Source organism: Benincasa hispida, chromosome 2 (genome assembly GCF_027475165.1).
Source record: "Benincasa hispida cultivar pf3 chromosome 2, pf3_genome.v1.1, whole genome shotgun sequence".
Classification (NCBI taxonomy): domain Eukaryota; kingdom Viridiplantae; phylum Streptophyta; class Magnoliopsida; order Cucurbitales; family Cucurbitaceae; genus Benincasa; species Benincasa hispida.
In genome coordinates this window covers 49835371-49904663 of record NC_143479.1, presented here as the reverse complement: position 1 = coordinate 49904663, position 69293 = coordinate 49835371, and the positions used below count along the sequence as shown (strand labels likewise).

The following is a 69293-nucleotide window of genomic DNA, read 5'->3' as shown; positions in this document are numbered from 1 at the left end:
AGTATCTGTGCTTCATAGGCTCGTGTTATCAAGCTCCAAGTGAGAGTATCCATTTTTCCACCACATATTGACAATAAATAAATAATAAGAATCTGATTGAATTGAAAAACCAAATTTCTCTAGGATAATAAAATTTTCAATTGAGATTTGTTTTGAAGTTTGAATTAAATTTTTATGATATTAATAACATATTAGAAATGATATATATTTAGAGTAAATTAACAATTCATAAAATTAATACAAACTTTAGAAAATTACACTGAGATTTAGAATAATCTCGCTTCTTTGTCCCTATTGTTCACACTGAGTTGACTGACAAATTTTAGCACTATAAATATATTGATTTTATAATTCATTTTTTATAATATGTGAAGTCGGAGAATCGAACTTCGGACTTTGATATTATAATATAAGCATTATTTCAGTTAACTATATTCACATCTAATTTAAACAGTTGTTTAAAATAAGTTTGATACTATATTTATATATCGTAAAACTAGTTGTAGTTACCCATCAAATATTAATTGACAATAAATTATTATTAATTTATTTATGATCGTGTTTTATTTTACAAAAAATTTGTATAGTTATTATTTTGTAATATTATATAATTTATAATGCACTACATATTATATATTTTAATTTTTTTTAAAGATGAATTGAGTTTATAATATGAAATGTTGTATTTCTAAACGTTTTAATCTTTGTTTAATATAATTTTTTATTTTAAAATTTTTTAAAAAATGAACATAAAAATATTACTTTTCAGAATTTACACTGTTTGGATCATATAATCCAAAAATAGTTTTCAGAAACGGAATAAATGAATTTAAAAACATAGAACATAATTCGAATAGCCAACCAAACAATAAGACCTAAATTATTCATCATAATTTCAATTTTTGGCACTAAAAAATGTCATTAGGTTGTAAATTCAATTAAAAAATTAATGACGATCAGGGAAAAAATTATTCAGAATTATAAAACAAAATTCATATTTTTTTAAAGGAATTTTTCACATATAAACAAAATGTAAAACTATTTATAGAAATAGTAAAAAAAAAACTACCGATAGAAAATGATAAACTTTTATCCGTATCTATTATATAGTATCAATGATAGACTTTTATCAGTTTCTATAATTGATAGACACTGGTAGATTTCTATTAAACTCTATCAACCGCTATAAAAAAAGATCAATTTTTGTTATTTTGTGTAAATAATTTTTCTTATTTTTCTATTTTTGAAAATCCTCTTTTTTTAATCTCGCGAATCAAATTAAATCAAAATTGTTAAGTATATTTTGACAACTCCTTCCCCCACACATTCATATAAGTGCATAAATTAAAGGGCAATTCAATTCATAGCTCTAAACTTTGGGGATTGTATCAATCTAAACCCTAAACTAATAATTGTATCAATTCAAACCTTAAACTTTGGAGATTATATCAATTTAAACCTGACTTTGTATCAATTTAAACTCCAAACTAATGATTATATCAATTTAAACCTTAAACTTTCATAAGTAAATCAATTTAAATCCTGAACTTTCATAAGTATATCAATTTAAATCCTAAACATTCATAGATGTATGTAGATCTACATAAAACACAATAAGGGTTTAAGTTGATTCAATTATGAAAGTTTAGGGTTTAAATTGATACACTTATAAAAGTTTAGAAATTAATACAATTATTAGTTCAAGATTTAAATTGATACAATCTCCAAAGTTCAAGATTTAAATTGATACAATTATTAGTTTAGAGTTTATAAACATTCAAAATTCAGGGTATAAATTAATATCTGCTCTAAATTTAAATTTGAAAATGCGACATTTGTTGAATGGTTAAAATTTGATTCATGTCATCAATTCAAACTAATGATGAATTAATAAGAAAATATATATTTGGAATTAATTATAAACATACACAGTGCCTTAGAATTAAATTAAATGGATATGAAAATTTTAAAAAGTAAATAATATCACGCCTGCAATTGATCTGTCATAGGGTTGGCAACAAGTTCAGGATAAGGTGGAGAGGGTTCCTCATCCTCATCCCCGATGAGCTATGAAGCACAAACACAAATACGGCTACACGATATAGATATGATCGGATATGGTGATTCGTCAATTTTTAAAAAACTAAGATACAGATACGTCTAAGGATGCGCCATTTTTTAATATATATATTTCTAAAAAACGAGAATACTGATACATTGAAAATACATTTTCTTTTTCTTTAAAAAAAAAAGATATAAATAAATTTAGCATGCAAGTTAATAACAAGTACAAAAGAGAATACAAACACTGAAATATAATACAAAAAAAAAACATCGAAGATGTTGAAGTACAATAATTAATAAAATGCAATAGAAAAGTGATTCATATTACAAAGAAGAAGAAGAAAAAGATTAGAGGGAGAAGTATGAAGACAAACGAAGAACTTCTTCATTGAATTGTCGAAGATATCCAAATGATTTATATTTTGGTGGACTTTGTGAGGACTCAAATGTGAATATAGAGATTAGATGGTTTTAGTCTAGGGTTTGGTTCGTTATTTATTTATTCTTTTCCTTTTAGTTTTGGACTCGAGTAGTGAACTTTTTAAATAGGTTGCCTAGTTTTAGATTGGAAAAGATTAGATGAGTTGCTTGTCTTTTTTCTTTAAAAAAAAGTACATGTAGAAATAGATACATCAAATCGCGTGTTAGATACGTATTTGGGAAGTATCTAGAAGTATCAGTATCTGATATTGTCTGATACAGATTCTTTGCCTCAACATGAAGTATCTGTGTTTCGTAGCCGATGAGAGATTTTACTCCCATCCTCGCCCCTGTCTCCCATTTGAAAGTGAGGATGGGGGAAGGGATTCCTTGTCGTGGAAACGGGTTCCCGTGGGGACCCCTTGTCCATTTTCCCTTTTGTTTCTCTATGAGGACTTTTTTTTTAAAAAAAAAAAAAATCTTAAATTTCTTTTAGGTTTGAGCTTAGATACTTTAATTAGGTTTAGATTGGACTAAATTAAAAACTAGGCTAAATGTAAAAAAGTTAAATACTTAATATATATATATATATATATATATATATATATATATATTTATTTATTTATTTATTTATATATATTTAAAAACCTAATCGGGACGGGATCGAGGTCGAGACCTTAAAGAGGTCGCCGCTTTGACCTCATTCTCGGTTAAACTGGAGATTTTCCGCCCCAATCAAGGTGGGACCCAGCAGAGACTCGAACCTTTGAGAAATTTTTCCTACTCTAATCCATCATTCGACTTAAACTAGTTTAATTAATCAAATTATATCATGTAGTGACGAGATCTAAAGCTAATTTAGCTTGAGTTCGTCTAAATCGAGATTAAGTTAAATCCAAATAAACCCAAGTCCACACAAGATTCATCAAAATTGAAGCTACTCATTTTGGGTATTCCTTTAATTCAGAATTAAAGACTAGAGCTTTTGAATCAAAGAAACCTAAAAAATGGATCAATCATCCTAATTCAAGAACAAGCTTTTGAATCAAAGTTTATATTCAAGAGAAAACATCATAGAGTCGTAATATTAGAAGCTATAAAATACTTCTACAAAATCAATAAAATCAACTTTATTTATATGAATCAAATTTCTTCGAAAATCTCGGGATGTGGAAAAATTGATTATGAGATGTTGGAAACTATATGGCATTGAAAATGTTTTTATACCTTACATATTTTTTTCAAAAAAAAAAAAAAAAAAAAACTACAATTAACAAGCGAATTACTATTTTAAATATTTCTTTGTTAAAGTGTTTACTATTTTTTACCCATCCTCTCTTTTTCTCTTTGTTACAATGTTTACTACTTTCTATCTCTATCCCAAATACAAATGGTTTACTAAGATGGTTTACACTCCAAGCACAAATTATTATAATTCATATACTACAATAACCATTGATTATAATTACCAACTCAACGTCACAAACACCTCCTTCAAAATTATTTTCTTAACATAATTTATCTTTCAAGCTTCAACCATTTTTTTTGTAAAAATAAAATAAAATCAATCCAATTTTTAGAAAGTATTTTTTATTTGTTAAGATTTTTCTTCATAAAAAACATAAGATTATTTAAAATTAGTAATTTTTTAAGAGTATTTGTAGCAAAAGGCAAAACTAGGCTAAAATATCTATAAATATAGCAAATATTGTAAAAGTATGGCAGAGATAGCGATCTGTTTTCTTTTATATTTAAATTTCTTGTAATTTTAATTTTACGTACCTTTATCATAGTGTATTGTTGATAGATTGATATTCACATATGATATCAAACTATCGGCCTTAAGCAAGGATTAAAGCCTATCATTCATAGACTATGATATTTCTTGTCATTTTATGTAGAAATATTATTCTATCAATGATATACTTTTATCTTACTAACATTTGACTTGTTGTGTAGATAATATATCATCAATAGAAGTCTATCTTTGATTAATCATGTATATGATAGTTTAAAGAAACACACAGTGGAAGAAAAACGGATCATTAAGCATTTTAATTCTTCAATTTTGACTATAAATTAAGCATGTTCATCAACTATGAAGAGGGTTTCATTACATACCTTTGAATATCCTTTTTAATTTTGAAATTGAGCTGCAAACTTCTATAATTCTTACTGTGGACCACCACTAGAGCTTTCCTACTATTCTCTAGGAGCTTTAGATTGAGTTGAGATACTCAAAATAAGTTTGAATTTAGAGAAATTGGAGGAGAGGTTACTGGTTTATCATCAAGGTGAAGAACTCTTCTTCAAACTCAATTCTCAGCAGATTACACTAACTTGCATGGTTGATTTACACTCAATCAAGAGTGTTTTATTGCATGACTTTCATACAAGATGATTACCTCAATCAATTCCAGCACCATTTTAGAATTTGAGTTGGAATTGTAATGCAAAGGTGACTAAGAAGGCTGCTTTCAAAAAGTGGAAAAATCCCACTCTTTAAAAATCCAATTTTCCAAAATTTCTTTTAATTTTAATTTTGAAACTTTTTCAAAATTAAAACTAATTATTTCAGTTTTTAATTCTTTTAATTAAAATTAAAATTTTATTAATTTTACAAAAATTAATTCAATAATTAATTTGTCTAATAAAATTAATAATTAATAATTAATTAAATAATTTAATTATACTATTAATTTAATATCATATATTAAATTAATTTGTCACCAATTCCACTACCATGAATATTCATGAAATTGAATATTTAAATATTAATTGATTCTCTAATTCTATTTAATTTCAAAATTAAACGTGTAATTATATTATATATAATTACTAATTCCCGTAATACTAATTTGAATGTTCCAAATTAACTTATCACGCTATTCTAAGGCTTATTCCGTTTGTGAGCTAGTAGGGGACCTAATGGACCTACAGATCATGAGCTCCAATGATCCAAGATTAATTGACTGAACTCTTTACACTGGATTAACCATCATTCGTTAACTATCGGGTCACTCCACTAAAGCCCAGTAGTTGCACTTCTATATATTGTGTCCACTTGATATAATCATGATTAATAAGTTAACCCTTCACAGGTTGTTCGTAATAATGACTAGGTCAAAAGGTTGTTTTACCTTCGAGATTACCTCTTAATCATTAAGTTCTACTGATCCTCTAATGAACAATTTGTTTGTTATCCATTCATCAAATCAGATCCCTCTCAAGACAATGAGAGGATGGGGCCCCTTGTTCAAGACCTAGAGTTAGCACTTAAGGGAACAACCTCTCTACTATCCCTGAAAATGAATAGGAGTGAATTCCATCTTGCACCTTAGGTCCCCAGCTATCTACCTGGTCTTATCCCTGAAATGGGAGGCTTATTGAGCTGGTGCTGTTGAACCTGAATGAACTCTTAAATAAGTGAACCAATGAGCGGAAACAGATCGTTCCAAATCCTATTATGAAAGAACATACACATTTACAATCAAACAACAACACAACAGTTATGCATAAACTTTAATTTACAGCATGCTTCAAGAAGAAAATACAAGAGAGTGAACATACCCTTGAAGAACCTTTCTTTTCATATCCCTCGATCAAACTCATCCAAGTGTCCAACCATACAACGCAACATCTCTGGAATATCCTCGAACAACAACGAATGAAACTCGACCCTCGACCCCCAAACAACAAGTAAACACTACCACGAGGTACCTTGGTATTTTCGATGTGAGAATCCAAGAGTTGTGGGCTCTTTATAGATTTGGTAGAGGGAAGGAGGAATTGAACGATTGTTTAGACGATCGAGTAAGTGGGAAAAGACAGGAGTCTATCCTGTAGACTTGGGTACTCGATCGTGTAGCAGCAAGCAGCAATCATATAGTATAGTATTTACTCTTTACTCGACTGTTTACTCTCTCAAAACTATTGTGTAGCTTTTTCTTTATGAGCATTCGATTATGAAAAAATGAAGACGATTCTGATTTTATCCATCAGTTACCATAATTGATTACAACGTCCTACGAAGTTGGTTATTAGGAGAAAAAATCGAAATAAATTATCTTATAATTGATTTAATTATAAATAAATATAATAACTAATTTATCATATTATATTTATAACCTATAGTTTTAATATCACATCTCATGCAATATATAAACCATAGTTCTTTTTCTCCTATATGATATTTAATATAAATCATATTTATATTAATTCCTCTAATTAATGTATCTAATACATCAAATCAATTATATCATGTATAATTGAATCAATTTAATTATATCATATACAATAAAATTCCTTCTTGTTAATTTGAACATTTCAAACTAACCCAAAAACTGATTCTCAACATGAATCCATTGAGCTACCAAGGGGACCTTATGAACCTGTAGTTTGAAGCTCCAACGGTACGTGAATAACTGACTAAACTCTTTAATCACGATATCCACCATCCGTTAACTGTCGGACACTCCACTAAAGATTGACAGTTACACTCTTCGCACTATAGATATATTTATGTATTCATCGGATATAACCAATCAACAGTACGATGACCCTTCACAAATCGCTCGTAAGTACAGCTGAGCCAATTTACTATTTTGCCCCTGTAGTTACATCTAACTTTTTAAGTACCACTGATTCTTCTAATGAACAATACATCATAGTCCTACTATGAGTAAGCACTTCTTGGGCCAAGAGAAGGTGTGGCGCCACAAGGAACAATGGATAAAAGCCATAGACTATGAAATGGAGTTTATGTACTTCAACTCAGTCTGGGAACTTGTAGATCAACCATAAGGTGTTACACCTATAGGTTGTAAGTGGATCAATAAGAGAAAACGAGACCAAACTAGCAAGGTACAGACCTATAAAGCCAGGCTCGTGGCAAAAGGTTTTACCCAAAGAGAAGAAGTTGATTATGAAGAAACTTTTTCTCCTGTTGCCATGATTAAATCAATAAGAATACTTCTTACCATTACCACATACTATGACTATGAAATATGGCAAATGGATGTCAAGACAGCTTTTTTGAATGGCTATCTTGATGAAAGTATTTTTATGTCTCAACCAGAGGGGTTTGTCGAAACATGACAGGAACAGAAAGTCTGTAAGCTTAATCGATCCATTTATGGATTGAAACAAGTGTCCAGATCCTGGAATATAAGATTTGACACTGCGATCAAATCTTATGGCTTTGAATAGAACGTTGATGAACCTTGTGTATACAAGAAGATAGTCAACAAAACTATAGTATTCTTAGTTCTGTATATTGATGATATCTTGCTCATTGGGAATGAGACAAGCTTTCTTACTGACGTAAAGAGATGGTTAGCATCACAGTTCCAAATGAAAGATTTAGGTGATGCTCAGTATGTTCTAGGAATATAGATCTTTCGAGAACGAAAGACTAGAAGATTAGCACTATCTCAGGCCTCTTATATTGACAAGATGTTGTCAAGGTATAATATGCAAAATTCCAAGAAAGGTTTATTACCTTTCAGGCATGGAATTCATTTGTCGAAGGAACAAAGTCCTAAGACACCTCAAGAGGTTGAGGAGATGAATAGAGTTCCATATGCTTCTGCAGTTGGGAGTTTGATATACGGTATGTTGTGTACACGTCCCGACATAGGTTTTGCAATTGGAATCGTCATTAGGTTCCAATCTAATCCTGGACACGGTCATTGGACCGCTGTAAAAAATATCCTCAAATATCTTAGGAGAACGAGGGACTATATGCTTGTGTATGGACCTAAGGATTTGATCTTTACAGGATACACTGGTTCTGATTTTCAGACTGACGTAGATTCCAGGAAATCTACTTTAGAATCAGTTTTCACTCTTACGGAGGAGCTATAGTTTGGAGAAGCATCAAGCAAAGTTGTATCGCTGACTCTACCATGGAAGTGGAATACGTGGCTGCATGCAAAGCTGCTAAGGAAGCAGTATGGCTACACAAATTCTTAGCTGATTTGGAAGTCGTTCCAAATATGCACCTGCCTATCACACTATATTGTGATAACAGTGGTGCTGTTGCTAACTCAAAGGAACCTAGGAGTCACGTGCATGGAAAACACATTGAACTAAAGTACCATCTTATCTGAGAAATTGTACACAGAGGAGATGTGCTCGTCACAAAGATAACCTCTAAAGGCAATCTTGCTGATCCATTCACCAAGGCCCTCTCAGCTAAAGTTTTCGAGGGCCACCTAGTGGGACTAGGACTCTGAGTAGTGTAATCTAGGGCAAGTGGGAGAATGTCTATGGTATTGTAGATGTCCTAGTTTATTGTATTTTTCCCAATATGTATCTCAACATTATATTATATATATTTGTTCTCACTGGAGTTTTAGTCCAAGTGGGAGATTGTTGGGAATGTCCTAGAACTCGCAGTTCATGTTAAACATTCTATTTTATCAATAATAATGACTTGTTGATTTTGCATCTTATTATGAAAATCCAATAAACGCATAATTGGCTATAGTCTGAATGCTGTAACTTTATGTAGTGACATAAACAGGATCAAGTTGACAATATATAGCCTACATGGTCTAATAAGTATATGGATGAAATTGGATATATCATCCTGGTAACACTATTGGATGCAGCTCACTCTGTAGTTATTACAAGAAGTTGTAAGGTGCTACAAATGATGTGATCCACAAATTGTTCATGTTGAGACATAAGAGTGGGGGCATCCTATGCAATGAGTTTGAATATAGATTGGACCATGAAAATAGTTATTTTTCTTTATAACGACCATTTACTGTTAAAACTGACTATTTCATTTATTATATAACCTAGGATAACTCGATCTTAATCCTGAGCTAGCTATGAACTCTTGTTTTTTTGGGATTATCCTTTGATCTGCAAACGGTGAGGGTAGTCCAATAGCACTGCTCATAAGCTTACCATTTTGGGGATAAGACCGGATGAATAGCTGGGGACATAGCCTTGCAAGATGGAATTCACTCCTACCCTATTTAGGGTTAGCAGATAGGTTGTTCTCTTAAGTACTGACTCCAGGTCTTGACCAATCGGGGTCCCGCCTTCTCACGATAGAGAAAGGATTTGATTCATAGAGATTATGAATCAGAATTGTTCATTAGAGGATTAGTAGGAACCTAAGGAACAAGATGTAGTCATAGGGGTAAAACAATATTTTTGACCTAGCTGTGACTACGAACAACCTGTGAAGGATCAACTTACTGATTATGGTTATTAAGTGGACATAATATATCTACAGTGAGGGGAGTTCAACGTGTCCCATTAGTTAATGAATGAGGGTTAGATCGGACTAATGAGTTTAGCCGATTAATCTCGAATCATTGGAGCCCATGATTTGTAGGTCCGCGAGGTCCCCCTACTAGCTCGTAAATGGATAAGTTTTAGGGTAGCTTGAGAAATTAATTTGAAACGTTCAAATTAAACGGAACAAAAGAACAAATATTTAAATATGATTTAAATATATAAAGATGATTATTGTGAAAAATTAATTTAATATTTGATATTAGATTAATTAATTTTTTTAATTAATTTAAGAAAATCAAATTTTGAATAAAAATGATTTAAAATCATTTTTTGTTTTAAAAAGAAAATGGAAATTCGTTTGCATGTTGCACAAAAATGGAAAATGGGTTTTTTTTCCATTATCATCATCTTTATGCTCACCCAAATTGCATTATCTTCTCTACTTTGATTCTCCAAGCATGAGCTGCAAGCCATGCACTTCATCTCTTTGCATATTCATCAAATATATATAAAGAAGATTGGAGTTGTTGGAGGGAAAAGAAATAGAGAATTTCGAGATAAATTTTTCTGAAGAAGTTGTCATCTTCAGTTGTGTTGCTGTGAGTTTTTCTGGTTTCTACACATTTTCAGGTTGTTCTTGAGTCCCACAACTCTGCCTAAAGCTCTGAGAACATAGTAGGGAAGGCTTTGTTCACGTTGATAACAAGTGAAGACAGCAGCTAAACAGACGTTTTCTTGGAGAGTTCATCAAAGGTAAGGTATGTTCTGAAAACCCACTTTTTGAGAAGATCATACTTTAGTTTTTGCTAAAGTTAGTGAATTAGAAAGCTTATAGATCCTTGATACTTCTGCTGCATGCTGTTTAACTCTTTCATTATGTACTTGTATTTTTATGTAATTGTATATTTTATGTACTTGTATTTTTTATGTAATTGTATATTTTATATACTTATATTTTTTATGTAATTGTAATTTTTATGTAATTGTACTTTTTATGTAATGTAATTGTATCTTTTATGGATTTTGTTATGTAATGTAATTTGAACTTCTTAGGTAATGGAGCCTGGTCTTTCTAACCCTAAACAACTATATCAACAAAATATGCATTGTTCATAATCGATATGGGATAGTTCTTCTACCGTAGTTTGAGTTGTCGAAGAAGGGAGACATCTGCACAAAATACTATCCCATTTGATCAACATATTATTTCCTACGTTGAATGGGCAGGTTTTCTTGGGGTTGCACAGATCAGATTTATCCAACTTGATTGGCACCTCATTACTACTTTAGAAGAGTGTTAGAGACAAGAAACCCACACATTTCACCTGCCTTGTGGGGAATGTATAATTACGTTGCAGGATGTTGCCATTCAGTTTGGGTTATGAGTGGACGGAGAACCATTGACAGCTTCATTACAATATGATTGGAAGAATGTTTGTGATGAGCTCTTAGGCATTCTACCAGATGATTTGAAAGACTCAAGATTGAGTATCCTGTGGTTGGCGTCCCAGTTTCCAGAATTACCTCCCGATGCCGATAACATCAGCGTACGTAGGTATGCACGAGCATATATTATGCAACTTATTGGAGGATTTTTATTCGCTGACAAGTCAAACACTCTAGTACATCTCATGTTTCTGCCATTACTGTCTGATTTTGAGCATGCTAGTACATACTCGTGGGGTGGTGCCTGTCTTGCATGACTTTATAGAGAACTTTGTCGGGCTATCAATGCACAAACATTGGAAATAGCGGTGCTGTTAATACTATTACAGGTATGGGCTTATGATAGATTTCCAATTATAGCATCACAAGTCCAGTTACAGGTAGAGATGTCTAATTTCCCTACGAGGACGGGGATTCCCTGATTAGACGGGGAATGAGGGAGGTGGGAGAAAAAAATTCCCCGTGAGCTAAACGGGGATGGGGACGGGGAACATTCCCCATCCCCGACCTCGGCCTTGCCTTGTTCCCCGTCCCCGCCTCGATTACCTTTTACATATTTATTTAGTATAGTTATCTAATGTTATGTTGTTATTATTATTATTATATAAATATTACAATTAAATTTAAATTTTGATTATTTATTGATAAATATAATGAATATGTTTAAATTTAGATTATATATGTGAATAATTTGATTTATATTTATTTCTTTCCACTGAAAAAAATTAATTAACTTTTTTAGGCCAAAATTTGAGTAATTTATTTTTAAATTCAAATTGTCATATAAAACTAACCATAATAAACAATTTAGTAATTAAGTTAATTATTTAATTAAATTTTTCTCACATTAGTGATTTAAATTAATTGGCATTTTATATATATAAAAAAAAGTAACGGAAAAAAAATCTCCATCGGGAACCCGATCCCTGCAAATTCTCCGTGGGAAATCCCCGCCCCGATCCCCATGAAAAATTTCACGGGGATGGGGAATGACATAAGGAGCGGGAATGAGGATGAGGAATGGCATCCCCGGCCTCGCCTCGCCCCGCCCCGCCCCATGGACATCTCGGGTTACAGGCCCCAGGTCACCGTCCACTTAGTGTTAGGTATTATTTCATTTATATATTTATTTCATTATCATTTTATGTAAGAATATAAATTTATTGTACTTTTTATAATTTTAGATGAAGTGGTGTATTAGCTCTACCTCTGAACAGTCAATAAATATGTTGTTGATGCACAATCAGATAACAAATGTATATATAAATGAATATTTAAAACATTTTGGGTGTATAATTATTATTATTATTTTGTCAGATTAATTGGATGTCATACACACAAGATATTTGGTCATCACTACCTGATTACTGTCGTGATGGTGAAGACATCTGGTTGACCGTTAGCCCTCTTATATGGAGTGACATAATCTAAATCGTGTGTTAAGACAGTTTGGTCTGTGACAAACGATACCTTCGTTGTGCTATACACTTCTGGCACTACACCAGATTGATTTGAGAGGTAAGCACGACTAAGACTGGCATTAAATTCATGTAGAATATATATCTTACTGGCACAGACGACATGATTGTTATGCATAGGGAGAAATAACAAATGAGCCAGTTGTATAAGATGAATACTTTCCCTAGTACGATTCAATCACGAGGCGATTTATCACACCTGACTACGCTTACTTTTACTGCATGGTAAGAGATATAAAATCAGACATTTCCCAAATATATGATATGAATATTGTTTAATATTTATTTTTGTCATCGTACAAAATAATTTTATTGGAAATGTACAACAATATTTAGTACAACATAACTTATCAGAGTTGGGTTCAATGTGTCATCAAACATTGGTCAACATAGAAAGTATTATTCAACAAACAAGACGACTCAATATTGCCGACAGTGACCGAAGACGTATTCATCGTAGACGATAACGACAATAGGGTGAAGCTAATTTAGAGGCATACGAAGACAACCCCTATGTGGGGTAAGGGCTATGGGGGTCGTCTTTAAATTTCATGTAAACTTCTATTTTCAAATTAAAGAACTAATTGTAAATGTTCTTTAGTATCATGACATCTTTTTTTTTCTTTAATATGAGTGCAAAATAATTATGTTTTCATTGTAGATTAAATATATAATTAAGTTTAATAATGAAGGAATTTATAAACCCGATTCACGAGTCTTAATATTGTTGCACATCTCCGATTAAAAATAATAATTAGTCAATTGATTTTTTTTTTTAAAAAAAAGAAAAAAAATCGTAGACCCAGTCCATGAGTTCTTCTTCGACCGGTCCACCGATTGAGGCGATGTGGTACTGACGGGATTAAATGCTAATCGTGTACCTTGTACATGATTTCTCTTCATACCAAAACTACCATATTTTTGTTAATACTTTCCATTCCCACCTATTTTTAAAATTTCTTTCCCATGTACCCCATTTTCTGTCAATAATTTGAAAATCCACAATATTTTCGAACTTGATCCAATAATATCCAACTCTTTAGCCTAAACGCCTTATTGAGATTAAAAAAAAAATTACAAATTGATTAAACCTATTATACTTTTTTTTTCTAACTTTAATCCGCCAAAGGTAATTTTCTTCTTCGATTAAAAACTTTTTTTTTTGGCGCCACCATTTCCCAGGCTAGGGAGGGAGATAGCAACTCTGAGCAACCGCTTCTAGTCGATCCCTCGTGGTGGTGAACATGGCAAACGATGGCATGACAGAGACTTCTAGTTGAGCGATGGCGATCATGGTGAACAACGACGACTTCTAATCGAACATCCTTCCTCGCCACACCGTTGAATCGAGGCTACCGCTGCTGCTCGTTGTCATTACCCGTGAGGTTCGTTGCTCGCTGTCGTTGTTGTTGGGTGAAATTTTAATTTTAAAAAATAAGAGGGAACCAACCTTTGGTTGGAGAATCCCACATTGAAAATTTTTTATTTGCAAGCCTCTCGTTTGTACTACAACCTTGGGCTTTGGGTTTGGGCCCCAAGGGATACCTATGTTTTGGAGGGAGTGAGGAGATAAACTATTGTGGGTTCGGTGGACGTCCCACACGCGTGCTGCGTCCGGTCGGACGAGGTGAGTGTGATTATTATTATTATTTTCTTTAATAAAAATATATTTTTTTAATTTTATTTTTTTATTATTATGATTTTAAAAAAACTTAGTCCTCCGCGCGCATCTTTATGTCGCCCTCGCATGTTATTATTATGATTTAAAATAAACTATTGTAGGTTTTATTCTTTGCTCGACCGCCGTGACCTAACCATTTGTTGTTGTCATGTTCGTTGTTTGAGGATCTTGCCGTTACCAACAGTTGTTGCTAGTCGAGGCTCAACATTGGTGGGAGTGAGAGAGGAGGAGAATAAAATTTTGTTTGGTGAGAGCTGAGAGAGAAAGCATAACATGAGAGATGCAAAGAGAGAGAAAAAATTGGGGCGATGGCTACAAAGAATAAAAGAGTGGAGGGTTCTAGGGTTTTTTTTCTTTATTTTGTTTCTTTTTAGTTTTTTTTTTCGTTTTCTTCTTCTTTTTTCCTTATTTTTATTTTTCTTCTTCTTTATTTTTTATCTTCTGTAGTTTTCTGTTTCCTTTTTTTCTTCTTTTTATCTTTTCTTTCTTTTTTTCCCCTTTTTCTTTTTTTTTTCCTATTTTTTCTTCTATCTTTTTTTTTAATTGATTTTTTTCTTCTTCTTCATCTTTTTCTAGTTTCAACTTCATTTTTTTCATTTTCTTTATATGTATTATTTCCAAATTTCCTCTTTTCCATATCATTTGGAATTACAAACAACTTTTTTTACTTACTCTTTTGCTTTTTTTGTTTTTTTTTTTTTACCGAAGTTAGAATTATTAGCAACTTGCACTTCGAGGGAAGAGACCTCTATTGTTATTCCATCGACTTCTTTACATTTTGCATGAAATATGGGTTCTTCCCTTATATATGTATATATATATTAGTAGGGACGTTTTGATATGTGACTGCTAGCTCTGTCAACAAATATCTGACTCGTGCTAGACACAACCTTTATGTGGGTGACTGTATAGTCTGCCGGAGTGGTCGCGAGCTCTACCAACAACGATCTGACTTCTGCTAGACAAAACCTCTATGTGGATGATTGTGTAGCCTGCAGGGGTAGTCGCGAGCTCCAACAACAATGATTTGACTCATGCTAGACACAACCCTTATGTGGGTGACTGTGTAGCCTGTAGAGGTGGTTGTTAGCTCCGCCAACAACGATTTGACTCTTGCTAGACATAACCTATATTTGATGAACTTGGAACTTGTATGCATTTCAAGCCTCTATCAGATTATAACACTTATTGATCCGACCTTGAAGATGCATGAAGAAAATATGTCATTGAGTTTTGAAGATGAGGCGGATATACCATCAACATTTGAAGATGGAGAGAATATGCCATCGAGCTTTGAAGATGGGGATGATACACCATCAAGCTTTTAAACGGAGTCGAGAGGACCGTCAATGTCACATATGACGCGAAGCCAAGCGGACAGAGATGTTTCCCGTGTGAGGTGGAGCCAAGCGGACCAAACTTGATCTCGCATATGAGGCGGAGCCACACCAACATTTTTTGGAGAGGAAGCGAAGCTGCACTGACATTTTGGAGAAGGAGCGAAGTTACACCAATATTTTTAGGGAGGAAGCAAAGTTGTATCAACATTTTGGAGAGGAGCAAAACTGCACCAACATTTTGGAGAAGGAAAGAAGTTATACCAATATTTTGAAGATGGAGCAAAGTTGCACCAACATTTTGAAGAGGGAGCGAAGTTGCACCAACATTTTGGAGAAGGAGCGAAGTTGCACCAATATTTTGGAGAAGGACGAAAGTTGCACCAATATTTTGAAGAGGGAGCGAAACATCCAAACCTGACTTCGAAGAGGAACTGATGAAGCCTCTGAACTTGAAGATGGAAGAGCATCGATGAAGCTTCTAAACTTAAAGATGGAGAAGCATCAACGAAGCCTATGAACTTGAAGATGGAGGAGCATCAACGAAGCCTTTGAACTTGAAGATGGAGGAGCATCAACAAAATCTCTGAACTTGAAGATGGAGGGGCAACTATGAAATTGAAGATGAAGGGGCAACTATGAACTTGAAGATGGAGAAGCATCGACTAAACCTCTGAACTTAAAGATGGAAGAGCATTGACGAAGCTTCTGAACTTGAAAATGGAGGGGCATTGATAAAGCCTTTGAACTTGAAGATGGAGGAGCATCGACGAAGCCCCTGAATTTGAAGATGAAGAAGCATCTATGAAACATCTGAGCTTAAATTATGTGAAGCATTGATAAATCCTTCAAACTAGTGTTTGAAGAAGCATCAGCGAAGCCACTGAACCTAAATTAAAGAAGCATCGACAAAACTTCTGGACTTGATCTTGAAGAAAATCTATTGTTGAAAATGAAGAGTCGAACTATAGAAGAAGAGTCGAACTATAGATGAGTGATGCTTCGAACTTGAAGTAAGTAACACCCAACACAACTTCTTTATTTAAGTGAGCGAAAAGATGACTAAATTTTCTAGCGATAACCTTATTGTACACATCCAACTATGTAGTATCGTGCAGACAACATGCGTCTTCAATTTATTGTGTTGCCCCTAATAGGGATGAACATCTTCAATTTGTTATGTTGCCCCCAGTAGAGATGAACAACATCATTTTTTTATAGCACCACACGTGGGGTGATTGTGTCACTTATTTTTTATGGGTTAAACTTAAATTTCTTTAAGTTGCCTACGTCCCTTGAAGGAAGGGATCAAGTCATGACGCGGTTCAAGAGTAAATTTTTTTTCTTCTTTTTGTCTGGACTGAACTTAAAGTTTCCTTTAAACTTTTTACGTACCCTTTACAATGACAAGGGATCAAGTAATAACGTAGTTCAAAAGGAATATATTTTTTTGGTTCGTTCACTTTTTAAGCTCATGCAAGCTAGAAGCAACATGCAGTTTAAGCTCTTGCGATAAGGATCTTCTACATTTAAACTTCAGAAGCTCTTATTTCATCATGGCTTTGATCATCCTCTTCATTTTTAGGATTCGTCAATATGATGAATTTTGGCTTCACAATCAAGGAACCTTCTGTATTTGTACCAACAGACAACTCCCTCTTCATGCGTGAAGAGATACAGTTGTGATTCTTCTCATCATTATTTTCATCATGAAATATTCTTGCCTTCAAGGTTTTCATCTTTATTTTATATTGATCAATTGTCCTCTTGAGACGATCAAAAGCAGATGTTGAAGGTCGATCTTTCTTTGATGTGGAGATACTTAACCTTTTGAAGGTTGAAATTTGAGTAGAAGTAGTCGTTGGACATTGATTTTCTTCTCCTATTGTGGCTATACTCAATCTTTGAAAGACTGAAGACCGAGCACTTGAAGGCTTAATACGATTGAAGACATAAGTTCTTTGCTCCATTTCTTCCGAGTTGTTGATTTCTTCAGCAGTTATATGATTGTTGTCGACTTCCACTATGCTGACAGCATGACATGTAATAACTTTTAATACTTCCTCTGGACGATTATTGAGGAAGTTTCTTAGGAGGAATTCTGCAATAGTTACTGGTTGTCAACATTGAGGGAAGTCCTCGTCTTATTCCTTCGAAGGCTTAGACTTTCATGCAATCTTTTTCCTTTCTTTTTCTAAGTCTTGTTCCCTCTTCTATAACTTTAATAGGAGTGTGACTCCTTTTGGGTAGAATTTGGTTGTCTTCTTTTTGGACGAGTCACAACTATCCACCTTTCATCCTCCTCTTCGATTGGTTCTTTCTTCTCTTAGGAGTCTTTCATCGCGATCTTCTGCGAGAATCGAACAACTGTTGACTTAAAGGCCCCAAACTGGATCAAGCTTTCCCTTTGATCATAAAATGGTGTTGATGGTGAAACATTTGAAGTCATTGGCACTTCTGTATGATTTTTCTAAGCTACTTCATCAATATCCAACTCAATCTTCTTTTTACGAGCTTATTTTAGAATCAACTCCTTTAATACAAAACACTTTTCAATGAGGTGACTAAAGACACGACGATACTTGTAGTAATTCGGATCGTCTACTCTTTCTACTTGTTCTGGTTGTTTGCATTATGGTAGTTGAATAAGGCTTTCTCCAGTAGTTGTTCCAGCATGTCTATAACATTAGAGTCAGGGAATTGATAAACCTTCTCCTGTCTTTCTTTAAGAGTTGGGCGACACTTCTTGCCCCTCGACTATGTTTTTTTTCCTCTATCATTTAAAGCTCAGTCTGTCATTGCTTGTTCACCTCATCATCACCTCTCGCCCGGACCTAGTCGTGACGAACGATTGTGTCACATGTCGGGCCTCTAGATTTGTGAAGTTGTCACCTCTGCAACATCGCAGGTCATTCGTGTCAGGTCTGCTCGCCTGAAGTCTTCAGCCATTGTGCCATTCTTTCTTCAAACGTAGCGATTCGACGGTGGCTCTGTCTCTCGGCCTTCCATAGAAATCTCTATTGGCAATCGTCACTGACGTGCGGTTTGCGTCCAACACCAGTTCCGTGTTGGAGTTGATGCCCTAAATCTCGTAGGGTTCTATAGTTTGTAAACATTGTATGAACAAACTCATTATGTATTTAATGAAATATGTGATATTTTATTCATTATCGATAAAATATTTGACATTTTAGTTGCATTAACCATAAACCAATAAACTAACATCCAAGGTTATCATTGTAATTTAAACATGTATGTAATGACATATGGGTGGATCATATTTAAGTGATAACCTAAATGGTTTGTAGTATATGGATAAGGCTGGGTATCTTATCCTGGTGACACTACGAGTATGGCCTACTTTGTAGATGTTACAATTGTTGTAAAATGCTACAAATGATCTGATCCTGATCATTCATGTATTAGACATGCGAGCGTGGATATTCTATACAAAGAAGTTTGTATAAGAACGGACCACGAAATGTTAGTCTCATTATATAATGTTGTTCATGAAGGAAATCGAACACGAGGATTTCCTCAAATTACAATCTTATATGAACTTTACAATTACAATCACAAACGGAAACATATGGTTATGCTAAAATACAGAAATTACAGCATGCTATACAAAAGATCAAGGACAAAAATCAACATACTTTTGTAGACTCATCTTCGAGTTCCTTGATCACGAACGCTCAAACTAAGAAACACAGCAACACATGAACGCTTGTCCAACATGACACCGCGCACTCGAACTAAGCGATCGCCAAGGTCACGAACACCCCAAACACTACGAATGGCCTCCACAGAACCTCGACAGTGTCGAGTTGAGTATGACACCACCAAGAAGGTTACCTTGATATTCTCGATGTGAGAATCTAGATGGTGGCCTCTTGTAAACCCCGAACTCTAGGTTTCCTAGATAAGCATGTTCAGCCAAAAGAATGTTATATTAAATATTTAAGAAATGGAAATCCATGTTATTTGTAGGAGTTATGGAGGAAGGGAAGGAAAAACACATTAAATTAGGAAGCTCACTAATTGGCTTTGGCTGGAGGCACTAAGTGTGGGGGTGACGTGGTGGTTTAATCTTTGAACTCGGGAGGCGACAAGAAGATTAAAAGGAAGTGAAACTTCAAAAGTTTGGTTTCGGCAATTGGCATAAGAAAATTTAGTGAAATTAGTGCCATTTAAAAGCTGGGAGAATCTAGTTTTTGAGATATTTTTACCGGAGAGAGATTTCAGGAAGAGAAGGACAAAAGTGAAGAATTTGCAGAAGGGGGTAGATTCTCGATTTAATCAGGGCCCGAGGTGAATATTGGAAGCTCCAGGCCAAACTACAAGGAATTTTCGGCTGATATTTAAAGTAAGAAAGTTAACTTAATTCTAAATAAGTTTGTAGAAGGAAATTTCTTGAAAAGAGTTCTGGATTTTGAGTTATGAATTTTTGAATTTGAAATAGAGAATCTGGGCATAAGCAGACAACTGCCTAGGAAGAACAAGCAAACTGCTCACCATAGAGAGCGAGTGCGAGATAAGAAGGATGAGGATCTCACTCAGGATGATAATCTCGCTGATTTTTGTGCTAAATCTCGTTCAAGAAGGAGATCTCACTGGAAACTTTGGTTGAATCTCGTTGGTGAGGAAGCAAAGCTAGCTAGAAGAGGTAAGTCTCGCTAGGTTGAAGTTTTGCTAGGGAAAAACTTGATCTCGCTCATGAGGATCTCACTCATGAGGATGAATTCACTCATGATGATTATCTCGCTAGTAATGTTGTTTTTGTTGATGAAAGTTCCATTAGTAAACGAACTATCTGAGGTATTTTGCTAAGAATTCTAAGGAATTTAACCGGGAATTATGTCCTTTCAGGCCAAGAAGAGTTAGGAGAGGCGTACAAACCATTAAGAGTCCCGACGAGCTGTAAGTGACTAAATGAACTTAATGTTTTCAATACTTATGCATATAAGGCCAAGTAAGTTACAGTGATGTTGATGATGAATTTGTACTTCCTTAAGCAATAAATAGCTTAATGAATAGCTTAATGTATCTTCTCTGGCTTGTATATGTTTTAACGCAGGCCAAGGTATGTTGTGAAATCATTACAAAAGTTAAGTTTCTAATGTGTAAATATACTTTCTAGAGGAAAACTATGATAGAATGAGTCCTTGTGTAAATGACATGCAATGAAACTTAATTTGATGCTATGAAATAACCCAATACTGAAGGACATGGAGAAGGTATCTGGGTAATAGTACCTAAGGTATTGACGGTACTTAGAAAACTCCACATGCACATAGGTAGTTCTGAATGAGAGGCCGAAGTATGGGTCTCTTAGGCCATATATCACTAAAGGGAGGCCAAAGTCTGGGTCTCTTGGCCGGTAATAGACGTTGGGAGCTAGAGCATTGTAGGCTCGTTCTCAACTAAGGAATAATGATGTTTAATGATGTCTAAGAATGGTTTCTAATGCTTATATTTAGAGAAAGTTACTTGAGATGCTCATTGGTATATTTACATGTTTATAGTGATATAATGCATGGTCTAATATGATTCTATAATCACTCACTAGGCTACTAACTCACAGATTTTTTGTGTTTTCCTTTTTCAGGTAGCGATCAGATTCCTTAAGGTTGATCCTGCTGCTGCTTACCACTAAAAGGCCCGACTTATTAAGAAGACTTAGGTTGATGATCAGTTTATGTACACATGTTTTGTGAGGGACTAGGCTTTTGTTAGTGATGTTTGGGCCCAACCGTAAATATTGTTACCGTAGAGGTTATGTCATGACTGTTTGCATATGTTCATATACTCTCATGTAGAACCTTAAGAAGGCATGTTGTATGCGTACATTATTAATGTTTAACAGGTTGGTATATAGGTAGGAAGGCTAGGGTGGTGAGTGCTAGCAGGAGGGCTAGTAACTACTACCGTCATATTCTCTTTCAGATTAAAAGGGTAATCTGGGATGGGGTGTGACAGCTCTGTGTGGACTTGGATTGAGGTAGAAAAATGGAGGAATCATAGTCGTGTAAATGATTAAGCAAGTGGGAGATGGAACAACCTATCGTATAGGTTGATGCTCAATCGTTTAGGAAAAACTATGTGATCGTTTAGCTCATCGCTTAGTTGAGTGTCTATCTTGTACTAACACTCCACGATCGTTTAGCTAACTCCATGTTGTCGATTAGTAAATCATATTTACTTAACAACTTCTCCGTGAGTATTTTTTTAGATTGGAAATCTCAAATCAACATTTTTGCAAATCTTTTTCTTTTCTTCTTCTTAATAAAATTAGGAAAACATTTTTCCTTTTATCTCGAGGTTACCATGAAACCACCAATAACCTCCCACTAAATTGGTTATTAGAGAAAAATAGATAATTATCTAATAATTAATATTATTATAATACCATCTTGGGTAACTGAGTTCCCAACTGCCAAATCAAACAAGTCCCCAAAAAGGTAAGCATGTTGAGTTGCCAATATGGCTACTTTCAACCATACTAATCAAAGAACCACCTTCAAAGACAGGAGTTCCTAAACACTCAAGATTGAGGTCGTTTCACCTATGGTCGTTTAGGTGACATGTAAGTCTTTAGTATCGACGGGGTTATATACAAAGTCTAGTCATCTCGTAGTCTGGTCTTATACAAACTCTTTGTATAGGACACTCCCGCTCACATGTCTCCACATGAATGGTCAGGATCTACCATCTGTAGTAGTTTACAACATTTGTAAACCTCTATAAAGCGGGCCATATCTATAGTGTCACTAGGATCAGGTATCCCACCTTAATCCTTATACTACAGACCTATTTAGGTTATCACTTAAGGCATGATCCACTTGTATATCACATATACATGCTTAAGTTTACATAAGATAACCATGGAGCAACCTTAAAAAAACCGACGAGTCGCACACTTTGTTTATTGGATATGAGTAAATGCCAGAATGAAATAACAGTTATTTTATTCATAAAACGATGGTATAATTACAAACAAGGAGACTCCGGGAGAATTAAGACACCAATCCCAACAGTTCATAATAAAAACTTACATTTCACTAGGATGAACATAGGTAACATGACCTAAATTCTAAGTGAGTTGTAAACTCCTGCCTATGAGGACGGTCATTTGATTTGTATGAGCGAGAAAGGCCAGATCGCTGACTCAACAGGCCTACCATTTTAGGATTCGTTTGATTGGGGAGTTGGGAACACAACTACACAAGATGGAATTCACTCCTTTCTCGAAGCAGAGGTAAGTAGATAAATTGCTCCCTTAGAGGCTGAATCCGGGTCTTGAACAATATGGCACCACACTCTCTCCTGGCCTGAGAGGGGTTTAGTCATAGTAGGACTATGATCTATTGTTCATTAGAGGGATTGGTGGTACTTAAGGAGTTAGATGTAACTACAGGGGCAAAACGGTAATTTGGCCTAACTATACTTACGAGCAATTTGTGAAGGGCCATCGTACTGTTGATTGGTTATATCCAATGGACACAAAAATATATTTGTAGTGTAAAGAGTGCAGCTGTCGGTCTTTAGTGAAGTGCCCGATAGTTAACGGATGGTGGAGAATGTAATTAAAGAGTTTAATTAATTATTCATGTACTGTTGAAGCTTCAAGCTATAGGTCCATGAGATACCCTTGGTAGCTCAAAAGAATTTAGTTGAGAATCAGTTTTTGGATTAATTTGAATTGTTCAAATTAATAGAGGGATTTAATTATATATGATATAATTAATTTGTTTCAATTATATGTGATATAATTGTCATAATGTATTTGATACATTAAAGCTTAATGGGAGGAAATAAATATTTGAATGAGATTCAAATATATTTTCTATGATTTGAATGAGATTCATAGATGTTAAATTTAATATAAATATGATTTATATTAAATGTCATATAATAGAGAAAATAAACTATAGGTTATATGTTATATTTGATATAACGTATAATTTAATATAAATATAATATGATAGTTAGTTATCATATTTATTTATATTATATTATTATTATTTTAATAATATGAATGGGAGTTACAACTCCCTTCCCATCTTTTCTCTCCACCCACATTAGTGGGTGATGGTTAACTATAGCAAGAGGAATAAAAGAAACTTTGTTTTTTTTTTCTAAACATTTTTTGCTAGTGTGTTGAACGATTAAGGTTTTACAGAAGAGTTCTGTATCTTTGAGTTGTGTGTGAAATAGTTCTCAATCTTCTTCCTCCTCCAAATTAATCTTTCCCTCTAAACCAAAATAGTCAGAGCCTACCACTCTTGGGTTCTCACCTAGAGAATACCAAGGTTTCACTATGGTAGTGTCCGAGTTTTGGTTCGAGATTATTTTTTGAAGAAGGTCTTTAAAAGGTTCGTGACTGTTCGAGGGAAATTCGTGAAGAAAAGGTTCTTCAAAGATAATATTTTCTAAACTCTTTTCTTGTAAAACATGTTGTAATTTAATATTAAATGCATATCTATTTATATGTTTACTGTAAATTTTATATTCAATAATGAATGAAATTTGGTCGATCCGCTTCCGCTCAAGGTTCTCCTCATACGAATTCCTTCATTCCGTTTAGTAGGGTGTCGCTGTTGGGCCTCGTTGAGGACAGATCTCGTCGAATTTTGTTGGTCACCGAAATTGTGAGATTTGGAGTAATTTCTTGACATTTGGATTAATTTGTAGGGTTGGTTCTTGAATATCCAACAAGTTTTTGGCTTAAAAACTTTTGATCTTGGTGTTTGACGGTTAGATTAGAGTTTTTGGAAGGTATTAAGGTGCTGTCTAGTAAGTTCATGACTGATTTCAACAAAATTTTGGTAAGGACTTAAGGCTTTATGGTCAATTGGAATATGAAGGATGCTGTAATTTAAAATTTAAAATTTTAGTTGTGTCCTATGTTCAAGTTGGTTGCTCGATTGAAGTTTTGGAATATTGGAACAAACCACTTTTAGGATTTGATTCAAGGTGTGTGGAAACTAGAAGCGTGGTTTGTTTGAATAACAACGTTTAGGCTTGAATTTAGGTAAGTGATTTACTACCGGTTCGCCCTCGAATCCCAAGTTGATGTTAAGACTATGAATACACTGAAAACATATTTTTATTGTAATAGAATATTTTGCCACGATTGATTGATAGATGACTGTTGAGACTATACTAGAAACCCATGATTATTAGCAAACATATTTAAATGGAAAAAAAAAACATAAAACTACAAAGATGAAAACATTGTAGAAAAAACTATGAAGAAGATAGAACACACAAATAGTTGGAAACAAATCAAACTAAATTTGTGTATTAGTGACTTAGACTGAAATTGTGTATTAGTGATATCGAGGGGTTTTAGACTTTTTACTTAGATTTTGCTATATTTGTAAAAAATTTTAAGTTTTGCTATTCTATCATTAATTTAGCTCATTTTATCATATATGCAATCATTTTTTCAAAATGTGCTTTATAGAGAAGTTATTTTATTATATGTTTTTCAAAATGCTGTTTGGCAGAGTTCTATAGACACATTTCCTTCCATGTGTCCTTATGGAACAGGATGCCCCATAAAAACATTTCATTTGTTAGGTGGTAATGGCCCTTCATTGCATACCCATCATTGCTATAATGCCACACAATAGAGTAATATATTATATATAATTTTGATATTACCCACATCCAAGAAAACCAAACTATGTGTATGATGTTCATTTTGAATTTTACTAAATTAAAATAACATAATATATGATAATTTAAATAAATTTCAAATACAATGGTTGTTATAATTCTACTCAAGATGTGTTTGGTCTAACTTTTCAAGGGTTTATTTTTAAACTAAGTCATTTTAGAAAAGAATGAAGCGTTTAACAACCACTCAAAAAAGCTTTTGAAACATTTTCAAAGTTTATTTTAAACCGTTTTCATCAAAAGAGTTTAAATTAAAAATGATTTTTTGAAAAATAATTTTCTCTACTCAATTCAAACGAGCCTTGAATCCCTCATAAGTTTTTTAAACTTGTACTCGCTAGTGTTACAGGTTATTTTGGCCGAAGGATATAATCGACATGTAACATAAGTAAGGTCACCAAAATCAAGAAAAAAACATGATACAGGTCGAAGGTGACAATTTTATGACCAAAATTGGCTTAGGAAAAGGGGTTGGCTTGGGCCAAGGCTTAAGCCAGTGTGCCAAATATGAAACTGAGCATGCCTATTGCCCTAGTAGATTATTTAATTATCCCGAGGCAATTTCAAAATTTTAGAAAATAACATAGGTCAACTTTCTTTATAAATACATTATATAATTTCATATGAGTAACTTTGAGTCATACTCTCAAACTATACAGTTTCCACACTCTCACTCTCCGACCTAAGCATCAGAGTGTGTGTGGCAAATACCATATCAGTGTGTAGATTTTTCTTTTTGTAGGTCACATTCTTCTCCCCCACCAATAAATTTATTGTTAGTGTCACGTGAAGATCAGATGTTTTTCTCTTAAACTAAAATTTGGCATCAACCGTCCATATAAATATAACTTAATTGATGTAATGCACATCCTCTTAATCAATACATCCAACTAAATGTGCAGTTTAGACTACCAAATAAAAACAAAGAGAATTTAAAACTAAGGACAAAACATAGAAAGGAAATTGATAATAAATTCAAATCAGAAGGCAAAAGGATGGAAGTTGGTACGAAATTATTATTTAGACTGTGAAAGGAATACCAAATTAGGGTTTTTATTTTATTTACTAATTAATCTAAGATTTGGGTCAAGTCCAGGTTCAATGTACCACTAATTTTGTTAGTACAAAATGCCACGCGCCTCTTCACGCGCGTGACTACTTTTTCATATCATATTAATATTTATTCATTTACGCCGCCACCAAGAATGTCACTACAAAATGAATATTAAAATAGATATATGTATATTTGACTGAAATCTTTTATTTGACTACGAATTTTGTCATGTATTTTTCCAACAATTTAATTATTTTAATCGTAATACAAAGACTAAATAAATTTTTTTAATTGCAAATATGATACATATATTTCCTTGAGATCAATAATAAATTTATAATTTTATGTTATGAGAAATTTTGATATTATTTTGTTCAATAATGAGTATGTATAGGCTAAAAAATTTTATCATTTTTAAACTTTTATGAAAATAACAATTAATTTAATCTTTGAATGATTAACTGTAACAATTTAATCAATGTTGCGTTATTTGTAAACTTTAGTATGTAATAATTTAGTTATTGTATTTGAAAATTTATACTTGAGACTGTTTGGGACACAAAATTATGCTATGTAGTCTAGAGTTAATTTGCCTATGAAATTAATAGATATGTATTTGAGGCGTAGAGTTGTTTAAAATCGAGAATTATTGGCTATATGATTACAGTTCTTCAAAGATAAAAAAAAGAAGAATATAATCAAACGATTCGAGGATCAAAATCGAGAACTAGGGGTCTTAGGGTTATAACAATTATTAAAAAAACATGATAATTCAAACGATCCAAGTGTGTTGAAATCAACTATTAAGGGTAAGTAGATGATAGAACGAGTATTCGATGGAGAGTTAGGATTTCGATTTCGAAGGTGTCAATAATTTATTTTGTAATAACTTACTAAATCATTATAAACTAAAATTTAAGGACTAAATATCTTGAAAATTCAAGAACTAAAAATATTTATTAAACTTTTCTTATATAAATATATTGAAGAAATTAGAGAATAAAATTTGAATAATAAGTTTGATTCTGTTTTGTTTTATGAGTTATAGATTTTATGGAAATAATTTATATATATATATTTTTATTGTTCTTTATTTGTAAAAAATGTATTTGTAGATATCGCATTATTTAAAAGAGATGCAAATTAACTTGATGTACAGTGCACGTTGCACACATAGAAATATATCATGAAACAACATGAAGATTACCAAAGTGGCATTTTAATTTGGATCGTGGATCTATTTATTTATTAATTTTAAGTTTAATCAAATTAGCTTTTATTATGCTCTCATCACATATAAATTCACCACTAACCTTAAAAAAAAAAAAAATTAATTTTTATTTAGAAATAAAGCAAAGAAGATTTAGTTACAAATTTAGTCTATAAATTAAACTTTGCTCAATGAGCTTTTCATAATTGTGTTACACAATTTTTGAAATTTCAAATTTGTATTATTTGATCGTTCAACTTTAAATTTTCTAATAGGCACTTTAACTTTTAATCTTGTATCTCGTAGATTTTTTATGTATTCGAAATTGTAAGAAAATGAATTGCTCTATTAGATAAATTTAATGTTAAATTGCAAATTTGGTTTCTATGATTTAAAGAAAGTTAGAATTTAGTCTCTATGATTTATAATTAAAATTTAGTTCCTATTGTTCGATAAAACTCTGATAAATAGTCGCTATGGTAGGGACTGTTAATGATAATTATTTTATCAACCCATAAAGATTATTTATGAGGTTTTATCAAAACATAGGAACTAAATTCTAATGTTTCCAAATCATAACAACTGAATTTGTAATTTAATTTATTGGCACTCGAATCTTGTTTGTGTTGGACGTCTCTATGAGCCTCTTATGCGACCTCGACTTCCAACTTGCTTCTCCTTGGTTTGGTCTTTAATTACTCCAAGCTGACTTGAGCAAGAGATCCTCACACCGATGTCGTGCCGAGTCTACCACACTCTGATGCATAAATTAGTATAGGGTATGTATAGTTTAGCTAAGCACACAAGAAGTAATGTCAAGATTCTCATTTGAAAATTACTCACTCTTTCCTTTGAGATAGTCAAATGGGGCTAAATATAGGCCTTTCCTCTGACACTCTCATCTGGTTACGTGTAATATCGATGATGGGATGGACATTTCCACTGCTTAAGGTTGCAGGGTTTCGGTTCGAGTTTAGCTCGATTATTTTCTTATTCATATATATTCATTGGCTCAACTAGTTGACCTAAACCCCTAGACATTGACAATTCTCTTTTGAGACACACACTTCCTTATGCCTCCTCTTAGAACCCCATGGCTTGGGTTCACCCTTAGGGTTTTAGGCCTTACCTTGAGCAATTCTCAACATAACCTAATTTAAATTAAATGTCTAATAGAATATGAAATTTATGTCAAGTAAATTTATGATTTTTTTAATAGTCCATGAATTTAGTAGAGTCAAAATTGAAAATTCAATGATCTAGTAGACACAAAGTTGAAAATTTTATGGATTTATTAGTCACTTTTTAAAATTTTTAGGAATTTATTAGACATAAAGTTGAAAGTTTAGAAATTGATTAGACTGATTTGAAAGTTCATAAACTAACTAGACACAAACTTGAAAACCGAGGGACTAAACTTGTAATCTAAGAGGCAAAAGAAGAAGAAAAAAGGCAAGGGACTAAACTTTAACTTTCAATATAACGAAAAAAGGAAAAGAAAATATTTTTTGTCCATACTTGGATTTTGGGTCTAGTTTCCACTTGGTCCCTAAGTTTCAACATGTAACACTTTTGTCCATGATTTTTTAGTTTAATTTCTATTTGGTCCCTAATTCTTAAAATGTTACATTTTAATCCTTGAATTTTCAGTTTTATCTCAATCTGGTCCTTAGGGTTTCAAGATTTACTCTTATAACTTTGATTTTTCATTAGATAGTCACTTTTATTTTTTGGTATCAATATCTATTAATCAATTTAAAATTCAAAAGAATTAACTTAATTGTAATTAAATTAGTGTCCATTAATTTTTGTGAATACATGTTTAACTAAATTTTCATCACTATTAAAAAATGATTAAAAAACTCAAATCATAATTACTGTAAATCAGTTAACATCAAATATTAAAATGAGCATTAATAAGAAGTCGAAGATAAAATGTAAAATGTTGAATAAACATCAAATGAAAATTAAATTCAAAACTCAAGCATAAAAATGTAACATTTTGAAACTTAGGTATCAAATGAAAAGTAAACTCAAAACTAAAAAGTAAGAATGTAGCATTTTGAAATTTAGGGACTTAAAAATTAAACTTAAAATTTAAGATAAAAGTGTAATATTTTGAAACTTAAGAACCAAATGAAAATTAGATTCAAAACTTTGGAACTCAAATACATTTTTCAAGAAAAAAGAAAAAGAAAATTAAGGATAAATTACATTATACTCTTAAACTTTCAATTTTGAAAATGTAACTCTCAAACTTATGTAAATGTTAAAATTGGATCACATGAAACCTCAAAATTTACATAATTAATGACATTTGTATAAGTTTGGGGATCAATTTATCATTTATGGGTCAGATTTCTATAATTATTGTAATATTGATGACCCAATTTTAACATTTGTAAAAATTTAAGGGTTCAATTTTTACAATTAAAAGTTTGGAAGTATAATTGTAACTGGCACGATACTTTCAATTAAACCAAAAAGAAAAAAAAGAAAAGAAATAAGAAAAAAAAGCAGAAGAAGCGCGTGAATGAAATGAGAGTGGGAGTGTGTCTTTACAAGTATTTGAAAGGGCACCCGTGTAAGGCACGTGACACTTTTTTGTTGTTTTAAAATTACAAAAAAATATCCAGCAGAGAATTTCGTTTTCGTTTTCGTTTCGTTTTCAATTCCCTTTTTTAGTGTTCGTCCATAGCCATCCAAAATCTGATTCTCTTCGTCTCTTCTTCTCTTCTTCTTCTCCACTCACTCACTCCACATTTTTCCAATTACCCATTACCCTAATCCTTCCTCTGATGACGACGCCGTCGTCGTTCGCCGCCTCCAACTCTGCCGTCTTCGCCGATCAGACGGTTCAGATTCCTACCTTCCATGGCCTTAAATCCACCACTTCCCTTGCTTTAGCCAGACATGTCCGCTTCTTCCCTCCTTCTGCTTCCCCTTCTTCCTCCTCTTCCCGCCCTCTGCTTGTTCGAGCTGTCTCCACGGTACAACCCATCTCCCCCCTTTTCTTCTCTGTTTCCCCTTTCTACTCTTTCAATCTGATTTTGGGGTTCTTTCTGCTCGGGATCTTTGTAATTGTTCTAGTTGAATGTGATTTTATTTTGATTTCGTCTAATTTTTTGTTTCCCTTCTCTAACTTTAACGCTGTTCTGTTTTAGATTGAAACAAATGCAGAAATGATTTTGTTTGTTTTATACTTTCTTTTTGGATGGTTCGGCTCAGAAGGCGTATTTCTGTTTTCTCCTTTATTCGAGGAACTAAATTCACGAGAATTTAAGTTGGGGTGTTTTCTCTTCTACCGAATGTGGGTTCCCCTGAATTTGTTGTAGTTGGGAAAGTGTGTGCGTTGGAAGTGAAGTTCATCACTAATTGCTGTATGGTGTTGAAAGATTTGCTTTATTGGATTCCATCATGCTTCATTTGTAATCGAATCTATTCTGTTTTTTATTTTTGTTGGTTCCTAAAAGTATTTTTTTGGATGGGTTCTCCTTTACTTTCTGCTTTACCATGGCCACACGTTTGTTGATTATCTTAAAAAATAAGCCAGATGTTTCTTTCATTCTTTGCATTTCTCTGTATTGTTTACCCATTCCACGGAATTACATGAAGACTGTCAGTATAGTTCTTTTGATTCACGTATTTCTGTTATCTGGAGATATGTTTTGGATTAATAAGGTGAATTTTTAATGAGCTAGGTTCTTATTCTGTAAAATTTATGGCTTAATTTGCAGCCAGCGAAGCCAGGGGTTGCAGCTGAGCCGAAGCGTAGTAAGGTTGAAATTTTCAAAGAACATAGTAATTATATTAGATATCCTCTAAATGAGGAGTTGTTGACGGATGCCCCTAACATAAATGAGGCTGCCACACAATTGATCAAATTCCATGGGAGCTATCAGCAGTATAATAGGGAAGAGCGTGGACAGAGGTCTTATTCGTTCATGCTTCGTACCAAGAATCCTTGTGGGAAAGTGTCAAACCAGTTGTACTTGACAATGGACGATCTTGCTGATCAATTTGGAATTGGTACGCTTCGTCTAACCACTAGGCAAACATTTCAACTACATGGAGTTCTCAAGAAGGATCTGAAGACTGTTATGAGCTCCATTATTAGAAGCATGGGTTCAACACTTGGTGCTTGTGGTGATCTGAACAGGAATGTTCTTGCTCCAGCTGCTCCACTCATGAGAAAAGATTACCTTTTTGCACAGAAAACTGCAGAAAACATTGCTTCTTTGTTAACTCCTCAATCAGGATTTTATTACGATATGTGGGTAGATGGGGAGAGATTCATGTCAGCAGAACCTCTGGAAGTCGTGGAGGCACGTAATGACAATTCTCATGGAACGAATTTTCCAGATTCTCCTGAGCCTATTTATGGAACTCAATTCCTCCCTCGAAAATTTAAAATTGCAGTGACTGTGCCAACTGATAACTCTGTAGATATTCTCACAAATGATATTGGCGTTGTTGTCATTTCTGATGCTGAAGGGGAGCCTCAAGGATTCAACATATATGTAAGTGGATTCAGGGCATACAGAGATTAGAAATTTGAAGTTGTTATTACTTTTGTTTATTTGATAAAATTTCCCATGTCCCTGTAGTTTTTTGCTTAATAATTTCTGCTACAGGTTGGAGGAGGCATGGGAAGAACTCATAGAGTAGAGACCACATTCCCTCGTTTGGGAGAGCCATTAGGGTATGTTCCAAAGAAGGATATTTTATATGCAGTTAAAGCTATTGTTGTCGCACAACGTGAAAATGGTAGAAGAGATGATCGCAAATATAGTAGACTAAAATATTTGATCAGTTCCTGGGGGATTGAAAAATTTAGGAGTGTCGTAGAGCAATATTATGGGAAGAAATTTGAACCCTTTCGGGAGTTACCAGAGTGGAAGTTTGAAAGCTACTTGGGGTGGCATGAACAGGTTAGTTCTGGACTCTATAAGACATCTATTTTTATTAGCTCTGATATGAATTGTTTCTTCTTTTATCTGCTTAGGTGAAGCCTCATGTGATTTCTTATATTCAGGCTGCAGTACTGAGATGTTCAATTCTATTGGTTTAATATCAAAAATCAAATATTGTTCTTTAGTTTTAGATTATCCATCATCTGTTAGATAGAATTATTGAAACTATATGTTCATGCATGCATAAATGCATGGGTATGTGTGAGCAGTTATTTTGAATGATAATAATCTTCTGTAGACATGGAATGTTGTATTGTTTTTGTCACATTCTTTTTCCAATAGTGAATGTCGTATCTAGGTTGTATATACATTTAGAAAATATATATATTCTATTATAAATTGAATAAGTGTCTTATATTTATATATTGAATTAGGTCCTGGTTTATTTTTATATTTGGGCATATTCATGACAAATGATTTTCGATGTGAATTGTCTTGAATGTATCAATGAAACTTAGCATTATCGTATTCAAAGTAGTTTAAATGTGTATAGTAATTAAAAATGTCAGTCAATGTGATATTGGTCTACTTTGACATGAATATATCATTTGAAATTTAATTTTCCTTTCAGGCAATAATGAATGTTGATAACAACTAGCATCACATACTGTAAATTAAACACAATAGTCAGCAATGTCAAACTTGTTTCTTTAGTGGCCCCAGAAACTACCAGCAAATAAATTATTTCCCTTGAGGGCTAGCTTTAGTCCCTTGGACTTCAACATTTATTGTACACCTTGTTTGAGAATGTTATCTACCTTTCAGGGTGATGGTCACTTATATTGTGGACTACATGTTGATAGTGGTCGTATTGCTGGGAAAATGAAGAAGACTTTAAGAGAGGTGATAGAGAAATATAATTTGGATGTTCGGATCACCCCAAATCAAAACATTATCCTGACCAACATTCGCAATGCATGGAAGCGACCCATTACCACAGTTCTTGCACAAAGTGGTCTGCTGGTATAGTATTATTCTTTGGCACTACTTGGTGATTGAGTTCTCTCTGTAATTATGAACTTAAATGTTTCAACTTGTTTGAACATCTCAATTTACTTTCATAGAATTGATAGTTTTAGCCTCCCAGTCTGTCTATAAAAACAGAGCTGATGTGATATTGAAAGTTGCTTGTGTTGATAAGATACCCGGTGGTAAGGTTCAGTAATATATATGCATGAATCATAACTGGTGCTGAGCTGCTGATGCTAGGATGGTTATAGATTTGTGGTCTATTAACATGGAAGTTGGACTTATGGAGTTGTTTTCCCCATTCTGTTGTGGAACATTTTTTGCTCTTTTGTACTGATTGCTTTTGCATTTACTTGACTGATTATGCTGTACAGCACCCGAGGTATGTAGATCCCCTTAACATAACTGCGATGGCATGTCCAGCTATGCCACTTTGTCCTTTGGCAATAACAGAAGCTGAGAGAGGAATTCCAGATATCCTTAAACGAGTTCGAGCTGTATTTGAAAAGGTATATCATTTGTGGACAACCACAACTACTTGTGTTTTCACACTTTGGCTCAAGATGTGAGGGGGCTCGCCTCTATCCTTATTTACATTGGGAAGAAAATAGCTTGATTTTAAATTTCATTTTCACTCCTTATCAATATCAAGCTATACCAATTTGAGCATTGACCTACCGTCAGGATATAATTGAAAGTGATTAAAGTGTAAGGGGGCTAAATTGAAAAATTTTAAACCATAGGGACTCAGATTGAAAAGATACCTTGAACATTAGAAACTAAAATATATATTTCAATGAAACATAAGTTTCATGAAAATATAGGCACTAATTGCTGTGTTTTCCTGTTATCAGGTTGGTCTCAAGTACAGTGAATCTGTTGTCATAAGGATAACTGGTTGCCCAAATGGTTGTGCTAGGCCTTATATGGCTGAACTTGGATTGGTAGGCGATGGTCCTAACAGCTACCAGGTATCATGAATTCCAAGCCAATGATCCATCCTAAGTGGAAACTTTTGAGAATGCGTACTTTGATTTTATATCATTGTGAAATTTCAGTTTCTTATGATAAAAAATAATTTATATTTTTGTGCTGCTTCACATATATGTGTGCTTGTCTTGTAACAGATATGGCTTGGGGGAACACCCAATCAAACGTCACTGGCAAGGGCTTTTATGGATAAGGTTAAGATTCACGACCTTGAAAACGTCTTGGAACCTTTATTTTATCATTGGAAGCGCAAACGACACTCTAAAGAATCATTTGGAAACTTCGCAAACCGCTTGGTGAGTGTGTAAAGGGTCTAAAATTTTGAAGAAACATCTTTGGACTCTACAGATATCTTTGTAATTGTCTTACTTTTAACTGATAAACTGTGATCATTTTGATTAATGCTCATCAGGGCTTTGAGAAGCTTAAAGAGCTAGTTGAAAAATGGGATGGTCCTGTGCTTTCACCAGCTCGTTACAACCTGAAGCTTTTTGCTGATAAAGATACGTACGAGGCCATGGATGAACTCGCAAAGCTTCAAAGTAAGAATGCTCATCAATTAGCAATGGAAGTCATTCGCAACTACGTGGCTGCTCAACAAAATGGGAGGAATGAATGATTTGGTAAGAGTGATTGTTTAAATTTTGTCGCCTTAGAAGCTGATGTTAAAAGAGTGAACGAGTGTAATAGTCTACTCATTCTCTCCTTGGGCTTGTTACTGTTTTGTAACAGCTGGAATGAATGGATGCTGCTGGATTTGGTATAATTTTGTACCCAAAGCTAATTGTTTGTCTGAATGAGCTTTGTATTTACCGTTTTCTTGGATTTTTGTATCTCATTTTAAGGTTGCGTCTAATAAAATAACCTCCTTTCTAGCTTACTGATATGTAAGTAATGTTTGATTCATGGCTTTGTTGGGTTTTGTTGTTCATGTCGTTTTTGCAAGAGTTGAGAATGTGTCTTGGAAAGAAGTTTTTACAAGAAGAGTTTATTTCTGTTCATGTCGTGTGGGAATTATTGATTTTTGCAAGAAGAGTTCATGTAGAGGTTTTTGTTTGAAAAAAACGTAGATTTCTGATATAAGGTTTTTGCAAGAAGAGTTGATTTCTGTTCAATATAGTAAAAAGAAGTTAAGAGGCAGCGAGTACAGAAAGGAAGAAGAAACTCATTCACAAGTTTTGAGTTTCAGAAGACAGAAGAAGTGCTTTTTTTTCTCTTCAAACATTTAGATATGGTTATGGGTTCAAGTAAGTCTTGTTTAACTTTGGGTGGAGGTGAGATGTTTGGAAAGTTGTGTAGTCGTGGCAAAAATTTAGTATCGATGACCCACTTTCATGGGTCCAAATGAAAAAAAGTAATTTTTTAGAAAATTGTATTTTTTGTTGACCTTTTGCTTACATCATTACATGGTTTAATTATTGTACCAACTTTGAAGTACGTGTAGTGGCCTCAACACTCGCTTCATGTTATTGCTCTGGTTAATTCGACACTTTTTTTCCTTTTTGTTCTTGATTCTTGCTCCATTAAAGAGAGTAAATATGAAAAAAAAAGAAAAGAAACTAAACATATTAGTTCAAATTTAAAATATATAGAGCAAGAATGAGTAACGAGCAATAACGATAACAAGTGTCGAGTTAATAAGAGTGAATAACGATAAGGGAGCATTGAGGGTTACTACACGTGCTTCACAAGGTCGTTACGGTAATTTCACCTTGTGATGACATCAGTAGAAGGTAAAAAAAAAAAAAAAAAATTAGTTTTATAAAAAGCGGACCTTTTTCACTTAGTAAAAAAGTTTGAATATAAGACATGCCAATTGTGAGACTAACAAACTCGTTGGGTCAAATAATGAATGAAGTAGTCACTCCACTTCCCACAACTCGAATTCTTTGGACCAAACATACCTTTGTTGATGTTTGATCACTTCAAAAATGTCGGCATTTCTCTTTTACTTTTAGGTAAGGGATGAAGTTGACTTAGAGCATCCGTTCAATTTACTTTATCGTCTTTCTAAATAATATAGACAATTTATTTAATGTGGTTGCTCATAATTACTTTTAGGTGTAGAAGTAAAAAAAATGTCTTCCAAACTTCTAGACATATATCGAGGTACTTTTCTCTCTCATATATCTAATGGTGGAAAATTATTGCGTTATGACAACCTAAATAATTTTTCAATTTCAAGAGGTTGAGTTTGATATGATTTTTGAATGATACAATTTTTTTTGAGGAGGAGGTTAAACTATAAAAAATACCGTTGAGCTAAAAGATTGGTTTAAGCAGTTATATCTTTGAACTTTGAAATGTTTCATTTTAACTTTTTGGAGTTTGGAATTGTTCAAAACAATCCTCGTAGAACTTTGTTGTTAAATTCATAAGCAAAAACTTTATATCAGCTTATGTGAACTAAACACATACATAAGAAAAATTAAGGATGCATGATACATTTATGAATCATATCTATTATCGTCTTTCTCCTTTCAATTCAACACTCATTTTTCTTATTAATTTTTTCACCAGCTCCCACTCCTAAATTTACTACCCTTATGTGTTTAGTGTTTCTTTAAGCAACAAATACACATATACAAACTTTTCACTTATTAATGAACAACAAAAGTTTTAAAGACTTGTTTTGAAAAAATTTAAACTTAAGATGACACTTTTCAAAGTTAAGGAGCATATAATTGAAACAAACTCATAGATCGGGTGTATTTTTAATAGTTTTAACGGAAAAATCGGAATTTTTTAGGAAAAATATTTAGTTATAGTACGGGATTAAACACAAAAGAAAAACCTTTGCAAAAAAAAAAAAAAAAAAAAAAAAAAAAAAATATTAATCCACAATAATCAACTATTTCGGTTATTTAGTCAACCAATTAAACTTCTTTTACACAAATTTTCTAAAATGAAGTTTCTTAAACTACATTTCATTGATTATAAATTATTTAAAATCATTTTCATATTCAAAATCACTCCTAAAATATTTTTATTCCTTCAAAATCAATTTTAAATTATAAAACTATGTTTATAAATGTAAAATTAAATATTAAATTGATCTTCAATGATTAGAAGTATGTTTCAATGATTTTGAACCTAACCAAAGTGATTTTTGCAAACTTAGCTTCTCAACCCAATTTTTTAAATCCTAACCTCTAAATGATTTACTTAAAACTCTCTATGTTTAAGCATCAATAAAAAATAAGTTTCAATGGCGCGCAATGAATCTATCACTAAGACCTTTGATTACGCAGTTACTGAGACGTATGCACTAAAGGGTGTCTAAACTTTACTAATACTTTTAGTGACATTTTTGGCTTTTAATAACACATTTTTTGCGTCACTGAAAATTAAATTTTCTTGTAATGTGAACTTGCTAATCCTCGCTCACTTTTTGATGTTGAGTCATGTCAAACTCGTTGTAGATAAAACAGTAAGTACTCTCTTAGAAACTACTTTCAATTTGAGTCATGGCAAAAGGCCCCCTGATGTATAGAATGTGTGTTACAAAGCCATGAAAAGTAGTTTCAAGATAGAAGATTACTTGCCTTTTTGAACTTTTAAGAATTTTGTTTATAATTATCCATGCAGACTTGATAATATTGAAGAATTAGTACTCAAAAAGACTCAATTGAGATTTTCAATTTTTAGGTTTTAATTTCACATAAACGTCCATGAAAATATCGATGAAATATACTAATTAGTGAGTTAGTATTTTACCCTTATATATATTTTTTGAGTACTTATTATTACTATATATTTAAAAGCTTAATTTATTAATATGTCATAATTTGAGCGCAACAAAGTATTTTTGTATTTCAATGCTCCAAATGTAGTATACATAGGAGAAAGATTCAAAACATAAAAGAGAAGAATTATAATAACAATAAAATAAAATCATTAACGATTTTACAGTTAATTAACATATTTACAATCCATTGAGGGTCTTACATATATCATAAATGATCAATTGACTTTTAATGTTGAGGTAGAGTTTTTGAATAAACAAGAATCTATCCGATAAAAAATTGAAAGTTTAAAGATATATCTGACATTTTTAAGATCATTGAAGGAGTTGAAAGTTTAGGGATATATTAGAATTTTTCTATAAAAATTTCTAGACTTAATAAACACAAACATAAATAAAAAAGTTTAAGACTAAACTTATAATTTAACCTAAAATTTAGGTTAGAATTATAGATCCAAAAGACTATGTTGTAGAGTTTGTGGATGAAAGACGACAACATGTAGACTTTAGGTTAGAATGTAGTATCAATGTCACAAATATAAAAAAAAGATGTGCTATGAAGTTGTAGCGTATAAGGTTTTTGGTGTCGAAGTTGTTTCAAACATTGTGCACGGCAATTGTGAGACAAGCTCGATAACGAAAATTACTTTTGTCATTGTAAAAAAGAGTGAGAAACATTTTTAATCTCCACATTTAGTGGAACATGCTTTATATCTCTAGTGTTCGGATTTCTCTCTTCTCTATTACCTTGTTTTATTTATTAACTTGATATAACTAATAAACTTGTGTTGTTTCTCTTGTTTGTAACATTGTACTTGATTAATACGTTTTCAGGTTCATCTCTTCTGTTTTTCAATGACCAAAATTATTTTTGTCATTGTAAAAGTCAATTTCCTTTCATATAATGATGTTTCACAAGTGTTGAAATTAATTTTGGAAAATCTAAAATTAATCATTGTAAAAGTCAATTTCCTTTCATATAATGATGTTTCGCAAGTGTTGAAATTAATTTTGGAAAATCTAAAAAATCATTTGAACTTGATTTTTAAATAATTAATTGAGAGGTGATTGTTGGAATCACAATGAAAGAGTTGCCCTCATAAATGTTGAAAGTTAAAGCATGTTTTAATTTAAGATAAGTTATACATGAATTGAGACATTTGAGAGTTATATATATTAAGAAAGTTGGTGGGCTCATATATTGGAGAGTTAGATATATTCATGAATTTAAATATGGACTTTAAATGATTCAAGTGTTTAATTAAAGTGAGAGTTACATATCTAGATTTTTCTATGACAATTCTATAAATAAGATTGGTTTTTGCATTGTTTTAAGCAAGTGTGTGGAGAAGAAAACATAAAGATAGTTTAAATAAGAGGTCTTTTTATTTCATCTTAAATATTCTTTTGTTGATTATTTATTGAAAAAAGACTTAGTTGCTCCCTGTGTTGCACATATGCAGCCCAATAAAATTCTGATACCTGGTAAATAATTTTTTTCTTTGTGTATAAAAAAAGAGGATGTAAATGGTTAGGTACAACCTAGGTTGCACCTAAGCATTACTCTTATTTATTTGTGAGTGTCTATCACATGCTTGTAACAATAAGAGGCTGTTTTTAGATATAGAGAAATGAACCAAAATATTTACAAAATATAGCAAAATTTTAGAACTATCAATAATAGATATTGATAGATACTGATAGACTTCTATCAATGTTTTTCAGTAACATTGATAGACATTGATAGAAGTCTATCAGTGTCTCATTGATAGTTCTAAAATTTGCTATCTTTTATAAATATTTTCAACAGTTTTATCATTTGAAATAATTTTCCAACAATAAATTCATTTTTTCAAAAGCTATTTTAAATGTTGAAAAACATTCAAACTTTTATTTTTTCTTTTAAAATAAACACTTAGAAAAAAACCAAACATATCCTAAATCTTTTTGGTAATGTATTGCCAAAAGTCCCTTAGCTTCTAGCTTCTGCTGAATTTTGCTGTGACATATTATGAATCTTGTTGAAAAAGAGCTCTATCTTTAGACTCTAACTGCATAAGTGGCAGAGAATCTAAAGATATGGAAATGAAAGTTGGAATGGTTGAATGTATAAGTAAGGTACATGGAAAAGACAACTCTTTGTAACTTCTTTAGTTCATCTTATAAGCAAAGAGTTGAGTTCAAAAGGGAAGTTTATGGGCCATTTGGTTGATGGGGGTTCACTTATGCTATTTATATTTATTAGTGTCTCGTTTGATAACTATTTAATTTGTATCTTTCTTAAGTACAATGGTTAAATTCCTAGCCAAATTCCAAAAACACAAATAATTTTTTGAAAATTACTTTATTTAGTTGTGAAAGTAGTGTCCATAGGTTTAATTTTTAAAATAAAAACAAAAAAACAAAATGGTTATCAAACATGGTTTAAGTAATTGGTTTTTTATTATTTTTTAAATTAAGTTTATAAAACATAAGTTATACCTAATATTTCTTTTCTAGGATAATTGTAATAGAAAAAAAATCAGAAAAAATATCTAAAAACAAAACACCTCCATTTGCAAATACAGTAAATATTGACCAATCAACTATTAGATTGTTTTAAGATTCTAAGTTTGCCCTTCGTACATTAGGGCATTATCTTCTTCTTCCCTTTCTATTTTTTTCCTATTTTTGATTGGTGCAGGAGCCGGAGTTAGAGTCACGCGTGGGTGGCAACGTCAGTGGTGCAGCTGGAGGAGTTGCTGGTGGTGGGTTGCAGGTGGAGGAGTCACTAGTGGTGAGGAAGTTGGAGGTGGACAAAAATTTGTAAATATAATGTCGATGAATTCTCAAAATTAGGGCACAAAAATTTGTAAATATTAAATACATGAACACAGCGACCAAATTCTCAAATTTGAAACTTAATTGAAACTTTCGTACGTTGAAATCAGAGAAACTTAAAACCTTTTTCTTAAATTCTCATTAATGAGTTGCCCCAATAAATAGGCAATTAAAGTACAGTTGGCAGGAATAACCAATAACAAAAAAAAATAACCATCTAACCAATTGTAAAACTAATTCTAATACTCCCCTCAAGATGGAGAATGAACATCAATAATTCCCACCTTGTCTAATAAAGAAGTAAAAGAAAAATATGGTAATGATTTGGTAAAAATGTTTGCCAACTGAGCATTAGAACGAACAGGAAGAAGTTTGATATCACCACGAGTAAGATGTTCGCGAACAAAATGACAATCGATCTCAATAAGCTTCGTCCGCTCATGAAAAAATGGATTAGATGCAATATGAACAGTAGATTGATTATCGCAAAATATAAGAGCAGGAATAGAAGAAGAAACTTGAAGATCTTTAAGAAGTTGAAGAATCCACACAATTTCGCTTGTGGTGACAGCTAAGGCTTGATATTCAGCTTCAGCAAAAGAGCGTGACACTGTTGTTTGTTTCTTTGCCTTCCAAGCGACCAATGAATCACCTAAAAAAACACAAAAACCAGTTGTGGACTTTCTGGTATCTAGACAAGAAGCCCAATTAGCATCAATAAAGGCCGAAAAGAAGAATCAGCTTTATGAAAAATGCCTTTGCTTGGACAACCTTTCAAATAACGCAACAGAGAATGAACAATAGATAAATGTGGATACCGAGGCTGTGACATAAATTGACTTAGCTTGTGAACAACAAAAGTAATATCAGGTTGAGATACAGTCAAGTATAATAGGTGACCAATCAACCGCCGATATGTGGATGGATCTTCCAACCATTCTTGGTCCAACTGAAGCTTAAGATTAGGATCTAATGGTAAGGAACATGGCTTGGCAGATAGAAAACCAGTATCTTCAAGCAACTATAAAGTATAGTATCGTTGAGACAAAGAAATACCTTTTGAAGATTTTACCAACTCTAGCCCCAAAAAATAATGCAAATCTCCTAAATCTTTAAGCTTGAAGGTCTTATCAAGATGAGTTTTCAGCTCAGTAATAGCAGATAGAGAAACCCCAGTAATTATAATGTCATCCAAATATACAAGCAAAACAAGAAAATGAGAACTAGAACCTCTTGTGAATAGAGAATAATCGGACTTGGATTGAGAGAAACCAAGTAACAATAAAGCATTAAATTTTTTTTTAAACCATTGACGAAAAGCTTGATTCAAACCATATATTGACTTGTGTAATTTACAAAAGAGACGCTCCCCCTTAATTGGAACATGATCATGCTTGTAGCCAAGAGGCAAATTCATGTAAACTTCCTCTATTAAATCACTGTGTAAAAAAGCATTATTCACATCAAGTTGAACTACGTCCAATTAAGAGAAGCAGCAAGAGTAAGAAGTATCTTGACTGTCACCAATTTAGCCATTGGAGAGAAGGTCTCAATGTAATCTAAGCCCTCTTGTTGAGATCCTTTTGCAACGAGATGAGCTTTATAACATTCAACAGATCCATCCGATTTATGCTTGACTTTATACACCCACTTGCATCCAATAGAATGTTGTCCTGGAGAAAGAGAAGTGACAGACCAAGTGTTATTGGCTTCCAATGCTTTTAATTCATCATCCATGGCAAAATGCCAATAAGGAAAGGAGACAGCCTGATGATAAAACTGTGGTTCATATTCAGAAGAGACACTCAAGACAAAATGTCGGTAAATAGGGGAAAGTTTATCATATGATATAACCGAAGTCAAAGGATATCGAGAGCCAGTTGGTTCCATAAAAGTGGCTTGTAAAAGGCTACAACGATATTGCCTTAAATAAGAAGGAAACTTTGTTACTCTGGTAGACCAACAAGGAATAATGCTGTCATTATCAGGAACACCACTAGAGGAACCACCAAGACAACAATCATCCGAAGTATCATGAATATCAGACGAAGAAGGTCTAGTGTCAATAACAATAACATCATTATTTAAAGAAGCTGTAGGCATATCATCATTATTATTCACAGTAGGACTATCATGACAAACAATAGGTGATGTGGCTACAAGATCATGAAGAGAATGTCTATTCACATCAGTAGAAACAACATTAGATAATGAAGTAGACAATATCCTTGGTAGTACCAAATCTGGAAAGTTATCTACGGCTTTGTTTTGATCAGTGATATTGTGAAAAGGAAACATATGTTCATGGAAAATGACATCCCTTGAAATGAAAATCTGTTGCTTTTCAATATCATAAAGTCGATATCCTTTAATCCCTGGTGGATAACCCAAAAATACAACAAGAATTGTACGAGGATGAAACTTCAACCGTTGGTTTGTTAATGTAGAAGCAAAACATAAACAACCAAAAGTTCGAATAGAAGAATAATCAGCATGTTGTCCATATAAATGAAAATAAGGAGTATGCCACTTTAATAAAGGAGAAGGAATTCGATTGATGAGAAAGCAAGCAATGAGAACACATTCACCCCAAAACTTAATAGGAACATAGGACTGAAATAGTAAAGATCGAGCAACATTCAAAAGCTGTTGGTGTTTTCTTTCAACCACAGAATTTTGTTCTGGACGAGTAACACAAGAATACTGATGTCGAACTCCTTTAGTAGCAAAGAAATCATTAAAAGGAAGTTCTGGGGCATTATCATACCGAAACTGTTTAATAGATGCATTAAATTGATTCTCAACAAGTTTGAAGAAACGTGGAACAATGACTAATGCATCTGATTTTTGTTTCATAAAAAAAAACCCATGTATTTCGGGAATGATCATCAACAAGTGTTAGAAAATATCGATAACTAGAATGCTTAGGATTCTGATATGGTCCCCAAATATCACAGTGAACAAGATCAAACATATGTGAAGATACATTGTTATGAGATATGAAAGACAACCTTTTCTATTTTGCAAGAGGACAAATCATACAAGTAGAAACATTATTATGCTGAAGTTTAAATGGTAAAACATCTTGTAAAGCAGATAAGTGTTTGTGAGATGGATGATCCATTCTATTATGCCAAAGATTAATATTCTCCATATGAGAAACAGAAGAGCACATAGAATCATAGAAATTTTCAGATGATTTATGTTAACTTATCTGCAACTTATAAAGCCCCTACCAAAGATCAGCCTTCCAATCATCTTCATGGTTGACTTATCCTGAATAATACAGGAATTTCCAACAAACTTAACAGCAATGGACTTATCAGCCGTTAAGGCACTTATAGAAATCAGATGATAGTAGAAACTAGGAACGAACAAGACATTGTGGAGCATTGAGATGAGAATCAATCCGAATATCACCAATAAAATCCACATTGATACAAGACTGATCAGGCAAAGTAACGCACATCCCAGATACAGGCATGAGATGAGAGAAAAAATCTTGACAAGAACAAATATGTGCAATAGCACCAGAGTCGACTATCCAAGCAGCAGATAAAGGAGAAACAGAACATGTACCTACTACATGAGAAGTGATAACATCAGAATCAGAGGTGGACTTGATTTTGAAAAGATGTGTCTGAGAAAAGCTTAGCAAACTTTGATATTGTTCAGCCGTAAAGCCAGGAATAGAACTTGAAGAAGTTGTAGAAGAGGATTCAGGCTTAGCTGAGGCATTCTTCTGATTCTTTATCCAGGAGGAAATCCATGTAATCTATAACATTTCTCAACAGTATGACCGGAAATGTTACAATAGTGCAAATCATACGATCATTTTTCTTAGAATTAGAAGAAGTTGATGTGGACTGAGCACTTGAATTAACAGAGGAAGAAGTAGGGGAAGAAGAGTTCTTGACTAGGAGAGCTGTAGCGGATGAAAAATTTGTTGATGAAGGTGCAACAGAAGCATGTTGTTCAACTTCTTGAGCAACAAGATAAAAGGCTCTTTGTAAAGAAGGCTCAAGTTCCATTAACAAAAGTTGTGTCTGAATCTGGCTAAAAGAACCATTCAAGTCCATGAGGAAGGTCATTACATGCTCGGTTTGGAAGTAGTTAACCAAATCTTTGACTCCTTCATAGGTATAATGACCACAGGTGCAAGATGGATGATAAGAGGCGAGTTCATTCCACAACGTCTTCATTTTTGTGAAATAAGTCGTAACAGAGAGCTGATTTTGAGAAAGAGTCGATAACTCTTGACGAAGTTGAAAGATTCGAGGTCTATTCTTATATTGGTATCGTTGTTGAAGATCAAGTCAAATGTCCCTTGCTGAATCAGAGATATTAACACTTACAGAGATCTCCTTCGAGAGAAAGTTGAGAATCCAAGCCGTAACCACACTGTTACAAATAATCCATGAATTTCGTAAATCGCCATTAGGTTTGGACAAACTTCCATCAACAAAACCAAGCTTGTTCTTGACCATGAGCTCTAGAATCATAGCACGACTCCATGATGTATAGTTTGATTCTATCAATAAATCTGAAACAAGAATGAGATTTGTGCTATCAGAATGATGAAGAAAGTATGGGTTCAAATATTGGTCAATAACGGAGGAAGGAGATGAAAGGTTGGCCATTAATGGCGAAGTAAAAGTGTTATCGGGAAGATCAATCATGGGAAAGAGGAGAAGAAAAATGAAAAGGCTCGAGAGAAGAAAATGACATCTGATACTATATTGGAACTAGAGAAACTTAAAACCTTTTTCTTAAATTCTCATTAATGAGTTGGCTCAATAAATAGGCAATTAAAGTACAGTTGGCAGTAACAATCGATAACAAAAGATAACCATCTAACCAATTCTAAAACTAATTCTAATATCGTAATGGCTTTTTTGATGACATTCTCGTAGATGATATCTGTCACACCCCGTTCCAGATGTCCCTTCTAACCTAGAACGAAGCGTGAAGACATTAAACTTCACTTCTCTCTATGACATCTAACGTCCCAATTCTTAACATATCCTGTACTCAAGATCAAACCCAAACTTCCAAAACCCATTTCCAAAAATAATCTATGTTCATTGACAGAGTTTAGGAATTTGATTTAGTTTAAATCATAATATTGTTTAAAGAGATATATAGACCAATAGTACGGATTATTTTGAACAAAACCTCCCATGACATGTAACTCACAAGTTCTAGCTGTTCTGGAATATTCTCAAATACATGCACAAACAATACAACAGATGTTTAATAACACTAGTGGCATTTGGCGGCTCAGCAGGCACTAGGAACTTGTTGCTACCTAGGGTGGGGAAAAACATAAAACATGGAAAGCATGAGCTAAAGCCCAGTGAGTTGTAGTTTAATATAAACATAAGCTATCGCTTTCTAAATCATCAATAAAGTTTATCAAATCATTCAGTAAACCATTGAACAAAGTATAAAAGATTGAACAGCATCTCAAACATGTGCTAGTAAAAAAAAGTGGCATGATCAACTCTCATAAGCACATTATAAAGCATTCAGTCGTTATCAGAAAACCACACCAACTTTGTATCCAAATACTCGTTTACAACAACGGGTTACTCTGGACAAAGAATGCCCTCTGCGGTATAAACCAAATCACAAGGTCATATGTGCACGCAGAGCTATCTCAAGGCTAAGCATAAATACACACCACAGGTCCAGGTTACTCTGGACTCCCCGGTATACTCTGACCACATTTGACCCTGGTGGTAGCCTCTTGATAGCCTGGGTGGCGCTTCAGGTGCAGGTTCCTCTGGACTTCCCGGTATACTCTGGCCACATCTAATCCCGTTAGCCCCCTGATCACCTGAGCGATGCTACTGAAACATATTCAAGTAGCATGTAAAAATAACCATCTCTCGGGTACAAGAATTAGTAGTTTGAAACCACTTTCATAAAAATTCAGCATTTTTAAATTCAACATCAAGAGGTTTTCATATAAAACCATACAAGTCACAATTGTGTAAACTATGGTTCCAAACTACATTTTGATAAATCAAGATTGTATACAACCATCGAAAGTTTAGAAATCATGATTTAAACATTTTTGAAATATCAGTCAAGTAAAACAGATCATGCCATCACATTTCATAAATCATAACATACTATAATATATAATTAATTTCTCAAAACATTCAAAAATAAACCACTCATTGTTAATCGGCTCCTCCTCATAATTTCGGTTTCTCCATCTCCCGTTTATCCTGAAATTATATTGATAATCCTCTAGTTATCCTCCACATGACCATAATCCAATTATTTGAAAATTAATCTTCAAGTATAACCAATTTCACTTAAACTTTTGTCAAATCCCTAATTTGATCCAAGATAGAGTATGATTTGTAATTTGGTCCTTCAATTGCTCTAAAATTAACTCAAAACCTTAAAATTAATCTTCAATAAAAACTAATTCTGTTTCAATTTTCCTTAATTTTTTTCATTAACCCTAATTAGGGTTTACTTCAAATTAACCCCTTAATCAACTTCAACGTTGACTTAGGATCCTAATTTCAGGTTTAAGGTATCATAACAATACCAATTGGATTCCTAATTATGCCCGAGAACACCTTAATAACCTGAAATTGATTTTCCAGCTTTTAATGACGGACAATAGATGACAGACAGAAGTCAAACAGTAAAGTCAACTCTTTCTTCAACCTCCAGCCCAGAAATTTCCAGATTTGATCTCTGTTTTTCGGTGAGCGTTTCAGACTTAAATTTATCATTTTCCGGCCATTTAAAGATTAATTAGCATATAAAAACCTTTTACCCATTCTCTTAATTAACTTACCTCAAAGTTTGGACGTCCGAATTGCCCTAGAACTCCCGGAATCGACCAAACTCTCCACGGTACCCCTGTTTTTCCGGCGAGAAAAAACAGAATTTTCGGAACTTAAATTCAGAAATTTCAGCCAATAACGATCAAATAAAATACCATAGAAGTCTATAAGGGCCTTATAAGTAACTTAAATTTAAATTTAGAGCTTCGAATTAGCCTCTAACTCCACGAATTTGCTAAAAACCTGAGCATCCTCTGTTTTCCCGATAACTCTAGCGCTACTGTTTTTTTTATTCGTTTTCCTTACTTTGTCGGCCAAATTTCTTCAAATCAAGCCTCCCAAGAGCTTCTTCTTTACTTACTCTTTAATTTTCTTTCATTTTGCCCAATTTCCCTTCACAAGAACGGCCGTAATTCGAAAACAACTTTTTCCTCTTCTTCGGTCAGCCAAACTCAAAAAAATTCAAAATTCCCTTTTTCTCTTCGTTTTTCAGCTTCCAGTTTAACACGTGCCCAGATGATTAATCCTTAACCTCAAAGCCATCAAATGAGAAATTTCAATAGAAAGCACCTCAATTTTCCCAAAATCTCTCAAAATCTTTTTTTTCCTCTTCCTCTCGGTTTTCCTATTAATTCACTAGTTTCCAGTCAAAATTAGCTGTAACGTCCTTTAAGAAAAATGTTAATAAACCTAACTTACTAATCTCAAAATATCAGCTTCAAATTCGATTTCTATAACTCGAAAACTTCAAAACACTGAACCCTACTCAGACTGTCCAAAATTCAGTCTTAACTCAACTTTTCCTTTAAATTTCCTTTGATTTTCAACTAGCTTTTGCCAATAAGTCTTAAGCAAGCCAAATTTACTTTTAAAACTCATAAATTACCAAAATTTCACCACATTTCAAGATGTTGACTTTTTTTTACTATGACTTTGACCATTTGACATTTGACTTTTACAATGGACTTTGACCTATCCCGGACATGTCAAATTCATCATCGAATTTACTTTACATGCTTAACTAGGTTCGTTACCTCAAATTGTTCCTCTAATCCTTATCTTCTCTTTCTAAATGAAACAAACGTCAATCCAAATATTTTTAGTTTTAATTATAAATCTTAACAACAGATCCACATTAAACTTTATCTCAAGTCCCCGAGTTCAATCTCAACTATGTGCTTCCTAATATCCCAAAAAAAAGTAGAAGAAGAGCGGGCTTACAATGTCAGTGAATTCCTTGCCGGAATCGTCATTGGCAATGCTCCAAACGACAAGGTAGTTGAAATGACTCCGTGTTTGCGGTGATAGTTGTTGTTGATTAAGGCAGCGAAAAGGTAGATTGAGTTAGGTTTTGGCAATGATGTAGAAGGTTTTCAGCATTAAGCTTCAAGGTAGATCAATTTGTTTTCTTGATATTTCTCAAATTGAAAGCTATCATTGATAGCAACTACCAGTGATAATATTTGAGAGTAACTATTAGTGGTAGTAACTGATAGCACGTTTCTCAAATTGAAAGCTATCACTGATAGCAGCTATTAGTGATAACAACTGATAGCAACTATCAGTGGCTAGCATTATTACTGATGTCATGGATAGCTTTCAATTTGAGAAAACAGGAAAGAAGCGTGCGAGACGGTGGACTGGGCATGGGCTTGTTAATCTTTTACCAATTTTTGTACTATATATGCAATTATTTTATCCTTCTACTATATACTCTATTATCTTGGGCTTGATGCCACTTATGCAACTAGTTTTTATTTATTTTTTATTATCTTAGCAAGTAGGGTTGTAGTTTTGAAAAACTTGTTTTTATTTTTAAGTTTGATTGAAAATTTAAATCTTTATTTATGAAGAATGAAAAACATAGTAAAAAAATGACAAAACAAGTACAAATTTTATAAATGAAATACCAAAACCGCTCATGCTATTGCAGCTTTGGCTTTCTCTCAAGGCTATTCTTTGATCTAGAAAGAGAATTTTTCCGATAGTATTCTTCCCTTCATTCTCGACGAGGTGTGTTAGGAGTAAAGGTCTATGGTGGCTGTTTGCATTTGGTAACAATTTTAGTTTTAGATATCTGTTTTTGAAATTTATATTTTTTTTCTCTCAAATTCTCTATTTTGGTTTTTACCTACCTTGAAAACACTTGAATTCTAGTCAAATTCTATAAATACCAAGATGTTTTTGAAAACTACATGAAGGGGCAAATACCAATTTATACCTTAAACTTCGGGGGTTATATCAATTAAAACCTTAAACTGATATTTGTATTGATTTAAACTCTGAACTTTTGTAAGTGTATCTATTTACACCTTTCAAATTTCTTTTGATGAATATTATATGAAATTTATGATTAGATTAAATTAAACTCCAAAATTTTCATAAGCCAATCAAATTAGACATTTCATTATAATTATCTTTGAAAATTAATACATTAATTCTCTAACGTGTGTGCACTTCTTCAAATGTCAGTTTATAAAATGGACAAGAGGAGTAAATGCATAGATGATTATCAAAGAAAATTTTAACTAAGAGTCTAAATTGACTCATTTATGAAAGCTTAGGAATTTACTAATGTAACTATAAGTTTCACACGAAGTTTACTAAACGAAACATAATGAATGGTGTAAAAATTGATACACTTACAAAAATCTAGAGTTTGAATTCATACAAATTAAGTTTAAATTGAAATAAATCGTAGAACTTGGCTGTTGGATAACAAAATATAGAAATTTATAAATTGAAGTAATGTTTATAGACTTACTTTTCAAAAACAAAAACAAAAAACTAAATGATTATCAAATACATGTCCTAAACTAATGTTGTGTCTATATTTGATACACAAGTTTATCTATCTAGTTACTAATTAACCTAGGTAGAGTCCAAAAGGAAGCACAAGACAGTTCTACAAGTTCTTGGAAAAATCTTGACCCTCTTTTTGACTGGGAATTTGAAGAGATAAAAGAAATAAATGAAAACAAAAAGATAACCAATAAGAAAAGTAAAAGGACACCATATGAGGTGAAAGGGTAAAGAGACCCCATGATGGATGTATTTAGAATTTGGACTTTAGTTATTGCACTTCCTGTGAAATGAGGTGAAAGGTTCTCTCTTTATCAAAGGAACTGTGTTTTTTAAGTGTCCTTTTTATATATTATAAGAAATGATGTCCTTCAAGATGGTAGATTACAAATTTAGTCAAATCATATAAAGCATTTGGAACTTGCATTGCAAGTTCAAAGATTAATTCTCACAAATTATCCCCATTTTAGCATTGAAACTTGCATTGCAAGTTCAAGATTTGTCATCTTCTCAATATTTTCTTCTCTCAAATCAATCAAATCAATCAACATGGTGTATCTTTTTATCTAGGGTCTAAATAAACACTTTCAAATTCAATAGCTTAGATTTGATATATATTAGAATATGATATTTAATATCTTTATACACATAGTTTGATTTACTAAACTCAACAAAAACACATGAATAGTTAAACGTTAAAATATCTCGAACCTATTTTGTATTTGTATTTATATTACTTATGTTATTTACGATTTTGGTCTTATGATTGAAAGGAGTGCATTATATATAAGCTCTATAACACTACAGGCGCCTTCACAATCTGTATTTTCTTATTTTCTCTCTAATAAAATTTGATCTCATGTTGGTGGAGGTAGTTAACATACTGTTAATGAACCATATAAATCTCTGTGAAGTTAACACATTGTTTGGTCAATTGAAATCAAGAGAAGGATCTAAATCGATATATTTACAGAAGTCTAAGTTTCAATTATTAATTTAGAATTTCAATTAATATAACCTAAAATTTAGGGGTATAAATGATATTCCCCAAAGAAAAAATCCCAAATTTTAGTTTTTAATGTTAAAATTTTGGCAAATGAAAAAGGAGACTTTTTTAAAAGTCTTATTTTTCTTATTCATCTATTGTGAAAACTAACCCATCACACTATAAATTCTCATAACATGCATCTTCCTCCACACAATTATGGTATTGAAATATCATAGCTAGAGAGATAAACTCACCAAGACTTATTTATAATCCTCACACACTTTGTAAGTTGTATTCCTCCCAACCCAACACACTTGATCTTCAACACAAAATTCCCATTTTACCCTCTTGCAAAAATGGCAAACCTTTTCAAGTGTGGGAGAAGTTCATGTTCAAAATCATCCTCATCCCACTCTTTAGACAAAAATGAATATGGCAAAGTGGAGAAAGGCAAAGATCTTCTTACATGGAACATCCCAACACTCCCCACTTCCAAAATCTACAAAACAAACCTCCTTTCTCACTTCTCATCTCAAAATTCCCTCATCAAAACCAAACAAGGAAAAGGCTCTATAAACCAAGGTGGTGGATTTCTAAACTTGTTTCAAGAAGATGACTTGTGGATCAGAGAAGGCAACTACGCATGGAGCCTTTCGAACAAGTACCACTCGATCCACATTGGAATGGTTCAAATTGGAGTTAAAGCCATAACAAGAAAGCCCTTAAATGCCAAAGTGCTTTTGTGTCTTAGAGATGCAAGACATGGCAATTTACAAGACTCTCTTTTAGGGATGGTGGAAGCCAATTTGAGTGATGGCCCTTTTTATTTCAATGTCTTTCCTAACATTGTGGAGCCTCTAATTGAGTCTGATCAATTGAGGAATATGTTGTTTTTGAATCTTAAAGTTAGAGACTTTGAGCTCCTCCCTCAAGGTCCCAAGAACATTGTTTTGATGTATAGGATTTGTTACAAAGCCATAAAACGTGGGTCCAAGACACGAGCTTTGCTTGAGAGTCCTTCAAATCGAAAAACTGTGTTTTTCCAAAATGATAAGAATGTTTTGGATCAAAGAGTTACAGCGTGGGATGAAGTTCAGGTGCCGGAAAACTGGCCGCCGCCACCGCCCAAACCGGCCACCGTTGAATCCTTGTTCGAGGATGCTTGATGCATACATATGTGTAATTTTAAGCTATGTGTTTGGAATATTGTTTGTGCTTAATTTCTTGGTCATTTTCTGTGTTGTATGTGAAACTTTACTATATGTAACATATTATGTAAGAATATGATGCATAATGTTAGGATTGCCTGTTACTTTGGATGCCAAATGGGTTGAGAATATAATAAAAGACTTTGTGTTTGTAATAAATTTGGGGGAAGATATTGGATTAGTTCTCGAGATTATTTTCTTAATGTCCCCATTCAGGTGGATGGTAGGGAGAGAGTGGGAGAAAAAAATTCCTAGAAGTTGACCGGGGACAAAAAATTTCGTCCCCACTTGTTTAACTCATTTTTAGTTTATAATAATAATTATTGTTGTAAAAATATCTTATTTAAGTTTCAAGTTTTATTGTTTAATTATCAAAAAAATGAATATGTTTGACCGAAACATTTAAATTTAGCTTATACATATAAATAATTCGATAGAGAATTATTCATTTTTACTAAAAAAAAAAAGTTTGAGTAATTTCTCTTTCAATTCAATGAGAATATGATGTATAAGATAATCTACATTATAGAACTCGAGTTTGTATTCATTTTACATTACTTCAATGTTACATGAGACAAAAATGAATTCTTTTCACAGAAATTTTTCTATATTCATTCATGATGTAGTGTAGAGCTTTATATTTGACAATGGTTGAACCACAATTTGGACTATAAGTAAACTTGATTCATTTCTTCCTATTTTCATGAATAACAAAATGCTTTTCCCAATCAAGTTCTTAAGGAAAATTTTAATTCATTGAATAGCTACATAATAACCACATCGTCACTCATAGAAATTTATTCTACCCAAAAATAGTGAAAAATTCAAACTTTAAAGAATTGTTAAATTTCCTATATGTATTGTTTTTGAAAATAATTGACCATATGGAGAATAGAAAAATAGGCGTAGGTGTTTTAGCGAAGTTAATTGATATATAATATGTGAGTGACCAAAAGGTTTGTGATTTGAATTTCCATGTCTTTGTTCCAAACAAATCAAATAAAATTATCCTTTCTCCCAAAATCCCACCAAAAGGTCAAAGTAAATTATCATATACTTCTTTCTAAATGAGTAGAGAAAAATAGAGGAAGATGATGTCACACCCCGCCCCGAGCACGCACTCCTGAGCCCAAGGAGAGGCGTGATGGACCGCAGATACCACCCTTTTGTGATACCTACTGCCCAACTGAACCTCTTTACTATACTCAGTAAACTTTAAGCCAAGGAGATAATAATAACTGATTAAGTAGGCTCATTTTATTCCAACCATGTAATGTTTATACAACTCCAAAACTTAACTGCAAAGTCTACAACATGAAATAACAGAATGAGCTTCACAAAGCTCAGTGAGTGGTAAGTAACTTCTAGAGTCTATTTCAACTCATAATAATAAACATATCATAAATACGAGGTTACATTCAAACCTTAGCCTTGAATGAGTCTGTTCTCAACTCTATCTACACGCAAAGTAGATAGCTAAACTGATAACTACTTAGAATGAGTATGTTGTCTACCTACACACATGGTAGATAGTTAACTGTTACTAATTACAAACGCTTACTCTTTTGCGTTCCCTTTGTTCCCTATGTCTCCTATGTGCACATAGCTCCCTGCTCATGGGCTCAAAAGGTAGGTCCGTTGGCCCTCTGACCATCCCATACAAGGATCCTCCAACAGGCTCAGGAACTAGACCTCTCGGTCTTCTGATCATCCCGTGAGGTTCCATTTAGGGCTCAAGAACTAGGTCTATTGACCCCCTGACCATCTCGATCATATAATTTCATTCTCATGCTAGATACTCATTCATAACATAAGCATATACAATTTACTCTAGAAGATATACTTAAGACTTAAAGAAAAGTACCACTCACCTTGGTAAGGATAGGAATCTTCCTTTCTAGAAGTTCCTTTAGTCTTCCCGGGCTTCCCCTTGAACCCTAAGATCTAGATTCAACTTAAAGCTCAAATTACTCATAGTTCTAAGTCTTATCTTGAGATATTTTCTTCTACAAACATGCTCTAACATGTCTCAGCAATCGTATCTTAAAATCTTAGCTCAGAACTCCTCGTGATTTGGCCGAAATCCTCAAAATATCAAGACTGGCTCAAGCTTACTCGACAGCTCGACCTTTCTGTATTTTCTTCACTCTCTCCAGTCTGATTCCTTGGAGCTTCTTCTTCGGTAACCCTACCCTGAAAACTAGACTCTTAGAGTTTTCAAATGGCTTTAGAATCACTCCAAACGCACGAGTATTCTAGGAGATATTCTCTACTTCCAGACTTCACTGTTCGACAACATCTCCTCCTCTTGGAATTTCATGACCGACGCATGATCTTACTCCCAACGCATGGTTTCCTTCAAATCCACCTTCTAACACTTCTCTTTACATTATTTGAAGAGGATTTGGCTTGTGAATGGAAGAGACATCTTGTGATGGTATTTATAGACCAAAGGAAATGATCCTTATCATCTTTACCAAGCTTCCAACGCATGACACATCCTACTTTGGGGTGTTTGCATCATGTTTTGCCACCACCTACTCGTTTGACATTCATCTACTTTTATGCCACACACTTACTTGTGTTGTCCTTTTCATGCATAAGACTTCCTTTGCATGAATATTTATTCATCCAGCTCCTACTAACTCAAGTCTATCCATCTCTTAGTATAGTCATTTGTTCAGATGAGTTCTTCAATCTTGCGTAACGCAAGCCTCAACACTGCTCCATTGCTTAGTTTCTACATCTATCTCTTAGCTTCAATGCCCCATCGTGTAGCTCCATCGTTTAGTAAATGATCTCGCTCTCAGCCTATCGCTTGGCTACTGCGCCCTTCGTTAACCTCCATCGTTTAGCACTGACGACTTATCGTCTAATGCATCCGCTAATCACTTAGCATCATTGCCCAGAGCCTGCATCTATCGCAAAACACCCATCGCTTAGTATTCCGCCTATCGTGTAGCGCGTCTGCTCATCGTCTAGCACAACACGGCTATCGTCTAGCGCTCAAGCCCATTGCGTAGCGCCATCGTGTAGTTTATCGCTTAGCACCCGCACATCGCTTAACGCTTAATGCTTAACTCTATCGTCTAGTACTATCGTTTAGTGCTATCGCCTAGCTTCCACGCTTATTGTCTAGCGCTTACACTGATCGTGTAGTACTTACTGCCTATCATATAGCCCGATCGTCTAGTGCATCGCTTAGCTCCGCGCATCTGCTATACGATCGCCTACCTCATTGTTTAGCTCCCTACATTGCTACACGATCGTCTAGCGCCCACCTACACGATCGCCTACCTCATCGTGTAGTGCAGCTCACTTACTAGATGATCGTCTACCTCATCGCTTAGCACTGCTCAGTTGCTACACGATGGTCTGCCCAGCGCCTTGCACCCAACATCTCGCTCTCTCCGCTCTTGCTCATACAAACTCAATGCATGAGCAACTCTTGGCAACACCTCTTGCCAATACTTCAACCAACATGCGTCCAATCTTACAAACACATCGTTGCTTTTCTTCTCATCTTATGTGTTAATGTCTCCTAACACTCAACGCATGGGTCCTTTTTGACTTTACACTTAGCCAAATTTCACCAATTAAGGCTTAACTCAAAATTTCTCAAGGAAAATCTATTCAAACACTTAGAATTTTCTTCTCTCCAACATAGGATTTAACTTTCACTTAGTTAATTCCTTTTATTACCTGCTTAAGTAGGAAAAATGGAAATCCGAATTTCACAGATGATGAGATGACAAGTCGCTCAAATTTAACAAACAAATAAGCTATTATTATTATAATATATTTGATTGTTGCATTTCTCTCTAATTTGTAGTTTCTCAATTTTATCTCCATTTTAAGAAACATAAATAGTTATCAAACAAATTAGTTTCTTAAAAGAATAAGAAACAAAAACAAGAAATAAGAAATAGGAAAGTTATCAAACATGCCTTTAGAATATTAAGCCTAGAAATGTTAGGTATGGAATTTAAAGTTTGGGGCTTAGGTACTTTGGTTTAAGAAAATTTTGTCTGGGATGCATGTTTAGGAAGTAATTTGGAGGGATGCACGTTTAAGAAGTAATTTGGATTTAAGAAGTTTGTATTTAGAGTGTAGGTAATTTAGAAAGTCTAGAAATGAAGTCTAAATTTAAAAATTGGATATTGAAATATTTATATTTAATCAACGATTGGATCTCATATTAATTGGTTTAAATTTGTCATCCTAAAATTTATTTTAATTATTTTAATATAGTTGTGTTTGAAATAAAGATATTTTTCATATATATATTTTTTAAAACATAACTAAATTAAAAATTAAAATTGTGTCTCTTATTATTATTATTATTTAAATTGATTAACTTAAATAGGTAAGTAAAAAGACGGTATTTTTTTTTTAAAATGACTAATCTGAAAATAAATATTATTTATATTATTGATTTTAGTTTAGTAGTTTGTACTTCAAAATCAACGAATTTCAGTTACATTAAAAATAATAATAATAATAATAATAATAATAACGGAAGATGTATTTTCACTAATTTGAAATCGAGATTTGACTAAAATTTGATTTTTTTTTTTTAATTTTGTTTTTTATAAGTTGATATTTTAATTTTTCTAAGAAAGCAAACAAAGTATGAAATTTATTATTTATTTTATTTTTAGATAATTAAAGCACCGTTTGGTAACTATTTTATTATTTATTTATTTTTTTTGAAAATTAAGTCTATTTATAATAATTTGTATCTTTGTTAAGTATATTGGTTGAATTCTTACCCTAACTCAAAAAATAAAAAACAAGTTCTTAAAAACTACAGTCTTAGTAACCATTTGGTTTTTTTTTTTTGTTTTGTTTTTGAAAATTAAGCATATTTCATTCACATTTCTTACAATGATTTGTATCTTTCTTAAGTATAATGGTTAAATTCTTAGTCAAATTCCAAAAACAAAAATAACTTTTTGAAAGTTATTTTTATTAGTTCCCAAAACTTGACTTGGTTTTTTAAACAATTGGTGAAAAATAGATATCAAAAGAAGAATTTGAAGGTAAAAGTAGTATCCATATGCTTAATTTAAAAAACAAAAACAAAAAATAAAATGGTTACCAAACGGTGCCTACTTTTTTTAGTTTTTAAAATTTGACTTGATTTTTTAAATTATTGGTAAAAAATAGTCAAAGAAAGAAATTTAGAGATAGAGTAATATTTATAGACTTAATTTTCAAAAACAAAAAAGAAAAAGTAAAATTGATTACCAAATAGAAGATTAAAAATAGAGACATTTACTTAAAGTTTCAACCCTAATGTAAATTAATCCATGTTGATTATTCACCCCATATTGATCAAATCAGAAAATGAGAAAAATGATGACTAATTTTATTCATTATTTGCATCTAAGTAGAAAAATAAGGAAATAAATATATTTTTTTTAATATTGCCAATTAAAAATAAAAATGTTATTGACTTAAATAAGTTTTTTTTTTTTTTAAAAAGGGAAATGGTTGTTAAGTTAAATGAACCAAAAACATTATTATCACGGAGAGAGACCTCATGAAGAAAAAACTAATAACGAATTGTAGTTTTCAACTCTTAGAGAGACAATTATGTAATATAATTATGACATTTTTATTTTAATAAATAAGGAAACGGGGAGTGTTAAAGAGCTAATAATAATAATAATAATAATAATAATAATAATAATAATAATAATAATAATAACAATAATAATAATAATAATAATAATAATAATAATAATAATAATAATAATATTTCTAAATTCTAGAGAAAAAAAATTAGAAGGTAGAGAAAGAGTATGTAAAAAACAAGAACATATTGTAGCTGGCTTTTATATATATAAAGGATAATCTATGAGTTGAATAGTGTTTAATTGTTTTTTTTATTTTTTAATAAGAAAAGCCCTTATCTGAAATAAGGGTTAAATTTAGTATGTCTAATTTATTCTAAGGTCAACTCTTGAAATAAACGGACTCCATAAATATTCAAAGTACCATTGCAAAATAAACTATTTTTACACAATAATTTTTTAGATTCTAAGATTTAGGTTTTGATAGTATTTCTTTGTGATTTTTTGAGTTTTTAAACGCAACATTTTAACTTATAAGATGTGAATTTGGTAGCATTTTGGTTTCTATTATATGTTTTCTATTTTGTAGTTAATGAAAACCGATGCAACACTTTATTTATATTTTTTTTAATGTTTAAAAATGAAAAATAATATATTTTCATATTTTTCTCCTTCTTTTCTCTCATTCCTTTCCTTTCTCCTTCATCGATATGCTATGCTGCTATATGTCGGTCGTCTAATTCTTTCCTCTCTTCTCATTCTTTTTTTCTCCTTCGTTTCTATATGTGGTGACACCTCTTCCACATATGTCGGAGGGAGAAAGAAGAGAGAGAAAAGAGAAGTAGAATTGTCGACTTAATTAAAATTTCAAGGACCAAAATGGTATAGAAGAGTGGAATGAAAATCAATGAATAAAATTAGGTAAAGGAAAAGAAAATCTATATTGATAGAGTGAATAGACTATTGACTTCTATGACTACTTGGAAAAGAAAACGAAACTACAGAGAAAAAAAGAAAGAAAACATTGCTACGTGGGATTTCACTAAATTCCAAACTCTCCTACATCACTATAATGAGCTCACTCTTCAATAATCAATAAACTTTTCCTTTATTCTCAATAATCAATGAACTTTTCCTTTATTTTCAATTAAAAAAAGTTATTAAAATTCTTCTTTACTTTTGAGTGGAAAGAATTCCAAGTGAGTAAGTTCGTGGAAAGAACATCTTGCTATCTTTTTTCATTGATATCTTAAAGCTAAGAAAGAATCTCAAAAGAAACGAATGACAAATCAATCAAAAAGACAAAAGAAGTAGGGGCATTTCTTTCTTTAATTATGACTCATACTTAAGTGAATGTTCCTTTTTAATTAAGACTTTAAAATATGAAGTAAACTATTTATCTTTTAATGTCTTAATGTGACTTGGTTGTTATGCTAAATTTAGTCGAGAGAATATAACATTAAATCAACTTCAATCTAAAGTTGCATCCGAAAATGTAAATGGAAATGAGAAAGAGAAAAATTTTAGCCAAAGACCTAAATTCATATATTTGACCTCGACAGGTCGAAGTTGAGTTCCCAATTTGTTTCATAAAACATGCTAAATGCATATCTTGAACTAAAAGATCTATGTGTCAACTCGATCCGATTTTGGGATGGAAATTTGGGTGTCTTAGATCAAATTCTCTATATAAATACACCATTATGACTAAAGAGAAGTAAGTTTACTTAAAATTTTTTAGCCTTTTACTACATCCAAACGTCTAAGGTTGTTTGGGGAGCTGGTTTAGAATAAGAAACATGAGAATTGATTCCTGTTAGAGATTTGAAATTAGTTAGATATTTGTTCAAGGCTTCTGGACTTTGTTCCTTGGGTTGTTTTGATGATGTCTCAGAATATATCTCACAGGATGCTGTAATAGAATGTTATCTCTGCAGATTATTTTATTTCTTTATCTGTTTTATTCTGCTCTATTTTATTTTGGGATGTTTTTCTTATTTATGGACTATCAACATTAATTAGGAATATTTTCCTTCTTCCGATGTGGTTATTTAAGAGCATGTTTGCAGACTTCTAGGGTTGCTGCTTGCATTGTGAGGGTCGACCATAATTGTGTTTTCATAATCCTCACTGAAGCTCTTTGAAATTTTAGTAGTTGTGAAAAAAGAAGTTGAGTGTTATTTTGCGACATATTGCATTCCTGTTCTTGAGATATTAGAAGCAATTGTGAGAAGAGTTCTTCGCCTTAGGGGGAGCCTAAGGAATCGTTGGTTGAGAAGAAGTTCTCATCCTTAGGAGGATCCTAAGGCATTGTTAGTAGAGAAGGAGTTCTCAAATTTAGGGGGAGTCTAAGTTTATCAAGTGAAGTGAGTCTCATTTGATAGAAGAAAGATAAAACATTGATGAGAAAATGTCTCACATTTAGGGGGAGCCTAAGTGATTATCACTGTACTCACATTCTTAAGAGGTGCCTAAGTTCTACTGAGAGGGAGTCTCACATTTAGAAGGAGCATAGGTGATCAACATAAGTTAGATTCAACGTGTGTCTCTATATTTGTTATGATCTTACAAATAAGTAGGAATGTTGTAAATAACTGACTTTCATATTAGTAAATTTATCTTTTCCAAAGATACTATCCCAAGACAACGTAGCTGGTATATCACTAAATTGGGTAACCAATCTCTGTGTGTTATTTGTTTATTAAGCTGTTGGTACTTTACTAGTTGTTTCTATGATTGCCAAGACTATTTGTAGAACATTTGTGTTCTGAAACAATTTAAGCAGTTTTTCCATTTAAAACAATTTTGTTATCTTGATCCATTCTTAAATGAATTAAATATAAATAAATAAAAAGAATATATATACTAAAAATAAAGATAGTGCAACTCTATATTTTAATTGAAAATAGTTATATAATTGTAATACAAAAATCTTTAGGAAAAGGAAGAGATGGACAGAAAAATGGAGGGAGAAGTGATGAGATCCACCATATAGTTAAGAGAAAAATAGAGAGAAAAGTGGTGGGTTCTAAATTTGTGCGATTTCAAGGAAAAAAAACATGAGTAAATTTAATTCCTTTGTTGAAGTTTAGGTAGGAGAAAAGTGGTTATTTTACCTAATATGAAAAATAATGTTTAGTTTTAGCTTTTTGAAACAAAATCTCTACCTAACAAATATAAATGTGGATTTCAATTCTCTGATATAAACCATGTATGACTCTGCTGATTACTTATGGATGTACATGAAGGGTCTAATGCCCATAATTATTGTCATATAGTATACATTAGACAAAGTGGCCAAATGTAATAAATAAATGTCACAATCCCTTTTTAACTTTTGCTTTATATTTTCCTCCTTTTCTTGAGATTCTTTCTTTTTGATATGGTGTAAAAAGGTGGTATGTCTTTTCCACAAACCTACTCTTTTGAAATATATTTTTTCATTCGTAATAATGATATTATGTTGATTGATGTGGGTTTACATCGAATGAATTTACTTAACAAATAAATAAAGTGGATCTAAGTCATGCACGATGCTATAACTATATTATAACTAAAAAAATATAATAACTTAATATCAAACAATAATAATAGAGATAGAAAAACAGAGAGGTTGTTAACTCAGTTCGGTGCAATAACACCCAATAGTCGTATTCGGTAGAAAAAATCTTCATTCAACATGGTATCAGAGCACATGAAGTCCAAACGTGTGTTTGATAAAAAAAATTGAGATCTGATTGATAATATTTATACAAGTTATTGTTTCAAAGAATATTTATGAGTATTGATGAGAAAAGCGCTGAGATCATAAGAAAAATAAAGCAAAATTTTATTCCATGTGTTCATTGAAATTAAATGTAGAGTTTGAGAAAATTCACATGACTAATCAGCTGCATATGTAAGAATACAGAAGAAATCAAGGAAAAAAAGATGTTATGCGTTGAAGATGATATACGGTAGAGCGAGCACTACAGTGAAAAAACAACTAAACACATTAGAGGGGACCACCAACAACTGTAATAACCAAAGTGAAAAAGTTTCCTGACGCACCTACTACAGTCCTGAGGGGCATAATGGTCCCTGCATCCAGCTCTATATATATTAGACCTAAAAGAGAAAAAGAAGAAGAAGAAGAAGGGGGGATCCCATATATATATTGGACCTGAAAGGAAAAAAAATACGATATATTCCTTTTCGAAGTGCGACTTTTTATTCCTAATGATGACTTATTTCCTTTATTGGATTCTAAGTGAGTTTTGCAAATCGTTTAGGGTTACTGCATTTGTGTAATTAAGCATGATTTTTTTCTGTACTTCGGTCGAACTATTCTACGTCATGTTCTTGCTTGTTTACTCACTATTCCGCTGTAAATGTTCTTCATTCGTTGAGTGCAACACATTGAAGAGTTTCGTGATCTTAGTGGGAGCTTAAGCCATTGCTGAAAGAGAAGGGATTCTTAGTATTAGGGGGAGCCTAAGTCTCAGCTTTAGAGAAGGATTTCTCTGTCTGAGGGGGACCTAAGAATTTTTGGTGAAAGGAGTTCACTGATCCAAGAGGAAGATAATCAAGTTGAGAGGAGTCTCACACACTGTCGGCTAACAAAGTTTCAGATGCTAATATTAATATATTTAGAGAGAGCCTAAGTTTAGTTGGGAGGGAGTCTCACATCTAGGGGGAGCCTAGGTGCAATGTGATTAAGCTTGATGTGAGTCACTATAGTAGTTGGTGTATTATAGATAAGTACTACGTTGTAAATTTGCTTAACTCTTTAATATTAATGGATTCTTTCCTGAGCTTTCTGTCCTCTAGACGTAGGTGGTTCTCATTGAACTGTGATACCAATTGTTGTGTGCTTTTACTATTAATATTAAGATATGAGTTCTATGTATTTGGAGTGATCATGGTAGGGAGTTTGAGAACTCCCAATTCACTGAGTTTTGTCAATCTCCTGAGATTCACCATGAATTTTCAGCTCTTATACACTACAACAGAATGAAATTGTGGAAGGGAAAAACATAACGCTTCAGGAGATGGCTCGTGCGATGATACATGCAAAACATCTGCCTTTTCATTTTTGGGTGTAAGCTTTAAACACAACTTGTCATATACATAATAGAGTGGCCTTATGACCAGGAACTTTAAGCACTATGTATGAAATATGGAGAGGTAGAAAACCTAGTGTAAAATATTTTCAAGTCTTTGGAAGTTTCTGTTACATTCTTGTTGATAGAGATATTAGAAGAAAATGGGATTCCAAGTCTTATGAAGGGATATTTCTTGGATGTTCCACAAATAGTCGAGCTTACCGTGTTTACAATAAATGAACTCATACTGTAATGGAGTCTATTAATGTTACAATTAATGATGATGTTGCTACTCTTGGTTCTCCTCCTATTGAAGAAGATCTCGATATCACCTCAGTTGTTAATATTAATGTGCCTAACATTTCACCTGACATGCCTTCATATTTGAATTTAGAAAATCTAGTGGAGATTATTCACAATACCTCAGAGCAGGCAGAAGCTAGTAACAATCAACCTTCTAGTAGGGCTCGTAAAAATCATCCTAATATTATTGGACACCTGGAAGAAGGACTTTTGATCATTTTTATTATCTTGACATCTTCAATTACATTTGCTCACTTCCCTTATTGAACCAAATAATGTCAAAGAAGCTCTTGTAGATGAATGTTAATGGCATACAAGAGGAGCTCGAACAATTCATGAGGAATGACGTCTGGACTCTTGTTCCCAAACCTGATGATGTGAATGTCATCAGCACAAAATAGATTTTCAAAAACAAGACTAACGAGAATGGAAACGTGACAAAAAATAAAGCAAGATTGGTGGCTCAAGAATACACTCAAGTTGAAGGTGTGGATTTTAATGAAACCTTCATTCCTGTTGTAAGATTTGAAGCCATCACACTCTTGCTCTACGTTGCTTGTCTTTTGAAGTTTAAATTAAATCAGATGGATGTGAAAAGTGCCTTCTTGAATGAAATTCTAAATGAGGAAGTGTATGTTGCTTAACCCAAAGGATTTGTGGATCCTTTTCATCCCGAGCATGTGTATAAACTTAACAAGGCCCTTTATGGCCTCAAACAAGCTCCCGGAGCACGGTACAAGTGTCTAACCCAATTGTTTGTCAAGGGTACAGATAAGGAGGAGTTGATAAAACTCTCTTTGTAAAAAGTTCTAATAAAAAACTTTGTGATACTCCAAATTTATATGTTGATGACATTGTTTTTGGAGGAATGTCTTAGGAGATGGTCGAGGTCTTTGTGAAACAAATGCAGGATGAATTTGAAATGATTATGGTAAGAGGACTATCCTATTTTCTGAGATTTCAAATCAAACAATTTAATGAGGGAATCTTTATCTCACAAAGCAAATATGCCAAGAATTTAGTTAAGAAATTTGGTCTTCAAAGTGCCTGTGGTAAAAGAACTTCTGCTCCAACTCATGTAATAATGTCAAAAGACTCCAATGGAACTAATGTTGATGAAAGTCTCTATAGAAGCATCATTGGGAGTTTGCTTTATTTGATTGCCAGTAGACCTGACATTGCTTTTTCTGTTGGTGTATGCGCTAGATATCAGTCTTGTCCTAAAAATGGTCATTTACTCAGTGTAAAGAGAATTATCAAATACATAAATGGGACTAATGATTATGGCTTATTGTACACTATTGATACCAATAACGCTCTAATTGGCTAATGTGATGCTGATTGAGTAGGTAGCTCATAGGATAGAAAGAGTACATCCAGAGGTTGCTTTTTTAGGGAACAACTTGATTTCGTGGTTTAGCAAGAAACAAAATTGTGTTTTCTATCTACAATAAAAGCAAAATATATTGTAACAGGGAGTAGTTGTACTCAATTGATTTGGATGAAGTAGAGTTGATGGTGTATGATATCTCACAAGATGTTATGACTCTTTTCTATGACAATATAAGTGTAATCAACATATCCAAAAATCCAGTTCAACACAGTCGTACTAAGCATATAGACATCATACATCATTCTATTCGTGATCTTGTAGAAAGTAAGCATATTTTATTAGAGCATGTTAACACAAAAAATCAAATAGTTGACATTTTTACTAAGGTTCTTGATGTTGATTGTTTTGAGGCTTTGAGGGTAGCCTTGGGTATTTGTGTTTTTAAGGCAAAGCAATTAGTGTCATGGGCTGTTCAACTAAGAATCTCGGCCCATCAGTTGTGAAAGCCCATAAGGCAGATCATGCAATTAACTACCTTAATTGTGGTTGGTGAAAACTTAGGGAAGTTTAATTGTGGTTTAACTTCTGATTGTTATTTGAATTTAAATTATAGGAGGTTTGATCATGGCAGGTTTCCTTGTTGCATTGTGGGTTTCTTTCTCTCTCAACTGCCTTTGTTCAAAATTTTTATTCTTGATTGCTTTTCTCAGTCATTTCTAATGGTGAGTACTTGCCAAGAGACTCACACATCTGATAGTAAAATGGTAAGATATAAAGAAAAAACTAAGCACAAGATGCATGTTGTTGATGAAGTTCCATTGCCTCTTACAAATAAATATGGTGTTCGTGTGTGAGTTCTTCCTATTGAAATTAAGGAAGTTGGAGTTCCTCCTTCCTCCATAAGAGGAAGACGTTCTAGAACAAGTCAACCATCAGAAACTAAAGAGAAAGAAAAAGTAAGTTTGTCATCCTTAATGATAGATGATTTAATTGGGGTTGGTGTTGATATTGTTCCAACTAAAACTCCTTCCAGTGGTGAATCTGATCACAAGCATGTGTTAAGATTGGTCTCCTAATTTTCCTGGAATCTCGTTGTTTGTAATGATACACATTGTTTGATGAATAAAATAACTGTTATTTCATTCTGGCATTTACTCATATCCAATAAATAAAGCTCCATGGTTATCTTATGTAAACTTAAGCATGTATATGTGATATACAAGTGGATCATGCCTTAAGTGATAACCTAAATAGGTCTATAGTATAAGGATTAAGGTGATCCACTTGATCCTGGTGACACTACGGATACGACCCATTTTGTAGAGGTTTGCAAGTGTTGTAAACTACTACAGATGGTAGATTTTGACCATTTATGTGGAGACATACGAACGAGGGGGTCCTCTACAAAGATTTTGTATAAGACTGGACCACAAGATGACTAGAATTTGTATATAACGTCGTTGATACTAGAGACTTACATCTCACCTAAATGACCATAGGTGACACGACCTCAATTTTAGTGTTTTGGGAACTCCTGCCTTTGAGGGCAGTCCTTTGATTAGTATGGGTGAAAGTGGCCAGATTGTGAACTCAACATGCCTACCTTTTTGGTAACTTGTCTAATTTAGGAGCTGGGAACTCATTACACAAGATGGAATTCACTCCTTTCTCGAAGTAAGGATAAGTAGAGATATTGCTCCCTTAAGGGCTGATTCCGGGGCTTGAACATAGTGGCCATAGCTTCTCTTTGGAAGAGAGAACTCAGTCATATTAGGACTATGGCTTATGTTCATTAGAGGAATCAATGGTACTTAAGGAGTTAAATGTAACTATAGGGACATAACAGTTATTGGCCGACTGTACTTACGAGCGATCTGTGAAGGGTTGTCGCACTGTTGATTGGTTAAGATGGACACATAATATATCTGTGGTAAAGAGAGTTCAACTGTCGGTCTTTAGTGAAGTGTCTAGCAGTTAACGGATGGTAGATCTCATGACTAAAGAGTTTAGTCAGTTATTCACGTACCGTTGGAGCTTCGAGCTATAGGTTCATAAGGTCCCCTTAGTAGCTTAATGGATTTAGTTGAGGATTAGTTCTTGGTGTTGATTTGAAATGTTCAAACCGACAAGAGGTAATTCGATTATATATGATATGATCGATATGATGTATGAGATACATCTAGTGGAGGATTAATGTAAATGAGATTTACATTAAGAGCCATGAAATATAAAAAGTGCATGTTTCATGAGATGAAATATTAAAACTATAGGTTACAAATATAATATGATAAGTTAGTTATCATTTATACTTATAATATTAGTTATTGGATAATTAATTATTTTTCTCTAATAACCAATTGAGTGAGAGGTTATAGGTGGTTTCATGGTAACCATGAGATAAAAAAGAAAAATGTTTTCCTAATTTTGGTAAGTTTTTACAAGCTTGAGATTTGTGAATTGGAGATTTCCTCTCTCGGAATTACTCAAGGTAGTTGTCAAGTAAATAGGATTTACTAAGTGACAGCTTGGATAAGGTAAACGATCGTGTAGTGTTTGTAGGCGACAGACACTTAGATAAGTGATGAGCTAAACGATCACATAGCTTTTGCTAGACGATCTTTTAGTTTTTGCTAAACGATTGGGCATCGACCTATACGATAAGTTCTACCAGCATGAGTGTATCGTCTTGCCTAGAAATCCTAAAGAAATTATTGAACCTTCTGTTGAAGCTTACGTAGACGATAGGTATTCGTAGGTAGTTTAGTTGATGATATTATTCTTGAATCTGGTTATGTTTTTGCTAATATGACTGTTCAAACTTTTGCTTTGAGTTGTGTTCTAATGTTGTTATTTCAGAGTGCATGAATCTAAGTATTTTTTGTTCCTACTTCAACTGTAATGTCGGTTCATGATAATGTTGAAATTGCTGCTGATTTAGAAAAAAAATGAAGGTGTAAATACTTCCGCTGAAAGTGTTTTGTGTTGGGATTGGTGTCCTAGTTCTCCCGGAGTCTCGTTGTTTTATAAAAGATACATATTGTTTAATGAATAAAATAATTGTTATTTAATTCTAGCATTTACTCATATCCAATAAATAAAGCTCATTGGTTATCTTATGTGAACTTAAGCATGTATATGTGATATACAAGTGGATCATGCCTTAAGTGATAACTTAAATAGGTCTATAGTATAAGGATTAAGGTGGGATATTGATAACGGACAAAAATGCACGTTATTAGAACGCAAAGATATAAAACAATGTGGGAATGCGACGATAAAAATATGCAAAATCGTGTCCAAAAGCATTAAGTTGAGAATATTGCGATCACATGCACCCATCGCATTAAAACAGCTAACTTACTTATTTTGTGTAGGAAAATGCGTTGGCGTAAAGCAAATTGCGATCTAAGGAACTCGGCGCCCGTGCGCATTAGAAGATTGCGACCATAAAGCTATGCGATCATATGCGCTCGCGAAGATCTGCTCAAGAAGGTGGCCGTATAAAGACAGCACATCAAGGTGAAAGCATATTAAATCATGATGGGACGGAAAGCTGATGATAGTTGAATCTGAATTTAGTTGACAAGCCGTTAATGACACATTTTAGCAAGTACACTCAACTTTTCGGTGACCATTTGAGAGAAAAGTTCGATATATGACCGCCCATCATTGCAATCATTTGAGAGAAAAGTTCTTCACCTTGAAGCTCTATAAATACCGAGGGCCACCTTCGTCAAAGGAGTTTGGAGTTCCAGAATATTTGAGTTCGATATATACACTGTTCGCCATATACATAGAATATAGATCATAGATAGCTGTTAGTTTGTAATTCATATACTTAGAAGGCGGAGGTGAGCGAGGAGAGAAGACGCCGAAAGATCATTCCTGGTTAGCTGGAGAGACTGCTAGAAAGTGCTGCAAACAGAGAGACGGCCGACTCTTGCGAAAGCAAGAACATTCTTTTGAGCAGAATAGAGTAAAACACACTGTAAAAGCCTCGGGAAGCAAGACATTGCTACCGGGCTCCCTATCCCTACTTTCTATTGTCGTTCTGTA

The 69293-nt window shown here is 33.1% G+C and overlaps 1 protein-coding gene across 1 annotated transcript; it reads left to right on the top strand.

Moving 5' to 3' along the window:
- The first annotated feature begins 30235 nt into the window (after nucleotides 1–30235).
- Nucleotides 30236–35443, top strand: SIR (sulfite reductase). Its single transcript, XM_039023502.2, has 8 exons — nucleotides 30236–30621; nucleotides 31369–32151; nucleotides 32266–32562; nucleotides 33370–33567; nucleotides 33948–34082; nucleotides 34428–34544; nucleotides 34701–34859; nucleotides 34976–35443. Exons 1-8 carry the CDS (start codon nucleotides 30430–30432, stop codon nucleotides 35180–35182), a joined length of 2088 nt encoding a protein of 695 aa, XP_038879430.1. The 5' UTR covers nucleotides 30236–30429; the 3' UTR covers nucleotides 35183–35443.
- The last annotated feature ends 33850 nt before the right edge of the window (nucleotides 35444–69293 follow it).

Bases quoted from the DNA above. Each gene is read 5' to 3' on its own strand.
- SIR (XM_039023502.2), top strand. From the start codon at position 30,430: ATGACGACGCCGTCGTCGTTCGCCGCCTCCAACTCTGCCGTCTTCGCC. The intron at 30,622-31,368 runs GTACAACCCATC...CTTAATTTGCAG, and splicing joins TTGTTCGAGCTGTCTCCACG to CCAGCGAAGCCAGGGGTTGC. The intron at 32,563-33,369 runs GTTAGTTCTGGA...TCTACCTTTCAG, and splicing joins ACTTGGGGTGGCATGAACAG to GGTGATGGTCACTTATATTG.